Here is a 72,089-nt window from a genome sequence, read left to right on the forward strand (position 1 = left end):
GAAGGGGAATGAACCACGAGAGACTATGGACTCTGGGAAACAAACAGGGCTTCAGAGGGGAGGGTGGTGGGGGACTGGGATAGGCCAGTGATGGGTATTAAGGAGGGCACATATTGCATGGTGCACCGGGTGTTATATGCAAACAATGAATTATGGAACACTACATCAAAAACTGGGGACGTCCTGTATGGTGACTAATATAACAATAAAAAAAGATGTACAGTTTTCAGAAAGAAGCAACAATAACGATGCTCAAATTTCTCTTTTTCAACATTATTGAAAGGAAAACAAAAAACTAGTATCTATAGAATTTTAAGCTATAAAAGGTTGAAAACCAAGAATTTTATATAAAATCTGATGGCATGCCTTTGCAGACACTCTCAGTCTGGCAAGGACTAATGGATATATCATTATGTATCCTTCCCAAGAAGAATACTTGAAGGTGAATCCAGCTGACCTAAATAAACAAACAATACAAGAACACAGCATCAAGTATAAAAGACTGGCAGGATTCATTGAAATCAATGTAAAATTTAGAATATTAAACTATCATAGAATTCAATGAGAAACCTAGAACGATTATTGAAACAGGAGATTCAAGTGATTAAAAATGATGTATAAAGGTAAGCTTGGTTTATAACCTTAAATGAAGTTGGAAGAAACTTGGAATTGGACCATAGAAAAGTAAGAGACCACTAAAGTCTTAGCAGTATGCTAGAATCAGAATTTATTTTTTATGACCTCAAGAATTAAATACAGGCTTCAGGATAAATTTAATACAGATCACTACAGAATTAACTCAAAATTTCTCCCTTCCCAGGAACTGCAAAAAATACCAGTAGGGGAATAATTGTCTATGTAGCAGAAGATAGAAAACAAAATTAACAGTGTCATCAGGAAGCTTAAAATAAGAAATAAAAATAAACATGCCCGTTTCGACAATACGTGCCACTAAGCTACCACCTCCCCATATGCCTCAACCTTCAACCCTACGGAAAGATGATTGTATTGAAGAAACTGAGAACAGCAAGTGGTCCTTACAGACAACCTAATAGAGAAAGAGGTTTTTTGTTTGTTTTATTTTTAGGTACATAAATTCGTAATTTTGAATATAAATACTGTGGTAGATTGAAGATGGCCTCAAAGTCTTTGTTACTCTTGTCCCAGCAAGAGGTGGAGTTGACTTCCCTGACCCTTGTCTTGGGCTCACCTTGTGACTTGCTTTGACCAATGAAAAGCAACAGAAGGTCTGCCCTGGGCCTCAGATAGCCTGAGTTTGTGCTCTCTTGGAACCCAGCCACCACGCTGTAAGAAAGCCCAAGTTACCTTGCTTTAGACAGAGGATGCAGTAAATTTTATCAGAATATATTTTACCACAGTAAAAAAGTACACTGAAAGCACAAATGTATGTTCAAAAAAATCACTTCATGTCATTTTACCCTATCCTATTACAGTTACTTTTAGTATTAATAAGGAATTTTCCTGCTTACAGTTTAGTCAATATTTTTTCATTTGAAAAACCCAGATATTTCACAGGGTTTCCAAATGAAAAGCATTGTCTAGTGATAGCACCCTCGGACTTAAGACCAATGACATTTCTGTGAACTGTGCTCGTCAGATGGACCTTGTGGGGGTGGTAGCCCATTACACACAGCAATATTTTCTACCGAGGAAATATTCTTTTCTGAAGTTCCAGTTAATGAGCAAAGCAACCTGATTGTTATCATAGTCTCAATTTATTATGTTAGCTGTCCCCTCCTAACCCAAATTATATAGTTAGCATCTAGAGTTGTAGTTTCCATTTCTAAAGTAAATAGATATCCAGGGGACCACGTGTGGGATTCTTGCGGCATTTTTCTCATAGTCCAACTTTATTCAAACACTTCATTTGCTGGAAATCTCCTGGTGGACCCTACTTCTGTCTCATACCCACCTTTCCCTCCTGCATTTCGCCATATGTTCTGAACTGCTTGAAGCCTTCCTCCACTCCCTCTCTCACCTTGGTATTTCTTACCCCCATATCCTTTTAGAACTGTATTCTCCCCCTGAGATTTTGTTTTTGCTTCCCCCTTACACACACACACAGACACACACACACACACACACACACACGGCAGACCTCCATGTATCACTGAAACTCTCTTCAGATATCACAGCATCCTGATAATTTTTTTGGATCCTCTCGACTCCACCTCCCCTAGACACACAAATCCATGCACACTTCAAGACGATTTGGATGACTTTCCTCTAGGCTCGTAGGGTTTTTCTCTCTTATCACACTTACTATGGGGCATTACATTTATCTCTGTGTTCATTTCCCCCCCAACTTCCTTCTCACGTCTAAAGTCTTGGAGGACAGAAACTGTACCTTGTTACTTTTGGATCTCCCAGCACCTAGCAGTGACACCAGTGGTTGGTGACTGATTGACCAAATAAAAAAGATGGATTCCTGAGTGAGTGAGAAGTGAGTGAGTGAGTGATGAGCATGGACCCCATGATGTTAGTTTGTGCAGATAGTAATGCAGAAAATGGCATGGTCCCTACCTTTAGTTCATTAGTAACTGACTTGACAATCATTCAGCAGAGTAGAAAACCTATGTATTTCTTATTGTTCCCTCCACCAATAACTGCATAAAAAACCTTGAAATGGTCAGCCACAGTTGTAGGATTTATATCTATTGATATGACATTCGTGTTTTACTTCAGAATCTAACTACAAAATGAGTTCGTTTCAGTAAATACTTTCCAGCTGAATGTTGTTCTGTAACAAAGTTCATCAGAGACATCCCTCAGAGATACAAAGAGTTAACTGTGTACTTTTCTTAATAAGATTGAAGAGGCAGGGCATCATTTTTTCTAAGTATGGCATGGTCTGTGACACCATGTAATTTGGGGGGTATCTATACTTTGCTTGGAAAAGAAAAAACAATACCTAGTTTCTTTTTAAGACTATTTTTGCTGCCAGGAAAAAAAAAATCATTTGCTCTGTCACAATTATGGTCATAAATCTCATAGTGAGGACATTTAATGGAGGCTACAAAGCTTCCTTTATTTTACCTTACACAGTCTTCAAACTTACTAAGCATGTCAGGAAAAGCAGACCGGGTCCGTTTTAGTTCTTCAGATGTGTGTTTGAGAAATGCATTGTTAAAAAGAAATACTTCTCCGGCCCTCATTTTGCCTGGCCTACCTAGGGTAAGACTTCCTGCGTTCTCTATATAATCAATTAATTACAGTAAATGATTTCATGATAAGTAAATGATTTGGACTTTCAGTTCATGGTTTACTGAAGTCATTGAAATAAGTTAGCTTAACCCACTGTCAGGTTTATTTGTGACTTGAGGTTTTGTGAGCTTTTAAAATTTTTAATTCGTTTTGATGGAGCACCTGGGTGGTTCAGTCGGTTCAGCGATGGACTCTTGGTTTTGGCTCAGGTCATGATCTCAGGGTCATGAGATCAAGCCCTGTGTGGGGTTCCTCCACACTCAGCAGACGTCTGCTTAGGATTCTCTCTTTCCCTCTTCTTCTGTTCCTCTCCCTGATCATGATCTTGCTCTCTTTCTCTCTCTAAAAATAAATAAAGTTATCAAGATAAAATTTTTAATTCATTTTTAATAGGAAACAGATGCTTAGAGTATTAAATTCAAAAGATCCCAAAGAGAATATGGTGCAAGTTCCCTCCCACCCCAGGCTCCCTACCTTCCATAACACCTTCCCTGATCCAACTGTGTGTACCAGCTGCTTCGATATCATTTCAGAGGTATTATATGTAAAGCAAATATAAACATGCAGGTTTTTTAATATCTCTTTGAGCTCTTTGTATCAATACATATTGAGTTTGTTTTAGAAGCTGCATAGTGTTCCATCAGATGGATAAAACAATTTATAATCCATAGCATAGTGATAAATGTTACAGATGACATTTCAATCAATATTATTGGAGTGTGTATCTTTGCACACATGTGAAATTGTATATATAGCTTAAATACATAAAGAGGAATTGCTAGGTCAAAGGTTGTATACACTTTTATCTTAACAGATACTGTAAACCACTTTGCATAGACGTTATACCAATTTATCCTACTACCAAAATAAGTGTGCTGGAACTGTCGTATTTCTCATCACAGAGTGTATCACCAAAATTGATCTTGGCCAAACTTACAGGTTAAAATATATTCCTAGATATTGTGAAATATGGGGGAATCCTTATGTTTTTTCAAGGCACCCATTTGTAAAGCTTTTTTGAATGTGAAAATTATCTTATTTAGAACATTTGAGCTCAGTTTGATGCCTGAGAGCATCTGAAGTGGTTTAATACCCATGGAAAAAGGAATTTTTGAATTTTATATGTGGGGAATTCGTTCATGAGGGATCTGAAGTATAAGCCAAAAAGAGGAAAGGGGAATTTGAAGCCTTTCTCCCCTTCCTTTTTTTCCAGCCAAACCCTCTCTCCCATGAGTTATCTTTGCTTAGCGCTCCCCCACCTTTTCCACATATAATAAAGGGACATACAGTTTACACCCTCTTTTTCCCTGAGTGTTGTTACTCAAAGTATTGTGACTGGATAAAACAGAATGTCTGGAAATTCCACTAAGAGATAGGACATTTATGTTTGTCTTTTAACCAGGTTACCAAATCATCCTCTATGCTAATTCTCCTTTGGAGCTGAGTTTTTATTTATTCCCTTCTTTGCCTTCTTAGGAAAGAGACCTATTCTCTGAGTCTGTGGAGCTGACTTAAATGTTCACTTTCTGAAGCAGAGCACAAATTAATGTAATCTTTTATTATATGCTAGTCACTGTCATTGTGGTTAAGTACCACGTAGCGCAGATGCAGCATTTTTTAAAGACACACGCAAACACACACACAAACACACAGGCACCATGATTTCTCTTTGATGAATATGGCAAGCTGTTCATTTTTTCACAGCTGTAAAGAAGGCAGTCAATTGTAATAAGTAAAATGGAAGTACCCATTTCCTCTTCTTGATTGAAAAGAGAGAGCAAAATTAAGTTAAAGCTGAAACTTGACTAGGATTCTTATTCCTGGCCATATATTTCTATTTGAGCAACATTTGAAAAATTGTATTTGACTCTCCTAAAAATGAAAATACAAAACTGGACACAATGGGGGATCTCATTGACATAGTATTGCAAATCAATATTGAAATATTAACTTGGTCATAACAGAGTCTAAATGAAGATTTATGCGAAAACCGAAGCATAAAATTAAAAAGTAAAAAAAGTCAACCAAAGTTTCAGTAGGTTTTCAGCCCAGGTATCCCTTGATAGAAGCAAAGCCAGTCGCAAAATCTTTATTACAATTGCTAAAGAAGTCAATTCATTGCACGTAACCTAAATGATCCGTTGTGAGTGCTGTAGTTTCAGTTCTGCCTTTGATTAAAAGTATATGTGTGCCGGGTGGTAAGTACGTGCTGACGAAGTATACTATCCCACTCAGCTCCATTAGGTATACTTATGTCCTGTGCATAAGAAAACGGACAAGGACTTCTGGGGGAACTGTTAGGTCAAAGGTGAAAGCAAAAGGAAAATTTCAGTTATAAAACAAGCAAAACTTCCAATACAGACGTAGGAAAAAAAAAAAAAAGCATCCAAAGCACTAACCAAAAATGTGTTGGCAAGATTTCTGTAAGGAAAGTAGGGATGCTAGAAAAATGGAAGAAACTAAACTGCCAAGAAGGACAATGGGCAAAGGGAGATGTTGATGATGTGGGTTGAAACGTTAGGGCCATAAATAGAGGGTGTTCTAAGAAGAAAAGGACATTTTAAAAATAATACTAACAGCTCATCAAGAAGAGCCTACACTTTGAAACTCTTTTTAGCTAGAGAACGACCTCTCAGTTCTAAAGCAGGGGTTCTTAAAATGTGGTCCCAGATCAACTTCGTTGGCATCGCTTCTAGAAACTTGTTAAAAATTGCAAAATGGTCCCACCCCAGATCCATGAATTTGGGTCGAGGCCCAGAAATGTGGATTTTACGGTGATTCTGATGCAAGTTCTTCTGACCCCCACTGTTCTGTAGAATGAAGCCATTGTCTTGGGGCTTCAGAAAGCACCTGTCAGGGGACGCCTGGGTGGCTCAGTTGGTTAAGCATCTGCCTTTGGCTTAGGTCATGATCTTGGGGTTCTGGGATCGAGTCCTGCATTGGGCTCCTTGCTCAGCGGGGAGCCTGTTTCTCCCTCTCCCCTTGCCCCTCCCCTACTTCTGCTTTCTTTCTCTCTCAAATAAGTAAATAAAATCTTAAAAGAAAAAAACAAAAACAAAGAACCTGTCAGAATCAGAATGCCTCAGATAAGCCCTCTCCGCTTCCCCAAAACTCCATCCCCATGACCTGGTGGTTTAGGAGTGTCTTTTTATGTGGAGCAAGAGGAAAGAAATAGAAGAACACTCCCCATTCTGTGGCATATCTTTAAAAAAGCACACTTCATAAATTAATTCTGGTTTCTTACTGTTCCAGAAATCTGTTCTTCTTTTTATTGATTATTCTAATGGGGTGAAGAGGCTTTTTTCTGCTATTTGAAAAGGATATTAACTATTCCTGTTTTCTTTCCCTTATATCAGTTTGAGGCAAAGACCATATTAAGCGCAAATTCCAAGTGGAAATCTTGGAAGATAGGTGTTTCTGGTTGGCAAAGCATTTTGGAAGTTTAAGTAACCCTGCTCATATGCCATAGAGACCACTGTGGTTTTTCTATTGTTAAGCCATGTAATTATCACAATAGTTAATATTGATTGGGCATTTGGGGAGGCCAAGTATTATGTTAAGAAAAATCTCATTTAACTTATATGTCTGTGAGGTAGATACTGTTATCATTTTCATTTTATAACCATAACAAAGAGGCTAAGTAACTTGTCCAAGATCATCCAGTTAATAAGTAAGTGGTAGAGAGGACGTAGCTGGTTCTGATGTCGGATCTCATGCCATTTATCTCCACAGTTTCTACTTCTCTATGCCTTTTACTTGGCTCCAGACAGTCCGCCAGGACTTTTCTTCTATTCTTGATAGCTTCCACCACCCATTGCTCTGGGGTTTTGTTCACAACCAGCATCCACAAAGAAGTGAGACACCATCTAAATAATCTTTCCTCCCCACCCATCCTTCTTCTTACAGAGAAAATATGTAGTGCATGTAGTTGTAAGGGTTTCATTGCCCTCACAATGGGAAACCAGATATTTTAACCTAACATGGGAAAGATAGCATCCTTCAAAATATATATGTATAAAACCAAGGTCTTCTAATTATGTTGTATCACGCCTGACTTCCTTATCATGCAGAAAGCTGAGCCTAAGGGAGTTTCTCTGGCCTCTGTAGGTTTTGAAAAAAAGCAGAGGGGAGTGGGAAGACAGGACCAAACATATAAGTGGGCTTTTCCTAATGTGGCTTGTTCTCGTACCTTCCTCATCAGCCTGATCGTCAACATCACCACCAATGCCTTCCTTCCTCAAGCCCCTCATCCAGCTGGATCCCAATTTCTTTCTTTTTTTTTTTTTAGATTTTATTTATTCGACAGAGGTAGAGACAGCTAGCGAGAGAGGGAACACAAGCAGGGGGAGTGGGAGAGGAAGAAGCAGTCTCACAACAGAGGAGCCTGATGTGGGGCTCGATCCCATAACGCCGGGATCACGCCCTGAGCCGAAGGCAGACGCTTAACCGCTGTGCCACCCAGGCACCCCTGGATCCCAATTTCTATCCATTGCATCTTCTAAATAACCCCGTATTTGGTTACCTCTTTCTGCTTCCATGGCTGCTGTCTTGAACATCACCTGACGAAGTTTTTTTTTAGATTTTAAACTGAAGGCAATAGAAATAAACAGAAAAATTTTAAGGCAAGGATGTGGCATAATCAGATATGAATTATGTTATAGAGCCATCATTCAGACAGATGTGCAGAGGATAGATTGGCAGACCAGAGGCAAGGAGATAAATGAGTTAGGCATGAATGAAATAAAAAGCATGAGAGCACTGAGTATGGTACCAAGCAAATGATGGAAACTTACATATTGGTTTCTGTTTCTGTCAGTCCTTCAGGGGGATAGAAGGTTTCTTTATAGCAAATTACAAATTCATTTAACATTCATTCAATAAATACTTACTGAGTACTTACCACGTGAGAGACATGATGTTGGGCTATGGCAATACAACAGTAAAGAAAACAAAATGCAAACGTGCTTTGTGTTGCTAGCCACCATTACACCTTTACATGAATGAGTGCTCTGAGAAAATATTTTACTAAAGGAATGAAGACAAAAGTATTCACACATAGGTTGTTGAATTGAGGATAAAGACACCGTACCAAGAGAAGTAATGAAGACAAACTTCCCCTCCCTCATCATCTTAACTAGGTCTTCCCCCAGACAGAAAGAAAACAACTGGCCTTTGGATACCAGTAAACAGAAACGTGTTCAAATTTTTTTGATGAGCTGTCATCCAGCATAGCATGAGATCCAGAATGACTAGGATATAGACCAGATAAATCCGAATTTGAAAAAGGAAAAAGACCCTTAGCTCTATAGAAATGTAGAAGGAAGCCCAGGTAAAAGCCTTGTCACCTCCAGGAAGGTCATGAGGTCATCATGCTTGGGGATGGACAGGTATTCAAAGGAAAGCCAAGGATTATGGTGGATGAAGGATTGTAGGCAAATAACAACCGTGGCTAGGGTGCAGTGAACAGAGCACTGGGTTTGGAGGCATTGAACCTAAATTTGATTCCCTGCTTTGCCCCACATAAGCTGGATGGTTTTGAGTACACAAGGCAATCCCTCGGAACCTGTTTTCTCATTTTTTAAATGGACACAGTCAGACCTATTTTAATTACACCACCAGTATGAAAGGCAGGATTAGAATGAGATACTAATAAAATGCTATACAGCATAAAATTTTCTTGGTTTTATCTTATCTCATTACCCTGTAAAGTAAGTGACTTCAAATTCTTTTTTTAAAAGAGGAAACATATAGACATAGGGATAGAGAGATAAATACACAATGTACAGAAAGAAAATTATTACCCACCACCACGTGAGTGCCTAAAAATAGGGACTTTGTCTTAATCAGCTTTTTAATCCAAGAATCTAGCACCTAATCACTGTCATTAAATGTTGGTTGGATGAATGAATGAATGAATGAATCTCCAAAAAAGAAATGTTAATAATTTTTGTAGAGCTGACTTGTGAGAAAGTATTAATGGCCTTCCATACCTTTCTGGGGATGGAAATAGTAGAGTCATAGAATTCACTTTACCTATTTCGTGTTATTTAAGTTGGTCTGGACTATAGCTTAATTTTAACTTGTAGATTTTTTAGTTTCTTGCTACTCAAAGTGTACTTCTAGAATCGTACCAGTCTGCAAACTGTTTGTTACTGGTCTATAACAATATAAATACAGATAAAGAGAATAAGCATATAGAAATTTTTATAGCAACTTGACAGTGTAATTTTACATCTATTGAATCTTTTAAAGAGTTGGCTTGCGTTTTTTTGTGTCTTTTAAACTCATTTTTCTATTCATTCTATTGTATGTTACAAAAATATTGGTATATGACAGATCATGGTGGCAGGGGGCTTTGGGAGGGAATAATCCTTCACTACCGGCCTGGCTTATTGCCCTAGTGCTGTCATTAATCTCTCAGAAACTACCAATGGCGGGATGCCTGGATGGTTCAGTCAGAAGAGCATGCGACTCTTGATCTTTGGGTCATGAATTCAAGACCCATGTTGGGTGTAGAGATTACTTAAATAAAAACTTTAAAAAAATGATCACTGGTAATACTCAAGGTATCATATCCATGGACACCCTTAGACTTTTTATTATTTTTGTAAAGTAAAATTGGTTTCAGAGGCGATAAACAGGTCCCAGTTTAGGTAACTACCGTGGCGCTTACCGGAGAACGGAGTCAAGGAGAAGGCCTGGGAGAGCCAAGATTTTACCCCAGTTCATCCATCTACTAATGGCATGACCTTGGGTGAGGAACAACTCTTAAGTTCTTCCTCTTAGTACGAGGAATTTCCTATTGGTAAAGAGATCATTATTTCTATATTAAAGGATTTGAAAGCATAAATGGCTCCACAAAGTCACTTAGCTCAGGATCTGGCACACAGGAGGAACTCACTAATTTTGGGCATTGGTATAGTTATTTTGGCAGATGCTCAGGAAGGGGCAGGGGTCAATGGGCTCTGATGGCAGCAAATAGCATAGATTCGGGTAGACAGTTTAGGTTCAGGTAGTTGTGACCTTGGCTGCTGATGTAGGTTGACCCTGCCTAGCTTTCATGGGCTTACATATCACCTGGGCATCTTATTGAAGTGCAGAATTTGTTAGATCTGGGGTCTGTGAGTCTGCACTTCTAACCAACTGGACATAGATTCGGCTACTCCACAGACGATACAACGCCCTAGAGCGAGGTTCCAGCGGTGGCAGGTAAAAACCACCTGGAGGGTGGGCTAGCACAGATTTCCAAGGGGCGGGAGGGTTGCCTGGTTTCTGGTCTTGGGTGTGGCCTGAAAACATGCATCTCTACCCAGTTCCATCAGCATTATGATGCTGCAGCTAACGCTTTAGGATCTTTGAGAACCGTTGCCCAGGGTGGGAGGCAGAAATCTTGACTTCTTCATTGACCTTAAATAAATCACCTAACTTTCCACAGTTTTCTATAAAATGAAGACAAACTGAATGATTTTTAAGTTTCCTTCTAGTTCTAAAATCTATCCATTCTTTCTGGCAGTTGTCTCAAATACACATTGGTAATTGTAGAAATCCACATAAATACATTTTTGTTAGTAGTGTTTCCTTTATTCACAAATGACTAATAACAACACGGATACACCTAGGAAAAGGAACTCATACCAGCAACCTTATTTGCCCTAATGGGATGTGGTAAGGCAGTTTGGGGCTGATCTGGGTTTTTTTTTTCTTTTTTTTAATAGAACCATTGTTTTCATAGCCTAGAAGTCTCAATCCTTCTGCTTGTTGTCCTCATGAGCAACCCAACAAAGAGCTCTTCTTTTTTTGACTTAGAACATTCTAGACTGATCTTAATATTATCATTGAATGGCCAGAAACTATAGTGAGCACTTGATGTGGATTGTCTTAGTCCTCACAACTACCACATGGATTAGTTATTAATCCCATTTTTCTAATTAGAAAACTAAGGCTTAGAGATTTTAAGTTCCCCAAGTTCACACAAGTGTTAGTGAGGAGCTAAAATTCCAAGCCAGAGAGCTGGCAGCACCCACACTCCTAACCTCTGAGCTCTAATGATGTAGAACAGAACAGAATTAAAAGAATAGAAGAAGAAGAAGAAGGGAAGAAGAGGCTGTTGGATGCGTTCAGGGTTACTTACCCTGTTTTTTCCAAGTTTGAAAGATTCCAAGCACAAAAGAGCACATACCTATGATTTCATATATATGTGTGTAAGTTCATGAACATTCTAAACTAATCTCTGATGACAAATCAGAGGAGTGGTTGGCTCTGGAGAAGTATGGACTGGGTAGGAGCAGGATGGAATTTTCTAGGGTCATGAAAATACTGATCTGGGCAGTGGTCACAAGGTAGTATATTTAAGCCAAAATTCATGGAGCTGAACATGCAAGGTTTGTACATTTTACTGCATGTTAATTCTACCTCAATAAAAAAGGTACCTATGAGCAAAATGCATTCACATACATGTATTCATACTCATATGACTATATTTTCTAATTTATATGCAACCACATATTAGTGATTGCTCACTTAGTTTCTGTAGGTCGGTCAGAATGAGTGCCCCATTTCACCAACAGATTAAGTCATGTAGAGAGGAGACTCTAGCACACGACTGATTTTCTAGTTCTCAATACTCTTCATAACTTTGTATTAATTACAGAGACAATGCACACTTTTATGCTTTTGGCCAGACATATTTGTCAAAAGGCAAAATTAGGTATAAAGCGTCTGGCCCCAAGCCATGAATGACATTCTTCTCACCAGCACGTGAATTTATATAGTACATTCAGGAAGATTCTAAAGGGGTAGTTGTTTTCAGCAAACTGCTTTATTTGCTAATATTTGGTTCACCAGTACTTTTCCGATCTTGGCCTGCGATGCTGTGTCCCCTCATTTCTTTGTAATATAATGGAAGATAATTCCCTAAGAATCCCATTTGCTACGTCCATCCATTCGTGAGGTCACTTAATTTAGTGTCCTCATTAAGTACCACTCTAAAGTTTAATAATTTTGCTGGCACCATGCTCTCCCATTCCTCCCCCCAATGTATTTTGTGTAATTTATTCTTGTTAGAACTCATCCTCCTTCATCTGCCTATAAACTGCAGTCATGATATTTCATGATATTGCTGGTACCATATAATTTACAAACGGCCTTGCATACCTAAAGGTCTGTTTAGAAAGAAAAAATAAATTGTTGCAGAGAAAGCTCAGGGAAACAAGGGGAATCAGGAAGTTTCATCAGAGACAGCTCAAAGAAAGAGATTTTTATAGCGGTAGTTGCTTATTCTTAGACAAGGAGCAGACACTTGCGGTGGGGGGGAGATAAAGCAAGCTGCAATTTTGTGTTCCTAATTAAATTGTTTGCCACCAGTGGCAAAACAGATTCTGCCACTATTAAACAGGCAACATCGAGGTAAGTAGCGTTGGCATACTAAAAATATTCCAGTGCAAAGATTAATACGAACTATTCTCAGGGAAAGGACTGCAAAGCTGAAAACAAACAAACACAAAAATAAATGCATCCCTCTGAAATACTTTTTGTGCATGAAGGGTCTGCCTTGAATGTTGAAATGAACAAAAGCCGAGAATCCATAGGAGGCAACATTTCTAACTTGTCACATTGTACCCAGGTGTCAGGGAGATGCTGAATAGTCGGTAATTCTCCAGGCTACAGAACGGGAATGGCGGTCTCTCCCCACGCCTTGATGTACAGTTCCTATTAAATGTAACAGGAGTTACAAACCGTGAGAGAGAAAACCAGATCTGTCTCCTCTACTGCGTTAGAATTGAGAAGTGAATTCTCTCTTCTCACTGCATGGGGTTTCATTGAAAATAACGGCATTATGTCTAAATGTACTGGAAAAATAGATGTCTTCATTAACTGCAGGGCCCTCCTTTTCCTTTTCTGTTTTGAACGAATGCAATACTAGTGTTATTTTAAAATATTTTTAAAATTATAATTCTTATAGAAAGTGTTAGAACTCTTGCACGTCTATCACAGCATTGAGAGAAAGTATTTCGCCTGAGAAATAATGACCAAATAGTGCCAAGTTCAAGTGGTATTTAGAGATTTCCATTTTTAAGACACATTAAGATCCTTTAGGAGTTCAGTAATTCTCCATACCACCCTTCCCACCCACCATGAAACTGCACAGTCAAGTGGGGGGAAAATGTGGTTCCCTGTAAGGGTTTACTTCCTGATGCTGCTACCTGATTTCAGTTTCCAGAGGAGTGGTAAGCCAAAAAACAAACAAAAATCAAATAAACAAACAAAACCCCTTCATATTAACATAGGAACCCCTTGGTGTTTCAAGCTGAAACTCATGACAGGATCTTACATTCTCTCAAATCTGATAGCATTTTTCTTTAATATAAGGGATAAGATGGGGCTGAGAAATGTGATTGGTCTCTGCTGGCAGAAACGGGATTGGGGATCAGCTCCTCTTAGGAGCACATTCGGAGCCTGTATAACTTTAGAAAAGTTGATGTGATTGATGGTTAGTACATTTTAGGCGATTTCTCTTTAAAACAGTTTCATACTATTCTTTGATAAGGCACTTGGTTTGCCATCTCAGGATGCTGAGGAGGGAAGGCTGGTATTTTTTCCTCACTGAGTAAATGACATCACACAAGGGGCATACACAATAGCAGATAGAAATCCTAGAGCCATAGGCATTGCTGGGATTTGGGAAAACAAGGGGCGGGGTGGGGGGGAACCTGAGCAAAGCTCCCTCTGCTTGGATGGCTTTCCTTCTCTGGGTATTTGTTATCTGTGTATTTGTCTTTAAAGAAAGACCTTATCCGTCTTTGAGATTCTGGAAACTAATGTAAGGTTGCTTTTTTCTTTGCATGAAAAATGTGATTGTAAATACTACTTCTCTGTGCATTCATGAAACGCTGATATTAAGAAAATATATCATGATCCACGAAAATCTAGACACTGATTTTGGTGTGTTAGCTGTTACTCATATAAAATGATAGGTTCATAAAGGCGTGCACAGATAATTCTATGTATGACTTAATAAACAGTCCGGTGTATGTGCTATTGAAAGACATAGTACTTAAGAAATACAATATATTCCTGTTTTCCTGAGGAAATTAGGGAGTGTGTTTAATTAATGCTGAAATGCACTAGAATTCCTATGGAAGTACTTATGACATCCACATGAATACCAAATGAGTTCATTATGATCTGTGTTATTACGATGCATACCAAATGAATTAATAATGCTGGGACACTCAAAATGAAGTGTTACCAAGTGTTTTGGTATAACAAATATGGTTAAATATTATGTGATTAAAGTTATTATAAGCTGAGTCTCCATCAAAAGAAAGCAAAATTCCAGCTCTATTGCAGGGAGTTAAGAGTGGAACCAAACTGTTGTTTCTAAGCGTTGCGATTCTTAACTTTGAGCAGTCCCTTAGAGTCTTTCTCCAAATCTGTAATCATTTAAATTATCTTGGTTCCAAGTGGCAGAGGAGGTGGGTGGGGGCGGATGGANGGGCGGATGGAGTGATGGGGTGGGGGTGGGAAGGAGGTTGGTGGGAAGGAGCAACTAATATACCTCGAGAATATAGCAAAATCGGAAGTGTATATATATATATATATATATATATACGATTTCCCACAGTTTGCATATTAGGAAATGGAGTTTCAGCTTAATTATTCTCTTCTAATGACAAGCGTACCACAATAATGATTTAATATGTATTTCAGGACAGTGAAGCAATGATAAACAAGGACAGTTTCTTCAGTTTTGTAGCTCAAGTCCTACTTTTATGTGTCAGACATTCCATAACAATTTCTAAAATAAATTATTTTTAATAACGTACCCCAACTGTGTTTGTGTAAATTATTGGCCCACATTCTGTTGTAGGAGAGCTGGACCCTACATCTGCATTGTATTATTTACGCACTTTGATGTAATACATTGTAACCATTCATATCTATTATAGATTTAGTAAGACATGAAGGCATAAGTGGATTTAATCAGACATGTAATTATTTTTATGCCTCCAACGCAAAAATATGCGTAAATGAATTTATGGTTATTTGGCAATCAGTGGAAATGGTTTTTATAAATGTTGAAACAGCTGCTGGCAAATATATTTGCAAAAGAAGGAAAACGGCACTTATCTTCTGGTCGGGTAAATGATAAAGGAATTATTGTTAGCCGTAGGCAGTATCCTAGCTGTTAAATATTTGCTTTATCTTCCTTAATATTACATAAACATACATTTGGCATAAGAAAGCCTTTATTTCTTTCCTTCTGTGATAATGGAGCACAGTTTCTCAAAGGAGGATTTTTAGAACACATCTGTATCCTAAAAAGCTCTTTTTTCCCTAAGTCTGAGCAGTTTCTGTCATGCTGTTTGACTTTTACCTTCCCATTTATTCTATTATTTGTGGTATCATTCCAGTTCTTGAGATAGAATACTCTCATTTAAAATAATGGGCCGTGATAATGCACACACTTCTGTCAAATATGTTGATTTTGGCGTCTAGTAGGATTTCTCACTGTTGCTTCTACAATGGCTTTAAGACATTTGTAAAACTTTTCTGCCACGGAGAGTAAAATGCAATCCTTGTACTACCAGGTTATGATTACTTCGTTGTGTTGAAGCATCTAATAAATTACATATCAGTAAATGTAGATCTTGGACAAATAGCCCGAGAAAATCTAATTTTCTTGAAGTGCATCTTTTTTCATTCTTTCAAGTTTTCAGTTTAAATTTAATGCCTTTGACTGGTGAAAAATTAATAGCACCAGCACCTGAAATTTTCTCTATAACCTGTGGCAGAGAAAAAAGCTAGACCCTCTCTAATGTGTCAATTATGACCCACATAGATTACCATATGAGGAATTATTTCATTTTTTCTTGGATCAAATATAAAACAGCTATAATATATTTAAGTTGTACTGAAGCCGGCAACGCTAGAGACACTCCCGCACACAGTGTGAAGGCAGGCAACATAAATAAAGCTGTCACTCTCTCTACAAGGTGAGCTCGTATTTGAGCGTGCATCTGGGTTTTATGCATATGATGATTTCTAATACTAACCATTTGGGTGATACTCAGATAATAACACACCACTGACTTAAAAGTCACTTGCATCCGACTTTTGTAAATCACGGGGTTCTCTTTCATTCAGGTATGTTGTTTCAATGATCAGTAGCATTTCCAATAAATTATACACTGACCAGTTGGAAGAGCTTCTGCCTGTTATTGGAACAAACTCTGTGCAAATCTCATCTATCAGATGCTGCACGCCCAGCCCTGGGCCCCTTGCATAGCTGAGCTTCTTGACAAACGACAGAGTGCCCTCTGTTGATGGAAAAAGGAATGTGCGGTGGAGGACACAACCAGCTTTGCGATCAGAAGTCGCAAAGCTGCAATTAGCCAGTACCCATCTGTGATTAAAAATCACATTTTAAACTCTAAAAATATTGATTTAATGGGCATTGATAGAGTGTAGACTATTGCAAATTCAGAGGCAGTTGTAGGATTATATGTATTTACACATGTACACGTTAATTATTCAGTTTCTACGTACCTGGAGATGCTAGGTAAGATGACTTTTTACTCTGTGTAGACACGGATTCACCTACACACGCATGTATTTCCATTCAAATGTTTCTGAAACCGAATTGAAAACTTGGCATGAACAATGATCTCAATGCCCAGGATCTATAATTTAAATAATTTTTAAATGATAAACTGTACCAACAACTCAACTGAACATGGAGATTTCTAATTCCCTCCGCTGAAGGGGTGGGGTGGGGGGTGCCGAAAGGGAGGGGGACAGAAAGCAAAACCGCTGAGAAGCAGGCTTTAGCTCCAGTGCTGTCTCTGCAGGGTGAGGGAAAAATGGATAGCCTGGTTTGCTGTTGCTGCTTTTAAACCAAGCCCTTATAAAACAGTAAATTTTATTATAATTTTAAAGCAGTAATTCACTGATGGGCATTCACCACTTCTCTATTTCCATTTACTATGTATTGGATTGGGGAGGGGGGCGGGAAGAAAATCTCAAGGAGGTGGCATCTTTACATTTTAAGACCATTTCATACATTAATCAGTTTAAAAGCAAACCTGAAAAATACTAATATGCACCAAAATATTTGCAGGGAACATTTTAAATTGTGTGATTGTCTTGACTGTTTTGGAGAAATACACTCTATTTTCTCTTGCATGTTTCAGATGTCTTCTGCCTGAGAGGTTGAATTTGGGGGATCTGCATGTATTTAAATTCTCCTCTAGCTGCTCTTAAACCTGAGTATCTTCAACCACAAAATTACCCTAATGTACTAATTCATTTTTAAAGATTTTATTTATTTATTTGACAGAGAGAGACAGCCAGCGAGAGAGGGAACACAACCAGGGGGAGTGGGAGAGGAAGAAGCAGGCTCATAGCGGAGGAGCCTGATGTGGGGCTCGATCCCAGAATGCCGGGATCATGCCCCTGAGCCGAAGGCAGACGCTTAAGGACTGCGCCACCCAGGCGCCCCTGACCTAATGTACTAATTTGACTGCAATCTTCAATTCTGTTAGTAAAAAGGGAGAGTTTTCTTTCGTCTTTAAGATTCCATTTGCAAACGTGAAGTGAAATTGAGAGTTAATAAATTAATCTTTTTGCCATTGCCAAGAAACAGTGTTACCAAGAAAAGGAGGGGGGAATGTCAAATTGAATTTTCCAGATATGTTATAGATATTGATGAAATTGACCAGATTAATAGCTCAGTACTCTTTTTCATTTTCTTTGCAGAAACTCTAAGAGTTTCTTTTTTGAAGTAGTTTGCTGATTCTTGACTTTTATCTGTTTGAAATAGATATCTTTATCTATTTGAAATAACTTTGTTAATGTGAATTCAAATACCATTCATAGGATTTGTTCGTATGAGAAGTGTGCTGAGGAAATAATTTCAAATATGAGTTGGAATTCTCAGCTGTTGTTAATGGTCTGACAAAATGAGGCTAGTAATGCCTCAGAGGTTGAAAATACATACCGTCCAAATAGCTAGATGAAGACTAAAAAGTTCAGTTGGTTGGCATGCCTGACATGTCAGCTCACTGGAGCTTATGTCTTAGGGGGGAATTGCAAACAGAGGAGAATGAGATCCTGTTGTATGACAAGATTGAAAGCACTGGAGTTTTGTTTTGTTTTGTTTTTTTAATTCTCTAATGTTTTATCAATACTCTCTAAATATGCTATCCTGTGTATAACCGTCCTAGCTCTCATACTTTGATGTCGTATTTTTCAGCTTTTTTTCCCCCTTGAAACAATCTTTTTTTTGTCAAGAATATAATTATCTTCTATTTATTCTTTCTTTCAAACAGTAGAATTACACTTAAGCAGCGACAGGAAACAGAACCCACATGTGGTGAACACTTGATTTTTTCCATTGCTTAACAACTGAAAAACAATATACTTATCAAAAATGCAGCTATGTCAGAAATGAAAATGAAATTCCAAAAATTGTTTGCCCTGCCTTCACCACTGTAACTGCAGCTTGAACCTAAAATAAATTTACACCTAAAGGAAAAACAAGTTTAAAAGTTAGAAAGGAGCTAAATTCAAGTTATAATTGGCTTTTACATTAATAAAGAGTATTTCACTTTTTAAAGTTTTCTCCTTTCCCCAAGTAATTTTGTTATTTACATGAATTGAATGGTAAAATATCCTCATGGCACTGTGCAGTATTTTATAAAGCAATTCCGTTGAAGAGGTGCTAAATATTTTAGTAACAGCCCACCAGAGGGCAGTCAGCTTTTAGTCTAGCAGATCTGAAAGAGAGAATTGCTATAGTTGAATTTTAAATAAAATATCTATCTAAATTGCATTATTTTTTGCATCTAAGAATGGAACAAAATAAAAGTCATGACTCAAGATTGAGAAGCCTAACAAAGGTTTCAATCATTTTGAGTTAAAACCACCCAAGGACTAACAACTCTAACTTTTGCCCATCTATACACCCTCACACTCAATTTTTCCATTGTGATATTTATGTTTGGTTATAAAGTAAGATTTATTTTTATTTAAGTTGTCTTGGGACATTAATATTTTATAATCAACAGAGACTTTGGCACAAGCTCTTACAGAGAGAGACGAGGAGAATGAGACCATTTTCTAGCTTACGTCTGTCTCTATATTCCTGTTCCAAATCAGTCTACTGTGGTTTTAATGGTGGAACAGTGTGCCGAATAATATATACTGTACAAATGATACAGAGGAAATTTTGGAACAAATGAATGGAATTTGGAGAATCCATGGTTCATTTCCTCATGCAGATGCCATGGGTGTGGGCATTCAGTGTCCTTTAATCATCTCAATAGGTGGAGATAATATTCATTTAGAAGAGGATTTTAAGAATCCTGAGATTCTTGTACATGCTGTTTGTTTAACATAATGAAGAGCCATTGAGGTTTGGACAGGATTTTGTCGTCGTCGTTAGTATTATTTGTAAAACTGGTTGTCATAGCTCTAAGCCCTGGAAACAAAATATTCCTTCTAAGGCCTGCAAAAGAGACAATGAGGAATAGCCCCTGATGAGAGCTCAGGTGCTTTCAGATGCTCACTCATTTGCTTTTCTGTAATAATCCTGCAAGGAAATGAGGCCCAGGTTAAATGACTTGGCTAAGATAACAGAACTGAGACTTAACATTCTGTCATCTGTGTCTACACTAACTTGCCTTCAAACTCAGAAACCGAGGAAGAGGCTAGAATTGTCGGGTATCATTTTTCCCCCCGAGGGCTGTTGATTTATTTTTGTTTTGTTTTTTTATCAAAATGGAAACCCTTTTTATTTCTGATATAAATCACCTAGGGTGAGGGGAGGGGGAAATAGTAAAAGGGGATCAAGAGCATGCTATGTTTATAAGAAATAATGGTCCTCACCATCACAGAGATTAACACTGCTAGCATAGGGTGTCAGTGCTTTACTAAGTGACCCTAGGCATTAATGTCCCCGGGCTAGTTTTTTCTTAGTAAAATGAGGATAGCCCCTACCTCACAGAGCTGTTAGAGAGTCTTGAATATGATGGCATATGCAAAGTGCCTGGCAAATAGTAAGTTTTCAATAAATGTGAGAAGGAAATGCCCCCTTAATTGACTGGGGACCTCAAAGTCAAAGGGAGAGAAAATAGTCTATCCTACATTGTCATAAAAGGCAAACTCTCCTTTAGATGCTAGACTTCAAAATAAATAAATAAATGCTAGACTTTTGGATGTAGGGACTGAGAATTCCAAATTATGTTCTCCTTATCTTGATCCACACATGTAAAGGAAATCTGAAATGAATCCTCTTCTTGGATATATTTGCATAGGAATTTTTAGGTGAAGCAAATTTAAAAGACCAAGCGAAAATTTCTTGGAGAGACTTTTTGCCACTGAATTCAATAAAGCCTCAGGACAAGAGTTATGGAAGAGGGCAAAGTAAACTATAAATCTCTTTCCTATCATTCCTCTTCTTAGATAATCTCTCAGAGTACCTTAAATACTATATTATGAAGGTTTGGAGTACGTGCTCAAGACTCATGCTCCATCCCCTATGCTTGGGAACTGTTTCGTTGTAGCCAGTACCAAGATGCTAATTCCAAGTCAGTTTTTAAAAATGATTTCCGCTTCAAATGTAAGGCTCCACCATAAGCTGACCGAGCTCAGTGAATGTCAGAGCTTGAGAGTTGACCGATGACTTCCCAGGCACACTGTTGTCAGGTTGAGCCAGAAGTTTTAGCTAAAACATGAGCACCATGCTTCGAGCGTTCATGCTGTGGAAATGCTCTGCTGTGCGTAGGGTTCTTCATCATCTGCAGTTGCTGAGCAGGAAGACCAGGAAGGCTGTGGGCCACTCCCTCTCAAAGACCAAACGTGCTGATGAGAATTTGCCCAAATTGTACAGAGTGACAGATATCACCAGAGTTTGTGGTCTGAGGCTTGGCCATGAATACCAATGGCCAATTATGCGATGGACTGTCTCCATTTATTCATAGGAGAGATCCCTGAGCCAACACCCAAAGTGGCTCTTGTTCAATACTCATCCTTTGGGATTTTTAAAAAATGAATTTAGCATTGAGCTCTCTCTGTATGCATCTCTGACAGCTGCCAGCCTCAGTGAGGGACATGATCGATAGAATGAATCTGAGGAGTGAAGATGTTAATCCCTTTGAGCCTAGATATCTCTTGAGTTCTCATAGGCCTTCTCTCATGCACTTTCCACAAGAATCCTTATAATCTGGCATTTTGTCAATGAGGTAGTTGAGGTACAAGTTAAGAAATTGGTCAGAGTTCTCAAAGTTAGCTCATATGGTACCCTAACTCAGAGCGACAGAGCTGATGCTCAGATCCAGTTCTTTCGACACTGAACTTGGTACTTCACGATGATCCTGGAGCTGCATCCCCCTCAAGATTCCCTTAAAGCTACCGATTAATGCAGGTCCTTGTAGGGCCTTAGGTAAGGCAAGGAACTTCCGTATTAAGAGCCTGCTGGTTTCCTCCACTGGGAATCATCAGAGGTATGAAAACGCACCTCAAAACTGGCACTTATAACTCTTATTTTTACTGCCTGTACTTCAGAAAGTGATAAGTATCAGTTGAGCTACTGGCATTTAGGGCTAGAAAAAAAATCCTGAAGTAATCCAATGGACCACATCCTATTTTTGTCAATACTGCAACCTCCGGACTTAAATAGGAAATGTCCAGAAGGCCCCAGTGTTACATTCAAGAACTGCATCCAATTATTAATCTATTAAGCAAAGCTGTTGGTCTAACTACCTCTGAGTAAAAGCCACAGGAAAGATGGCTAGGTGGTTTTCCACCTAGGTCCCAAGGTTGCTCTGTGGAAGTGCTTCCTCTTGTCATCTTTCAGCATTTACATTTTATTCTGTCTTTAGAGAGATAGCTAATTTTCCTGTGCTTAGATTTCAAGTTTCTAGAGCTCAATGGCTGTCTCTCTTTAAGGTATAATGAAGCAAAGTTTGTCTCAGAGTATCAGTCAGGATAAGCTAAGCTATAATTCAATAACAGACAACCCCCAAATCTCAATGACTTCACATCACAAAGGTCAATTGCTTACTCATAAATCACGTCCATCTCCAATTGACTGGGAATTTTGCTTCATGTTGTTCTCATGCTGGGACCTTGTTGACAGATAAGCCACTATCTGGAACATTCTGGATGCTGTCTGAAGGGAAGCAAACTCTGCAGGGAGTCACACCAGCACTACTCTAGTCTGGAAGTGACGTGCTACTTCTTACATCTCTTTTGTAAGAACAAGTAACATGGCTTTATCCTGCCCTCCCACAAAAGGGCCCGGAAGTACAGTCCCAGCAGAGCAGAAAGCTAGAAATAGTAGCTCCTACTCACTGCTGGTGGTACACAGCTGCTGCCTGTGGTTTGGGAAGGAAAAAAACAAGTTTCTTTTCAAGATTTTCTGTTCTTCTGACTCTCATCTTTTGCGTGCTCCTGCTTACGTGAGAACCATTTTAAATATTATAAAATGTGTATGTTAAAGGACATTTGGGAAACAGGAACACAGATTTTGAGATGTTGATGCTCTACCCTCCATTCATAGCCTAGTGTCCAACGTTCATTCTTTGATCCGTGTATGTGACCGTGTAGAGGGTCATTGAACCGCAGGTAGACAACAGTGGGCAAGTCATGTCATCACCCACGGAGGTGGCAGTGTGTGGGCAATGCGATCCCGCAGGCCACCACTACAGGAAGTGTGAGGTGCTAGACACATAGAGGAAGGCCACTTAACCCAGGTGAAGTTTCGAGGAAAACTTCCTGGAGGATGTCGCATCTGGACTGTGACAGCGAGGAGGACTAATACCTTTGGCACATTTCCTTTCAGGCTTTTCCTCCTGTGCCTGGTTTGTTATTTTTGCACAATTGTAAGAACACTTTTAGCCAAGTTTGTATATTGCTTGGAAATGAGGTAATGATGGTATATCAACTCAATAGAATATGCAGCTATCCAAGGGACAGTTAGGAAATTGAAAGATAATATAGGAATTGTTATACAATGTTATGTGAAAACATTGGTTTAAATTGCAACTTTCTTATTAAAATAAATAAATGAATTAGATCTAGAGGACAGCATAAAAACTGGAGATAACAAGACTTCTGGGTGGGATTGTGGGCAAAGTTGTATTTTGATGAATTTGTGTTGGTGATGATGTGTGATTATATTGTTTGCTTTAACGTTAGACTATAAGGTGATACATGTACCACACACACAATATAGTCCTGTAAGTGTGTTCTCTGTCCCTGCCAGAGAAGAATCCAGGATCTATTTAGCTTAGGCATTTTTGTACTTTCACCTTTGTGCCACAATTTCTGCATCTGTTAAGTGAATGTTTTTCTGTGCATCATCTAGGATACAGGATTAGGATTTGAAACAAGGTTATAAATATCTTCTAAATGCTGATGGCTACAAATTTATGAATTTGGCTCTAGATGCATGTATATTCAACCTTTTACTCTGCATCTCTACTTTAATGTCTGATACAGATTTGGATCTCAACAAGTCCAAAACTGGACTCCTGGTTTCCACTCCTCTGCATAAACCTGTCCACCTGCAGCCTTCCCCATCTTGGTTGGGGCCAACTCTGTCCTTCCATCTGCTCAGGCAAAACCCTTGAATCCTTGACTCTTCTCCCTCATCCACTAGGTTAAGAAATCCTGTTGTCTCTACTTTCAAAGACATAATTTGACCACCTTTTTTGCCTTGCCCTGCTGTGCAGGCCACAAGCACCATCTCCTGTGGACTAGATACTGAAATAACTTCTAATAAATCTCACGGCATCTATCTTTGCCCCTCTGTAGGCTATTCTCAGCTTTGCAACCAAAATCTTTGATAAATCTAAGTTATGTGATGTCAAGCTTCTGCCCAAAGCCCTCCAATGGCTCCCATGGAAGCCAGAATCCTTACAGTGATTCTAAATCACCCTCCTGTACCTTTCTGGATTCTTCTAGTCTTCCCTTCACTCACTCTTTCTCAGCCACAGTGGTCTCCTTTCTGTTTCTCGAATAAGCCAGCATAATTCTGCCTTAGAATATTGGCTTTAGCTCTTCCCTCTTTCTGGAACCCTTTTCCCCCTAAACATCTCCTTGGCTAACTCCATGCCATTGTCAAGTCTTTCCTCAAACCCCACCCCAGTGAGGGCTATACTGAGGACTTTTTTTATACTGCACTCTGTACTTCCTCCCTGCTCCCAACCCCTTATCACTTAACATATCGAATCTAACACAGTACATAATTCACATGTAATATTTCCTGTTTATTGTCTGTGGACATATAGACTTCTCTAGGGTGGGGAATCTCTGTTTTATTCATGAATCATCTCAAGCATGCAGAGCACATAGTAGGTGTTCGATAAGTGCTGTCAATCAATGAATTAAGGAGTAGAGAGAATCTACACATTTTCTGCAAAACTAACCATAGGCGCATCTTCAAATGGAGATACTGAAACAGAGATTTAGCTTAAAGATTTTTTTCTAAAGGTGAAGCCAGAAAAGCTAAGCAAAAAACGCTAGGTCCTTAGATTGCTACCTTTTAACTCAGAGAAATCCATATTACAACAATGTGTTACTTCCAATAAGATGACAACATATGAACAAAATTCATATTTGTGGAATTTTATGGTGTGAATACAAAAAACCTACGAGCTTGTGTTTTTACTTCTCAGTGTTTTATTGCCTTAGCCAGGATGTCAACTAACTATATAAATTTCAACATTAAGAGGTACAAATTAACTCACTAAAATATCTGTCAGAGCTTTCTGCATTAATCAAATTTGATGTATTGCAACCTACAGGGGAAAAATATTTGTGACAGAAACTCAAAAATAATTGAATAAGCATAATATTAAAAAGCATGCACTTGAGTTATTATGTTTAAATGAAGAGAAAAAGAGCAGGAATGTGAAGTTCCCGTTGTACTTTGACACCCTGTTTATTATAAATTTCCTACCCGTGTGGAGAAATTTCCTACCTATTGTGTCCTACTTAAGAAAGACTTTAAACTAATTAGACACACTCAAGTTATATTTAAATATGTTTCGGGGTGCCTGGGTGGCTCAGTCAGTTAAGCATCTGCCTTCGGGTCAGCTCATGATCCCAGCGTCCTGGGATTGAGCCCCATGTCGGGCTCCTAGCTCGGCAGGGAGCCTGACTCTCCCTCTGCCTCTGCCTCTTCCCTCTGCTTGTGCTCTCTCTCTCTCTCTCGAATAAATATTTTTTTAAATTAAAAAAAGAAAACCTGGCACAAAAGATTTTAAGGAGTTTTGCAGTGCATTATGAATGAAATTCTCCTTTGGCATTCTCTCAAGAACCTCCAGAAAATATTTTAGTTGCTTTCCATTTTACCTACCTATTTATTTGCTTGCTTGTTTTACCATTGTATCGTTGAATGTGACTACCTACACTGAACCATAGGGTGCCTCAGCTTGATGTAGGTTTTATCTGTGTATCATTCTATTCAGAAATTCAGACCCAGAGAGAAAAATCAAAATCCTTTGGCACCTGGAAAGGTGTCAAAAGCTTTAGTTAATTGGTCAGTTACTTTTTATTTTATAATAAATTATCTGGAAACTTAGTGGCTTCAACCCATGCTTATTATTTGCCATGATTCTACAAGTTGGGTGGGCATTTCTTCCAGTCTGGGTTGGCTTGGCTTGGCCTAGTTCAAATAATAGCAGAATTCCCAACAGCCTCTGCTTGAGCTCTCTATGCTCTTGTCCCATTGGCCAAAGTGAGTCACCTGGCCAAGCCCAGAGTTAGTATGGAAGGTAAAATCCACCTCTTGATGGGAACTGCTGCAAATCACTTTTCAAAGGGGCTTGGATAGAGAGAGGGGAGTGATTTGTGACCATTCATGCAATCTGCCATTTTTAGTGAAAGAACATGGTAGTAGGGCAATGTAAGCTTATTAAAAGGTCTTTATACTTAATACTTACTGCTATAAATTAAAAACTAGTTAACTAAAGAGCTAGAAATGAGGTTTAGGGAGGTACGGAATGGAGAAGGTGGGGATTTTTTCCCTTTGTATCTGTATTTTATATCACTGTGGTAACAAACACCTGTTACCTTTATGATTTGTAAGATGGACTCTAGTAAAGTATATCTATTAGTTCTCTAGTGCTTCTGTAATAAATCACAGATTTAGTGACATATAAAGCAAAACACATTCATTCTCTTAGAATTTCGGAGGTCAGAAGCCTAAATCAGTAGGTAGGACTCTGTTCTTTCTGGAAGTCCTGGGGGGAGTCCATTTGCTTGCCTTTTCTAGCTTCTAGAAGCTATCCACATTCCCCAGCTCATGACCCCACTTCCCTCGGACCTCTGCCTCAGTCTCCTCTCCTTTTCTGATTCTGACCCTCCTGCCTCACTCTGATAAGAACCTGTGATTACATGGGGTCCGTCAGATAAGCCAGGACAATCTCCCCATCACAAGATCCTTAATTTAATCACAACCCTAAAGTAACATAATCATATGTTCGGAGTTTAGGAAGTAGGTGTCTTTGGGGAGCCATACTTCAACCTGCCACATGTGTTTATTAAATTAACTGATTGATTTTAAAGCCCCTCAGGAAATCTGATATTCAACCAGGTTAAAAAACCCTTGTCCCAAGGTGTTGCTCTTCTTCTCAGGGTGTCCACAGTATTAAGACCCATCTTCTCAGAAAATCATCCCATAATCTCTATATGGTCAGGCCTAAATATTCATATATTACCACGTGAAACTCAACGAAGCCACATACTTAGATAAGATAACGTTTCAGTTTGGTATTTATGTGCTTTTTGTTTTTCCACTAAGGGATTCATTGTGCTGTTTTTCTAGAATAACTGGACTTAACTGAGCTTGACCTCATGAAGGAGATCCCAGACCATATCTGTGGCTAACCCAGCACTAGACATAGAGACTTGGCAAAGGGAACTAAACTTCACATTTGGTACACTATTACTGAGCACTGCTGCCGTTCCCTTCTGACTGATCAGTACAGTCAAACGTAGGTTTTCCCACAAATAGTTGGTGGCACTCTTGTATGTTTTCTGAGTACATGGCAGCATCCAAATCTTTTGCATGGAGGAGTCTCAAGGTAGTACATTCCGGTAAAGTGGACATGGAGATTTAAATAGAATAAACATAAGCACTCTTGGCTCCAGAAATAAGTTGATTGCCTTCAAATTCCATTTTTCTGTTTGCTCATTGTCATAAGCAAGGCTGGGAAAGACTCAAACCACTATGGGAGTGCCAGCCTCTTAAGTGGAAGCCAAGAGTATCAATGTCCATCTCCTGGAGAAAGTGCAAAATTTAAGACTGAGAAGGGGAATTTTTCTGGTCTGTGATTCACAATATTTTAATTGAAAAAATTACACAGATTAAGTATTCACGCCTTTAACTGTGATGAAAATCAGGTTTAGGACTAGCATGTAGTGCCAGAGACTTTAAACAGAACTTCATATTGATGCTCCCGGGAGGGTCTTCATTGTGTCTTGTCATTGTATGTCTTAGACGTCCAACATTGACAATTTAACCAATGATCAGGGAGGGTAGACCAGATCCATGGGCACCTTGGTCTTGGACTTCCCAGCCTCCAGAACTGTGAGAAATAAAAACTTGTTATTTAAGCCACTGAGTATATAGTAGTTTATTATAGCAGCCCAAGCAGACTAAGATAGTCCTTATAGTCCTTAGAAGTTTTGCTCTATGTGGTCATTCTGCCTGGAATGCCCTCTCTCTGATCTATGCGGAGGTGGCTCTTTCTTGATATCCAGATCGCTGCTTGACTGTAAGCTCCTGAGAAAGGCCTTCACTAATATCATCCATTCTAAAGGAACTGTCAAGACACACTCTAATTTTCCCTAATTTAACAATCTTCGTGTTACTTGGTACTTGCTGATATTTTCCTTTTTTCAGACTTATGTATCTATTTTTATTGCCTTTCATACCCAATTATAATATAAATCGAAGATAGCAAGGAGAGAATTTGTATATTTGGTTTACTATGATGTCTCCAATGCCTAGAAAAATGCTCAGAGCATAGTGAACACTCAGGAAATATTTTTCATATTAATGAAGAAAGCCAGAACCTCACACCACCATCCAAGGTAGCCAGCTATTGCTTCCTTTTTCCAACTTTAGAACACATGTTTTAAAGGTGTACATTATCTGAAGTTTTAAGTATTTATTTCAATAATCCATGGGATTCTAAAGTAGCAAGCAATATCTTTTCTTTAACCATATATTTACTCTGGAACTAGATTTCTCAGACTGCATAATTCAGATCTTTTCAAGATTTGAATTACAGCCTGAATTTGAGTCACCCGTCTTATCTCTGCCTACTCAGCCTCTAATACTGCCTAAAAGAAACGGCTTGACTGGTTCAGTTGAATATGGAGTGGAATTGCCATACCAGAGTTCACAGCCTGTAGCCAGAGATTGCCAAGGCCAAAGCTAGAGCTGGCCCAGCTGGGGCCATAGTTCCTCGCAACAAGGAGGAGCTGAGAGCCATCTCAGTAAGACAGTGTTGGAGAGCACTTTTTATGGGATTTGAGCTGGTGTTAGGTGATTTGGGGGAGGGCTCAAGGAAGTTGGGCTTTGTGGGGGGGGATTGGATGCTCTCTGGAAGTGGAGGTAATTCTATGGTTGGGTATCTTTTTTTTCTTTTTAAGATTTTATTTATTCATTTGACAGAGATAGAGACAGCCAGCGAGAGAGGGAACACAAGCAGGGGGAGTGGGAGAGGAAGAAGCAGGCTTCCAGCAGAGGAGCCTGATGTGGGGCTCAAACCCAGAATGCCGGGATCACGCCCTGAGCTGAAGGCAGACGCTTAACGACTGAGCCACCCAGGCGCCCCATATGATTGGGTATGTTAAATCATATCTAGGATAAGGGAAGACTAGAATGAGGTTAAGGCTGTAATTGTTATAGAAGCAGCAGTGACTCGTATGAACTGGGAAAGGGGACATGTGGCATTTTGTGTTTCACACCGTGACCTCGTTTTCATCTGTGCTTAGATAAGATTATGGAATTTATTTTTGTTTTCTGGGTTTTGTGTGAGTGTGTGTGTGTGTGTGTGTGTGGTTTTTTGGTGTCACTTTATCACAATCAAAGAGTGACCCTATCAGATTTTAGAGTTCTGGGAGATTCTGAGAACACCATGACCTAGCTATGAATGCCAGGTCAGCTATTAACCACACAGAGACTGAGCTGTTAGGCCAGATCCTCAAGTCAGGGGTTGCTTTTCTCATTTTCACCAGCCCCGTGAGAGATGACTGCACCCCTACCCCTCCGGGACTAGCCCACATGTGGTTCTGTTTAGCTTTTTTCCGATCATAGGCTTGTGTGGCAATACAGCTTCCACCCCCCAAATGCTGCACAAGCTGTTGTAACTTGCCCTGGAAAGACCTAATCCTCTCTCCTCCAAATGCAGCTATAGGTGGGGTAGGTCCCTGAGATTCCCTCTCTTAGAGAAGGCTGCAGCTGCCTTGGAGCGGGAGTGTAAGGATCTGGACTAAGATAGTGACCGTGTGGATGTGGAGAAATGGGAGTCTAAGATGCTGAAGAGGTCACATTCATCAGATCCTCGGAAAGAGGAACTGAGGATTCAGACGCTGGTGCCTTAGAAGACTATTAGTGATGTTGTCAGTGAAGACGGAGCCTATTAGTCCACAGCGGGTATTGGGGGGGAGGAGATAATTTCTGTTTGGGACATATTGGGGAGGGGCTCAAGGGAGAGATGACCTGTAGGCAGTGGAGTACAGGATGAAATGAAGAGGGTTAGCACTGTACCTCATCAACACGGAGCAAGCAGGGAAGCACCTTAGATAACAAAGGCCAACACAGAGAATGAGAAGAGAAGGGCTCCTGAATAAAGACGCAAACTGGAAAAGAAGCAACTGGAAAAATGAAAAAGTATGACAAGTTTATCCAACGTCAAAATCAAAGTTAAGAAAGGGCTAAGAAATGCATGGTATAAAGAAAATCAAGGACGTCTCAGAAGTGAAAAACTGTGACTACTCAGTAAACAGTGGCCACTGTCACTCATTTGTTTATTCAAGAACTATTTATTGAGGGGCGCCTGGGTGGCACAGTGGTTAAGCGTCTGCCTTCGGCTCAGGGCGTGATCCCGGCGTTATGGGATCGAGCCACATCAGGCTCTTCCGCTATGAGCCTGCTTCTTCCTCTCCCACTCCCCCTGCTTGAGTTCCCTCTCTCGCTGGCTGTCTCTATCTCTCTGTCGAATAAATAAATAAAATCTTTAAAAAAAAAATAAAATAAAACATTTAAAAAAAAAAAGAACTATTTATTGAGCACTAAGTGCCAAAGTTATTCAGATCCTGGAAATAAAACAATGGGGAGGGGGCGCCTGGGTGGTACAGCGGTTAAGCGTCTGCCTTCAGCTCAGGCCGTGATTCCGGTGTTGTGGGATCGAGCCCCACATCAGGCTCTTCTGCTATGAGCCTGCTTCTTCCTCTCCCACTCCCCTTGCTTGTGTTCCCTCTCTCGCTGGCTGTCTCTGTCAAATAAATAAATAAAATCTTTAAAAAAAAATAAATAAAATAAAACAATGGGGAGGGGGGAGGAAAAGAGACAAAAATCTCTGCCCCCATAAAGCTTATCTTACAGTGGGGAAACAAATAATAAGATGAACCACTAAATTAAACGAGATTTAGAAGGTGATGAGTATTTTGAAGAGAAATAAGACCAAGTGGGAGAGTGGTCAAGCTGGAGGTATCGGAGGGAGGGAGGTTTTCAGTTTTAGATAGGGTGTTTCTCAACTATGAAGTGAGCTTTGCAAAATGACTTAAAGTACATGAATGATGAAGCAACACAATTACCTTGTCAGGACATTCTAGACAGCAAGAAAGCTCTCATTGCTACTGTTAGCTAGGCCAAGAAGAGAAGAATAGCCTTGCCTGGTGCCTCACACATAGTAGGTACTCAGTATGTGTGCAGTGAATTAGCACAGCGGATATTCAAAAACGTATCAAGTCATTGACTGATTCTAGAATCTCAATGTATGGGCATGACAATAGATTGATTTGGAAAAAAACCCAAAAAATATTTAGTAATACCTTATTGATAAAATATACATTTAAGGGTTGCAACTTCACAACTTAAAAGATCTCATCTTGTTTCCTTTCTTTTTTCCAAGAGTAGGTATCAAAGAGATAACTCATGCAATAAATATTTGAAGGATTAGAATGTGGGTGTTTGGGCCAACTGGTTTGGGTTTTTGTGGGGGCTGATATTTTGTTGTCCTTTTGCTTCTGTCCATTGTCTCATCAAAAAGGAACTTCTTATATAAACATTACAGTCTTGTTCTGATTGACAAACAGCAGTACGTGATGATTTCTTATGGCTGGGGTATCTGATATAAAACAGATCTCTATACACATGTACGCACACAATTCATAACAAGGCTCTGTGTTAAAAGTTAAACGTGTCTTGATTTTTGAGCTGCCAGTGCCATGAAGAGTTCATAAATGATGGAAGTACTTTGGCTCTCAGCAAGATGCTATTTCTTTGCAATGTTACCTCTTTGGGGAACAAATATGAAAAATAAAACGTGTCATTTTACATGATACAGAGTCTTTTTATAGTCACTGTCCTGGCTTTAAAAGTGAATGGGACAAATCATAAAAAGACATATTGTAGGTGCAGGTTCTCTGTTAAATTTAGATACTCTAATGGAGGTTACAACTCGGTGAGTCTTTTCTGCGTCCCTTATTTCTTCCGTTCCTTATCCGTGGGCAGAGTGACCTGGTAATAAAGCACAGAACCGCGAATAGGATGATTGATGTTTGGCTGGCGGCCTTTCTCAGCTCCTGTCTCTTGGAGATGATGATTTTCCTACCAACTTACTCCACAGGAATGTTGTTAATATCCATCAGATCGAGCCCTGGGAATTTAAGAGAGGCGGATGTGTACATGTATGGCTTTGAAGACAATTTGCCAAATTTTCAGAGAACACAGTCATGATGATCAATTTTATATATATCTATGTTTTTTTTTTCAGTCTTAGAAGCCGATGCTTAAAAAATTAATGGAACCACATTGTGATTACTTCACATCCACTAGAATGGCTATAATAAAAGAGAAAAACAATAACAAGTGTTGGTAAGGATGTGGAGAAATTGGAGCCCTCACACATTGCAGTTGAGAATAAAATGGCACAGTCGTTATAGAACACAGTTTGGCAGTTCTTCAAAAAGTTAAACATAGAGTTACCACATGACCCAGAAATTCCATGCCTCCACATCTACCCAAAAGAATTGAGAACATATGTCCACCAAAACACATAAACAAATTTTCATAGCAGCATTATTCATAATAGCCAAAAAGCCAAAACAACACAAATGTCCATCAGCTGATGGATGAATGGTTAAATAAAATGCAGTAAATCCATACAGCGAATTAATATTCAGCCACAGAAAGGAATAAAGTACTGATAAATGTTGTAACATGGATGACCCTTGAAAAGCATGCTAAGTGAAAGGAGCCAAGTATGAAAGTCCAGATATTGCTTGATTCCTTTTATGTGAAATGTCCGGAATAAGTAAGTCCACAGAAACAAGCAAACAAAGATTAATGGCTGCCTAGGACTGGAGAATTTGTGGGTAAATGGGGAAGTGACTGCTAATGGTTATGGGATTTTTTTTTTATGGGTGGTAAAAATGTACTGAAATTAGATAGTGGTGATGTATGCACAACTTTGTGAATACACTAAAAAGTCATTGGGTTGTACACTTCAAAAGGATGAATCTTATGGCATGTGAATTGTATCTCAAAGTTATTTTTTAAATATTTACATCAAGGACTTGAAATATGCATATCAGATGATATAAAGGGATTATTGTTAATTTTTGATATACTATTTTTTAACACAAACTTTAATTTTTGGTATAATATTGTAATATTTTTAAAACAGGTTTTACAAAGATGATCATTAAATATTTACGAATAAATTTTTAAATAATTAGTTGCAGGAGCACCAGGGTGGCTCAGTCAGTTGAGCATCCAGCTCTTGATTTTGGCTTGGGTCATGATCTCAGGGTCATGGGATGGAGCCCCACCTAAGCTTTGTGCTCAGCATGGAGTCTGCTTGTCCCTCTCCCTCTGTTCCTCCTCCTGCTCTGTCTCAAATAAGTAAATAAAATCTTTTTAAAAAATTAGTTGCAAACACATATCCCTGTTGCTGGATTTCCATCACGTGGACATGGTGTTTGTGGACTCTAAATCCCAGGTTAGTGTTATGATTTTAAGAAAATTACTTAACTGCTACAAGACTTAGTTCCCTCTTATATAAAGCAGAAATTGTTGGGGCGGTGGTGGCTAAGTCTTTTAAGTGTCCGACTCTTGATTTCGGCTCAGGTCATGATCTCAGCGTCATGAGATCAAGCCCCACCTCGGGCTCTGCAGTCAGCAGAGAGTCTGGTTGAGATTCTCTCTCTCCCTCTTCCTCTGCCTCCCCCAACCCTATTCTCTCTCACTCTCTCTCTTTCTCTCTCTCAAATAAATAAACCTTAAAAAAAAAAAAAGCAGAAATTGTTGTAAGGACTATAAACTCCAAGAGCAGATGTGAAAGCCAGTAGACAACTAAGAAATGATAGTCGTCATTTGTAGGACAGGGGGTGGAGAGGGTGGTTAACTTCATTACATTGATTCTTACACACAGTTCTTTTTTCCATTTTAGCAACTCTGAAATTAGGATGCACATACTAATCAATGGCATATCATAGCTTGATTGGAAATATTTTTCTTTCTTAGTGGTATGTAAAATAATCATCTTATACACAATAGCTACTTATACTCTATGAAATAACAGTATTGCTGGTACTATAATCTCTCCCCTTACTATGGAGACATAGACAGTTTTTATTTACTGTCCTTTTAGCCAGATGTTCTTCCTGACACACCTGACGCACTTGATCCTCAAAGAATATAATTTGTTTCTTCTATCTTTGCCCCCTCCCCCATTTCTTGTCTCTTGTTGTCCTCATTTATTACTCCTTGATCCAACAATAACCATTAGCGTGACTATAAGCAATTAATTTAAACTTCTTCAAAACAGGTAAATATGTGAGATGGATGTGTTTATCCTTTCACAATGTATACATACATATACATACCATCATGTCTTTCTACTTTCAGTATCTTACAGTTTTGTCAATTATATCTCAGTAAAGCTGAAAAAATTTGCTTAAAACCACAAAAATAATAAATAAAAAGATAATAGATCACTAAATGCAAAAAAAGATGTTCTTTTAGAAAAGAGGTCATAGCTTGAAAAATTATCTTCCTCAAAAATTATTTATATATAATATAAATTTTAAATGCACAAATTAGTCTTTATTTTCCAAGGAAAAAGAAACAAGACAATTATACGTAATTCAAATAAAATCCTTTGTACTTAAAGACAAAAACAATGTCTTCCATCTTCCTTTCCTTACTATCTATAAAATGAGGATGGGGTAGCTCTGCTCCAATGAGTTTATGTTCTAGGCAGTGTTCTAGGCAATGGGATATAGCAGTGAACTGTAGACACCCAGTGATTTAGGCATGGGAAGCCTACATTCTAGGGACATGGGGGGAGAAGAGCCGTCCATAGACAATTCCTGTGTCAAGTAGTTATATGCATTATAAAAATAATTGAATAAAATGGTTAGAGTGTAATGAGTTATTTTTTTATGGATGTTCAGGGAAGCCTTCTCTGATTAGGCAACATTTGAGTTAAATTAGTAGGGTAATTAAATAATCGTGATGAAAATATTCTGTAAACTGTAAAGGTAAAGAGGTACTTTCTCTCAACATGCTATAAAATCATCAGTGTTCTGGGTTAGGCCCTAAAAAAGCACTCAGCCCAATGTCTCTGTCATTATGAAGTTCATGGGCTTGCCTGGGAGACAGATATGGAAACAGTGATCACTTTGCCGTCTGATAACTACTAAAGTAGAAAAGTCTAACATTTTGGAAACTTACAGGAAGCAGACCATAGCAGAATGCTTCATGGAGACAATCCCTTCGGGTTCCCTACCTCCTCAGGAGCTTTGTACTATCACTTTGCTATTGCTCAATAAACTTTGCTTTGCTGCCCACCATTGTGTCTGGTCTACTTCTTTATTCTTCGAAGTGGCGAGACCAAGAACCATGGGCACTGAAGGAGAAAAAATCCTGCGACATTTATGGGGGCTCGTCAAGGATCTCCGCCATCATTAAGGACAATTAACCAATAAAGGTCAAACTCCAAATGGTGGTTCAAATAGAACCTCACTTGAAGGTCAGTACCAAACATCTACAGGGGACCCCTTGATCGAGATGAGAGGAACACTGACTGCTGTCCTATCCAGCGCCCCTGACCAGCAGGGAGTAGCTACGATGGGTCATTGCCCTTCTTCCCTAACAGCAGTTAGGGTTACCTCTTCAGGGGGGGAAGTGATGAAGGATCATTGGAAGGCAGGCAGGCAGGGGCAAGGGGCCCCACTCTAAGAGGAAATCACCCTTAAAAGGATCTTACACCACCCTGGAAGGGGTCCTCCACCCTTTCCCAGATAATAGATAGGTGACAAAAACCTGATTGGATGACAAGAGGGTTAATCAGATTAAAACAGTCCCCTAATAAGCCCATAAAAACCGCTAGACTTAGAAACTCCTGGGGCAACCCCTTCGTGTCCCCTCCCTCCTTGGGACCTTGGTACTATCACTTTGCTATCACTCAATAAGCCCTGTTTTGCTGCCAAAAAGAAAAGAAAGTTTCATGGATGAAATACCGTTTGAGTCAAATCTTTACTAAAAATATGTTTTTAGAGAAAGTTCCTGTTACACAGAAAAGCACACCAGAAAGAAAACAACACCTTCATCACATCTTTGTAGTTTCATTTTGTCCTTTCACATGCGAAAAGAAGAAAAGCCTTTTTCTTCTTACCTCTAGGATTGGCAAACATCTGTAAAAGGCAAGATAGTAAATATCTCAGGCTTTGTAGTCCCGACAGTCCCTGTCACAGCCACTCAGCAATGCCACTGTAGCACAAAAGCGGCCACAAATGATACACAGACGAATGAGAGTGGCTGTGGCCCAATAAATTTTTATTTACAAAAACAGCCAACTGGATTAGGTCCTAGTTTGTCAACTCTTGCTTTAACGCAAACCTCAGAGATTTGTAGTAACAACTGTGGTGCAAGAGCTTCCTAAAGTGAGCGAACCCACTCAACGCCTCTTGAAATGGAGACGTCCCTTCTTCAGACAGCTCCCCAGGCTCTGGAAAATGAGCATCCTCAAGAGATCCCAGAATCCAACAACAGGGTGTAAACTTCCTTCATGAAGTTTCATCGCTGGGGTGACCAGATTCCCACGAGCTCCAAACTGGTTGTATTTGATACTTCCCTGCAGGTGCAGAAAGCTGTCTTTGCTTTGGTGGCTAATGGTGTATGAGCTGTCCCTTTGTTGGATAGTAAAAAGCCGAGTTTTGTAGGCATGCTGGCCATCACCAGCTTCATCCATATCGTGCATTGCTACTGTAACTCAGCCTTGGTAGGGATCTAGGAGCTGGAAGAACACAAGGTAGAAAGTTGGACAGAGGTGTACCTACAGGACTCCTTCGCACCACTCGCCTGCATTTCTCCTAATGCCAGCTTGTTTGGTGCTGTGTCCTCATTAATTTTGAAAACAGATCCACAGGCTGCCAGTTACTGACCCGGAATCAGGCAACACCTTGTTCATCCTCCCCCACAGGCGCATCCTCAAGTTCCTCCAATGTTTTATCACGGTTTCCCGAGCCGGAGTTCCTGTCTGAGTCTCTGAAGGAGTGTGGCCCGCACCACCACTGCTGTCTGTGTGGCCCTGGGCATCTCTGTGCAACACTGACTCTCAGCACTGCCGGTGATAGATGAGAAAGGGCGTGTGGCGGACATCTCCATGTTTGATGTTACCAATCTGGCAGCAGGAAAGACCTCCAACAACCTAGATGTGTCTGTGACCGAAGCCCTGCCACATGGATCCCATCACTGTGAGGGTGTCTTCAAGGGCTCCCTGCATGAGACTCTGGAGACCAGCAGCAGCAGCAGGCTGGTGGAAGCAGGGCTTGGCCGACTTGTTGCGGGAGATGAGAATGATGTGGTCAAGGGGACTGTACCACTGCCTGACATCCTGCGGGCCCAGTGCTCACAGGAGGAGAGAAGCCCTGAGCTGGGGAAGGGCTCAGGCAGCACCAGGGGATATGCCCCACTTCCTGTCTGCCCAAAGTTCTAGGAACCACAGATGAAACCTTGAGAGAATTGTGACTCTGTTCGCTGCTCGGGAGCCAGGGAGGGTGCAGGGGGAGGAAGGAGAATGGATTTTTAGCTGTGCTTACCCTCACACCTACAGTCTAGCCCATCCTAGCCCCTGCCCTCTCAGATGTAGCCCCCTTTCTGGGTGAATGCTGGGCTGTGTGCCCCTCAGGCCAGTTCTGATCTCTGAGCGATCCCCAGCCCTCACCCAGCCTTTGCCTCTGTCTCTGCCCCTGACTCCACCCTAAGATAATAGCACAACAAAACTCTTCCTAAAGATATTTTTATTTATCCTGTTTCATGCTGTATGGAGGAGGCTGAGGCCGTTTAGTGACATCTCTTCCCACAATGGGAGTGGGGAGATTATGGGGGGGTGGGCCTTTGGGTTCCTGTGCTCTGTGCGTATGAAGGGAGATGGGTGTTAGATGGGGGAGGAGGGCAGAGTGATTAGCTGAGGTTATTGCTTTTCATGGCAGACCTAATTAAAATGACAGGAACCTCTTCATGGTAAAACAAAAAAGAAACAAAAAGTGAAAAGTATGGTGCATGTCCAATTTTCTGGGTTTTTTTATAATAATATTTTTTATTATGTTAGTCACCATACAGTACATCCCTGGTTTCTGATGTAAAGTTCGATGATTCATTAGTTGCGTATAACACCCAGTGCACCATGCCAATTTTCTGTTTTAGCTGAGGGTTAAACGACACATAAGAATTTTCCAGGATGGTGGGTCAAGGGAGGAAAGTACAGTCAAAACAGATTGAAAGTCATGTGCAAAGTTATAGCTATGAAAAAAACGATTCATGGGCTATTCAGAGAACTGAACTAACCATAGTTAATATGCTTAGACGTGGTATTTCACAAGCTAAATCAAACTGCGCCTGTGTAATAATAAATGAATGACAGTCTTCTGTCTTACTGAGGGGGGAGGTGAGAAGGAATGACTAGAGGTGTATCTCTAGATAAAATTTTAATTTTTCCTCCATTGTGCTTTTGGAGTCTAAGTTACCTATGGGAGGAAGAAATGTTCATACTTCCATTTACAGTCATTCCCTAGCGTTCAGATGTGAATAAAATGAACGTAATGACTTTAACATCTTCATTTCCCCCTTGACTCCAAGTACATTTCTAAAGATCTTCCCTGATCCGCCACAGGCTCTAAGTCCACGATATTTACTCTTGACACTCAACATCTGTTAGCCTCTGTGACCCCTGTTTGTTAGGGTTTTCTTTTCTTTTCTTTTTTTTTTCTTTTTTTGTTTTTTTTAATACATGAGCGAGATGATCCGGAATTTCTGAGTGATTCCTGTAGCCCTGCATATGTCTACTAAGACTTTTTCCAACCACTCCTACATTTTTCTTCTACCAGCATGATGAATTATATAAACAAAGCCAAGTAATGATAGAGACCACTTACCAAGAAAATCTCTGAATGGGAAAATGAAGCTAAATGTTTGCCTGATGTGTTTGCATGAATGTGTATATTCTCTCTTGAAGATCTGCCCCTGGCATGATGCAAGCAGTTCAGGTATCAGAGACAGATGTAGGTTTGGTTTACATACTTATAACTATGGTAAGTTGAGCAAATCACTTTACTTCTCTGTGTCTGATGTAGAAAATGGATACTTAATTACTTCCTAGGGTTGTGGTATCAAAAAACCACTTGCATGAAAGCTTGAACTGGTATCCAGCAGGTCATAGGTACTTAATTAATATGAAGCCCCTTCAATTCCCATTAATTAATACATATACCTCTTTGTAAATTTAAATACACCTTCATGAACTGAAATACAGAACATCAGTCTCCATAACTATAGAATTATTTGATGCTGAAAGTAACTTAAATAGTTTGGGTTTTTTAAAAATTAAAATAGCATTTAAATCATCTTGAAGAAAAGGGGGGGATGAAGGAGAAATTAAAATAACATTCCTACCCTAGCTTCTCTTGATTTAGTGTTTCATCTTAAGCTTTAACATGCTCATAATTTCTAGTAATATATTATTTATTCCTAGCCCAACTTTGTTCTCACTCTTGTTTTTCTCTCTTCTTTCACTCTGCCTTTAACTCATGTTACTTGTATTTTATGTTCATCTGTAAGCTTCGTGAAATCCTTTTTGGAACACAGTGGGGTATAAATAAAATAAAATACTGTGCGTTAGACATGGCAACTTCAGAAAGAGAGCCCATGGAAATCAATAATTCTTACCACTGCCTGCAGCAGTGCAGTCCCAGCCCTTTATCTGGGGCTTGTTGGGGAACAAAACCTGCAGTTTGCATTTTCCTGAACCTGGTTTACTAATTTAGAAAATTAAAATTGCTAACATTTGTCACATCCTTAGTACGTGCTGAATATTAGTCTGAGAACTTTGATCTGTGTTGTTTTCACATAATTTCCCTAACAATTCTAAGAGGCAGGTACTATTTATTATCCCCACAGTACAGCTGAGGAAATGGGTGACAAAAAAATTAAGTAAAAGTTTCTTCAGGTCACACACGTGGGAAGTGGCAAGCTGGGATCCCACCGGAGGCAGCTTGACTTCAAAGCCCTTAGCCTTAGCCACTGTGTAATATGACGCTCAGAGGATTTATAAAATACTTGGGAAAGACTTTTACAGTTTCTTTCTTTATTTGGTTTTAGTCTCATGGATATTTATAAATCATATGAAAGACTTTTTTTTTAAAAATAAATCAGTTTACTACCCTGGAGGTGTTATTTCTTGGTCCTTTCTTCAATATATTTTTTAAAATTTTTGATACAGACTTTTCATGGGTAGGAAGGAGAGAGAATGAGTGAAAATAGCCTGCCCTTTCAAACAGTCAAATCAATCCAACACAATATTCATAGAGACATCACTCTATCAGACCCAGTGTGAGATCCTCAGGCTACAGGGTTCGTTGGCTTCGTGGTATCTAGTCCATATTGAATGGACTAGAATACGAAACATGGAGTGATAATACTGTGATGAGAGATAGGACAGTAGTCATACGTGATGCTAGTGGGAACATGAAGGGTAGGTACCACACCCAAATAGATCATTTACAGAAGGCTTCGCCCAGAAAATTTGCCTCAGTTGAGTTCTTTTGAAAGCTGAGATGAGAGAAGAAGTGGCAGTGTTCAGGCACCATCAGGGCACTGATGGTGTATCACTTTGCTTGGGAAGACATGACGAGGTACCACTGTGTGAGTGGTTTAAGCAACAGCCCCAGATCAAGGTGCCAGACAGTGTGGTTTCAGCTGAGAGCTCTCTTCCTGGCTTGTGGACAGCTGAATCCCTGTTGTGTCGTCATATGGTGGGTTGGGGAGTGGAAAGTGAGAGAGAGTACCCTCTGCTATCTCCTCTTATAGACACTAATCCTGTCAAATAAGAGTCCCCCTCTTACGACCTCAGTTAATCTTAAGCACCTTCTATAAAGCCCTTTCTCCAAATACAGTCCCCTTGGGAGTTGAAGCTTCAACATATCAATTTGGAGGGCAAACAAACGTTCAGTCCATAACACATAAGTAGGGGGAGGGAGAATAGGGTTTGAGCATGGAAAATATTTCAGGAAGACAATGTAGAACTGAGAGGCTGTTGCTTCCAAGGATCTGAACATAATTCAATAGTTAAGGTGTTTGGATACTCAAGAGAGGCAGGGTACCAAGGTAAGCTGGAGTTTAGACTTCATCCAAAGAGCAATACTATTAAGAAACCATCGAAAGACTTTCACCTCAGAAGGAGCCTGATGGAGCTGAATTCTTAAAAGACTCTTGTTGTGGGTGCCTGGGTGGCTCAGTTGGTTAACCGTCCAACTCTTGATTTCAGATCAGGTCATGGTCTCAGGGCCATGAGATCAAGCCCTGAGTCGGGCTCCAGGTTCAGCACAGTGTCTGCTTGAGATTCTCTCTCCCCCTCCGCCCCCACCCCCAGCTGCCCCTCCCTGCCCTGCTCACATGCCATTGTTGTTTCTCTCTGTCTCTAAGTAAATAAATAAAATCTTTAAAAAAAAAAAAAGGACTTGTCCTTGTTGTAGTAGGGAGAATAGACTGGAGAGCAGCAAGGGAGAAGGCAATCAGTGAAGGAGATGGTAGTTTTAGGGTAGTGACAATGAGGACAGAAAGAAGTGGACAGAGACGTTTAGAGAGTCAAAACAGCACAACTTGGTGAGAAACTGAGCACTAGAAGAGGGAGAGAGGTGTCAAAGATGGCACCCAAGTTGCTGGCTTGTGCTTCCCCAGCACTTAGCACTGGAGGAAACAGGAGCTACATATAGAACACAAAGAGAGAATTGTCACTGCGTCCCAGGCAAGGGAGTGCGAAAACTCTCTCTTAGTTGCTAACCACCCCAAGTGTGGCTGGAGTCTATGACAGCCAGAGCTTTCTGTCACTGAGCCGGCCTTTGATAGCCACCTTTAAGCCTAAAAGTTTAAAGGCTAGTAACACCTCATAAGTGTTTGTTTATCAGCTTTTACCAATTTCCACATAGGCTTGTGTTCTGAATATCCCTTTTATCTTTGGTTTATTTTCTCAAAGTACATGGGGACTCTAGAGCTAAAAGAAATAAACCTCTGTGACCTTGTCAGTATGTATCTAGATGAAGAAGATGTAGTTAAATATTGTAGTAACAATAATAGTGATTGATGTTATGGAGTGTTACCAGGTACCAAGTGCTAGGTTAAGATGTATAAATACATGTTAAATTTAATCCTGACAACCACTATCTGAGATAGGTACTGTTATTACCTTATAGGTCAAGATATGGAGATGTTTGGAGTTAAGTGACTTGCTAGTAAATCACCCAGCTCAGAAGTCTATCTCAGACAGATTGACTTACTATCATTTTGTCTTTCCAGTTTTATCTCTAGGACGGTTTAACAATTGAGATACAATTTTAAACATTTTATGTATCAGATTGTTAGCATTTGTGTACTGTGATTTAAAATAACTTTCTCGTTATTATAATAATGGAGTCTTACTGTGAGAAAGTTGAAAAAGAAAGAAAAAAAAATAATCCATAATCCTACCACCTGGAGAAAACTATTATTATAATTTTGATACATTTCATGCTAGGATTTTTCAGTACATATTTTTTTTTAGTTCAGATCAGTATTTATACATCTTAACCATGCTTTTTTCATTTAAATTAGAAATATAACGCTGTCTCCATGCTATTAAACAGAATTTGCAAATGTTATTTTCAATGGCTAAAAAAATTTCATTGTATGGATATATTATAATTGATGTAACCATTCACACATTTTGAACATTTAGTTTTTTCTCATTTTCCCACTACTATAAATAACATATTTGTATTTTAAGTTATTTCTTTCAAATATATTACCAGAAGTGTAATTATTGCTTCAAAAGGGTAGTCACATTTTTATGGCTCTTATGACTTTTGAAAAACCGTGAAACAATAGACACTCTCATCAGCAGGAAATGAGAATTCCTGCTTCCTCATACCCTCACCAGTACTGTGTATTATCACTTTTAAAGCTTTATTAATAATTTTAATCTTTTAAATATTTTTATTTTTATTTTTTTTGTCTGCAAACATTTAACATTATTTTACACCTTTGAGGTTGTTTTTATCTTTAAAAAAATTATTTTTCTTTTCCTGTCCCTCATCCATTCACCTATTTATTCATTTAACAAATATTTACTGAGCAACTATTGCACGCCAGTCCCTATCTGAAATTTTAAGATATGGCAGTAAACCAGAAAAGCAAGGTCTCTGATCTCACGGTGCTAACAAACTAGGAAAAGTCATATAGTAAGTGGGTTAAAAAAATTTTTTTAATCTGATCACAAAGGGCTGTGCCAACTACTTATTTAAAAGGGGTAATGTGGTGAAACAGTAGAGGATAGTTCTTAAAAGTTTTGGTCTCAGGGACACTTAACAATTTTTTAAATTATTGAGGGCCCCAGTATGGGTTATATCTATCAACATTTAGTGTATTAGGAATAAAAAACAAAAAAAATTTTAAAACACAAGGACACTCAAGCACCCATTCCATTAATAGCCATCAGAGGGATGAACTCCATGGTACACTCATAAGAAAATGAGGATAAAAAGACAAAGAATGACAATATTATTATGAAAACAGCTTGACTTCATAGATCCCTTGCAAATAGCCCAAGGACTCTTGGAATCCCCAGACCATACTTCAAGAAACACTATGATGGAAAATGATACTCTGCATTGGGAGGTTAGTGGAGGTCTCTCTGAAGATATGACATTTAGCTCAGGAAGCAAGTGATGAGAAAGAACAGTAATGAGCAGGTCAAAGGGAAGAGCATTCAGTTTGTGAGAATTCATCAAGTCATGTATATATGTGTGTGTACATATATATATATGACTTGATGAAGCATAACATATATATATGCGTAGAGACACACACATTTCTAAATATACTATGCTTCAATGAAAATGTTTTCCAGCAAGATTTAAAAGGACAGATACTATAAAGGTTAATTAAAAAATAAGAAAAACATACATGCCAAGAGTAGCTCTACGAGCCTCAGCATTTTTATCAATATTAAAGACACTCAAGCCAAACATGAAAATTTCAGATCGGGTGCCTTGCCACTGGAAAAATAAAAATAGACTTGCTCTAAACCCTGAGAGTCCCTATCTCTGGAGGAGAAAATCTTCCTAAGACTCAAGTACTATATTGACTCTTGCATTGTTTTGAGTAGGGGAAAAATAAAGATTCACGAATTTGGGCCCAGAAACACAATTTCTGCCCCTGAATTTAGGGCACCAGATGGTCAAACAACAGCTACTTATTTACTTGCATTCTCTCATCAAAAAATTGGTGCCCAAAAAATGAATGAACTACTTTTCTGTATTCTTTTCAAAAATCTTAAATTTATTTTTACATTACCAAATTAAAATAGTGTCTGTGTAATTTTGTAATACATTAAAAAATATGAAATCTTAAACCCTAATAAATTAACTTTTTTCTAACTTCCTTTTTTTTTTAATTGGCATGATTTTTACCTGATACAATTAAATTTCATAATATTGTATCCTGCTTTTTCTTTTACTTATAATTTACTTATTCACTTATTTAATTATACTTATGATTTATATTCTGCCCTTCTACTAGAATATAAATGTCACAAGAACAGGGCAGGGGAGTGATGCTTATTTCGTTCATTGATATTGTTCAAATGCTTAAAACAATACTTGATACATTATAGGTGCTCAATAAATTCTTTCGTTGATTTAACGTCGAACATAGCATATGTATCTTTTCATATTGCTATAGTTTCCTAAATATTCCTTCAGGTAGGCTCTATTCTTCACTTTTGAGAGTAATCCAGAATAAAAGTTTCCTACTCAATGTTCTACATTATCATTAATACTGTTCAATTCATAATTGGTTGCAAACTCAAACACCTATGTAAGTTTAGGCAGCTAAATAAATTAGCAGGTGGGATATAAAAGAAGGTTGCAATAAGGAATGGTGGGGTCTGTGGAAAATTTGAGAGTGCGTCTCCTACCATATCCAGAGGGGGCCCCAGCCATTAAACTCTAGCCAATGATAGGTATGCAAGAATTAGAACCCAGTGTTACCAGGTCATCTGACTTTTGATGAGAAGGCAGAAATTGGAAATTTTATCTCTATGCTGCTGATTTTCAATATTGCCAACTAAATCAAACTTGTATAAAGCACTGTGAAGGTCAACCTTCATTGCCAAACAAAATGAATCCAAGGACACAAGAATATGCCACTTCACACGCAGTAGAAAAGCTCTTATCAAAAGACAAACAAAGACGGAAAATAAACAAGTGTTGGCAAGAATGTGGAGAATTGGAACCCTTGTGCTTTGCTGGTGGGAAGGCAAAATGGTGCAGTCACTCTGGAAAACGGTGTGGATGGAGATGGACGTGGTAATGCTTACGTAACAATGTGCGTGTAATACCACTGAACTGAACACTTACAAACGGCTGCAGTGGTACATTTTAGGGTGTGAACATTTTGCCAGTTTTTTTGTTTTTGCTTTTGTAATGAATCCGTGGGAATCCACCTACAATTTGGGACTTCTCGTCCAGCTCTCTTTGTAGATGGTGCATCAACAAACTGGCTTTGGCAGTCAGGTGTGTGGGCACACACGCATACGTGACTGCAATGCTTTGATCTTCTGATCAGGGGCTTCCTTGTACAGAATGGGCTGCTCTAGAAGCACAGGTATCCATAGAGGTAAAACAAACACTAGACCAGGGTGTTACAGAAAAAAGTAAATGCTGATTCACTCTGGGCTTTTAACTGTCCAACACTGAAGTGCCTTTCAATCCTAATATTCTACGAGCGTCACTGAGAGCAGTACTGAGAACAGTACTTGCAAACAAAAATAGCTAGAACGTGCTTTAAGCTCTTCAGCTAATATTGTATAAGTAGAAAAAAATTATTATTGTAACTAATGCCTACTGTCCTTCGCATGACAAAATCATACTTAACACCATCATGTGCTATGGAAGGTGGTCAATCGGGTACGAACTGAAAAGAAAAACTCATGAAATAAGCAATTAAAAAAGGAATAATATTTTTGTAAGTATGTGGAAGATAAATATATCCAACCCAGTTAAAATTTTGGTTTTGTTTCTTCTGTGCTCCAACTGAGTGTTCCGAAGTTAGTATTCTCATAAATGGGGCCACCATTTTGGGAAGAAGAGACAAATGGAAGTTAGTTTAAAGCAATAATATATAAAAATTGCCAATTCTGAGTCCAGTTGATTTTTTTTTTAAAGAAAAGAAAAGTAAAAGAGGAAAATCTAATAGACTACAACCACTTGGAACAAGTTCCAAAAGGGTATCTGAAATCTTATCCCCTTCTTCTCTCCTGTTTGCTTGCCCTCACTTGCCTCAGAAAATCCTCATTTTAGCTGGCAGCAACACATGTTGCATAGCCTTAGCAAATCAAATACTTTTCATTGAAGACAGTCTCTGGGGGAAAATGGAGCTACCTGAAAGATTGGATGGAATTTAATTTTTAATCCAGAAATGTGTCCTTATAGAAGATACCATTTTTTTTATTATTAATGTGAGTGTTAAGGGACCCCAAAGCATGTCATCTTCTTACAGAGCTCCCTTTTTTTTTTTTTAAGATTTTATTTATTTGACAGAGACACAGTGAGAGAGGGAACACAAGCAGGGGGAGAGGCAGAAGCAGGCTTCCTGCTGAGCAGGGAGCCCGACGTGAGGCTTGACGTGGGGCTCAATCCCAGAACCCTGGGATCATGACCTAAACTGAAGGCGGACGCTTAACAACTGAGCCACCCAGGTGCCCCTCCTTGCAGAACTCCTTTAACAAGGTGGCACTGAGGGAAGTCTTTGTCCTTTCTCACAGCTGGCCCACAGGACATTTGCTGAGTTAAAAGAGATAAGAAAGATACAACTTTCTATATTCTGTAGTGGCAGAGGTACTATGGAGAGGGACTACAGAAAAGCACAAATTATCTGGGTTTTTTTCTTTTTAATCGAAGATTGGTTTAAGTAGTTTCATATGTAAATCGAAGTGTAATATTTGTTTTCAGACATATTGGTATTCCTTTGTTTAGTGAATTTGGAGTCCTCTAAAATAAGGAAAGATGACCAATGCTAAGACTGAAAACACAAGTATTATAAATCAGGTTTATGGTTGGTTTATTTAGGTAGAAATTAGAAAACCACCCAAAACAGAATGAAGTTTGTAAAAAACAAAACAAAATTTTTTTCAATTGTTTTTAAGTAACCTCCACACCCAACACAGGGCTCAGACTCACCACCCCGAGATCAGGAGTCTTGTGCTCCACTGCCGGAGCCAGCCAGGCACCCCCATTTGTTAAAATTTTTAATTGAGGTAGAAAGAAAGAAAGGTAGATTCCAAACATCTTCATGTGTAGAATCAGTAATGTGATTCTGAACCAAACTGAACATTTCATTCACTTTTTTAACAAGTTCTCAAAGAGAAATGAAAAGAAGGGGGGGGCACCTGGGTGGCTCAGTTAGTTGTCTGCCTTCAACTCAGGTCATGATCCCAGGGTCCTGGGATTGAGCGAGCCCCCTCTTGGGCCCCCTGCTCAGCGGGGAGTCTGCTTCTCCCTCTTCCCCTCCCTGAACTTGTGCATGTACACACTCTCTCTCTATCTCAAGTGGATAAATAAAATCTTAAAAAAAAAAAAAGCATCAGCAAATGAACTGCCCTCTCTCCCTCATTTCTCCCAAGCTTTGAAGAGTATTGAGTTGAATCTTACATATGACTTTTTTAAGTCAGACAAACTTGAAACTAGCAATTTCTTATGGTTCAAACTTCACATTGGTTTCTTTCAAATTATGAAATTTTAGAAAATCTGAGCCAAGATACTGCCCACATTGTATACAATGACCAGGTGTCCCCTCTGTGTAAAGACCATGTCAACTAGAACATTTTAGGCTCTGGGCTTTGTGAAGAGCCACCTGTGCTCTGGGAACTATGCATGTGGAGGTGCATTTCCTGTGAAAAGAATGTACCATTGTCTTGCTCTCATGCAGTGACCACTTGCAGTAATGCAGGGATAAGTGAAAAGTCAAGTGGAGTATCAAGGCACAAAATAATCCTCCACGTGTCTTTTCAAACATTCTGGCTTGTTGTGTGGCAGTCTAGAAGTGACAGACCCACGAGGGCTCAGCCCTGCCCTCTCTGATTTAGGTCCCAGTGAATCTTGGAGAATGTGCTTTTGCTCATAGCACATCAAAGGGACAGATCGAGCCCTTGGTATTACTGTGAAATGTGATTTGCACACTACTTTACATGTTAGTAGAAGGCAACAGTGTGAAGTTCAACAAACTGAGCCTTCTATGAAGAACACTATCAATGAGATTCCAGGCCCTCACCCATGGATGTTTTCAGTTGTTAGTGATTTATTTTACTGATCCTTTCAATTTGTCAACCACTTGAGAATAGACTCCCGGTTTTCAGGATTCTCATACCAGTCACATAGCTACAATTAGAACTCCTAAATATTTGCTGAGTGCCTTTAATCTCTATGACTCTAGAAAAATAAAAAGAATCCAAGAGCATTAGGAGGGAGAATAGAGACCACTTCACTGTTTAGCTAGTCTCCTTCTAGTCATTTATGGTTCCTGCTCTGAGAAACTAGAATAGCCTAGTCACTTATTTATTCCTCCTCTAATTCTGCCCCTTGAGTGAAAATCCAAGTCACTCTTAATTTGTCTTATTTTAGCAATGTATAATCTGGCTAATTTGCTCCTTGAGCATTAAGTTCCAAGTCAAACATCTCCCTTGAAGCTGAGGTCCAGGTTATGTCCAAATATCCAGACAAGTTGGGGGAGGAGAAGGAAATCTCCCAAATATCTGGATGATTCATGTTAGAGAGCACAATATCTACACAGGTAGAAACGGTACATGAATCAGAAGCACTAATCTGTGTGTTAATGGACCATTTATTTGCATTTCATTTTCCTTGGAAAAAAAGTCCTATGTCAGTCTTTCTAATTTTGAGTGCAATATGAATATCTGTTGATATTTAAAGAAAAGAGCTGCACAGATACAGGTATTTACATCCCTGAGCTGCATAATTGGTTTCCGTTTCAAAATAGAAAGGTACCAGCGCAATGATTCACATGAGGTATTTCCAAACACTCATTTGATAAAGTGATTAATACTGTAAATATCGGGGCGCCTGGGTGGCACAGCAGTTGAGCGTCTGCCTTCGGCTCAGGGCGTGATCCCGGCGTTGTGGGATCGAGCCCCACATCAGGCTCCTCTGCTGTGAGCCTGCTTCTTCCTCTCCCACTCCCCCTGCTTGTGTTCCCTCTCTCGCTGGCTGTGTCTATCTCTGTCAAATAAATAAATAAAATCTTTAAAAAAAATACTGTAAATATCTATTCAAGGCTTTTCATAAACTGGTAGATTTTGCTAAACATTAAATAAGAAGAAGAATCCAAAAGTTCAAACTGCAGAAAATTGCAGAGTTGTGTTATTCCAAGGGCAAACGTACCCACAGAGTCAGTCCAAGTTGTAGGGGTCTGGCTACGTGAATCAACAATGTTCTGGTTCCAATTATAGTTTTATGCCACGTCCAGCTTAAGTATCAATAGAACGATCAGGCTCCTGTGGCTGTCTGGGACTTTCAGGACTCAAGCATCATTCCAAGAATCTCCCCATTGGCTGGTACCCAGTTCATTTGTATGATTGCGGAGACTGCACAAGAAAAATACCGGAGTTATGAGGCTCTTCTTTTTTCTGTCGTTTACCAAGACTGAGTTGCCTGCTTCATCTATCCCAACTTGAGAATGGAAGCTGGGTGGAGAATGAAAGCCAATCAGCAATTGCATAATATCCGAATTCACATGCGCCTAGCATTTTCACTCTATTATTATTCTCAATATTGTTTTGACAGCTTTTAAGGCCTTCAGGCATCCAACTTGTGCTCAGAAGTATATTCTGACCTTCATGTCAATATTTGTAGGCCAACAACCGTTAAAACACCCGGGATTAGAAAAAGAGCTCACATATTTGATTGCTTGTATGGGTTACTTCAACCCTGTAAGGTGGGTAAATTTGTTATTCCTATTTTAAAAACGAGAAGACTAAACTGATCGAGGACACTGTATCAGTTTCCTAGGACTGTTGTACCGAAGTCCCCCAGACGTGCTGGCTTGAAGCAGCGGTTTATTGCCTCACAGCTCCAGGGGCTGGAAGTCTGTCAGTAAGGCTGTGCTTTATCTGAAACCTGTAGTGCAAGGCTTCCTCATCTCTCCCTAACTCTAGGCAACCCTGGCTTGTAGATACATCAGTCCAATCCTGCACCATTCCTCCCAACGTTTTTACACAGCATTCTCCCTGTATGTTTCTGTGTTTTCGCATGGCTTATTATTATTATTATTATTATTATTATTGAGGAATAAGTGACACATAACATTATGTTAGTTTCAGGTACAGAACATCATGATTCGATATTTGTATATATTGCAAAACGATCACAAGTCTAGTTACCATCTGTCACCATGCAGTTACAGTGATGAGTGAGTTTTAAGATTTACAGTCTTAGCAATTTTAAACAGGCAACACAGGATTCGTAATTCTGGTCACTGTGTTGTATGTCATATCCCCATGACTTAAGTTTACTTTATAACTGGAAGTGTGTCCTTTTGACCTCCTTCATCCATTTCGCCCGTACGCTGCCCCCTGCCTCTGGCAATCAGCAGTCTGTTCTCTGTATCCTTGAGCTTGGGGTTTGTTTGTTTAATTCCAGGGATAAGTGAGATCATATAGTCTTTGTCTTTCTCTGTCTGATTTATTTCACTTAGGATAATGGCTTCAAGGTCCAACCATGTTCTCAAAATGGTTAAGATTCCATTTTTACGGCTGAATGTATTCCATTGTGTAGATACTTCTTTTTTTTTGTCCATTCATCCGTTGATGGACACCTAGGCGGTTTCCAAATCTTGGCTGTTGTAAAATAATGCTATAATTAACATGAGGGTGCATCTATCTTATCAAATTAATATTTTCATTTCTTCTATTTCTTCTGTTTCATTGATCTGTGTGTCTGTTTTTATGCCAATACCGTGTGGTTTTGATTACTACAGTTTTGTTATGTAGTTTGAAATCAGGGAGTGTGATGCCTCCAGCATCGTTTTTTCTCAAGTCTTCTCCCTTTTCCTATTGATGTGTCTTCCTCTGTACCACAATATAGCCTCCGTCTGATACTCTAATTGATAATTTTCTTTATCAGTACTAAAATACTGTGACACATCTTTATTATTTCTGCAACTTCTCAGATTCCACTGATGAAATGTATGGATATTCTGCCTTAATTACGAATTCACATACAGCTAGTGACCTTTCTTACCTACTTGTATCATTGCTGCTGCTGTAAGTGCATTGATGTTATACATTTTCCTCTTGTCCTCTGTGCATTAGAATATGCTCCAAGTTCTCTGTCCTTGTGGTCACTGCCATTGAAGGAAAAAAACTAATTTGGCCACACAACCACCTTAGACAAATTCTACTTATCTAAATGCCTTATTCTATCAATTCTCATCAGTTTTTATGTGATGAAATATAAAAAAATATATCAAAATTTGTGTTAAATTACTTTTGCTGGTTTTTTGATCACTGGTTAATTCAAGTTGAATAAACCAAAGTCTCATTATATAATCAGTCCCATTTATAAACATAATTAGTTAAATATTTTAAACTATATTTAGTTTGAACATTTTCTTTTTAAATACTGCAAATATCTGACAATAAACTTAAAACTTAATGAGCAAAGGGGTGCTTGGCTGGCTCAGTCAGTGAAATGTATGACTCCTGATCTCAAGATTATAGGTTCGAGCTCCACGTTGGATATAGAGACTACTTAAAAACAAAATCTTAAAAAAAAAAAAATGAGCAAATGCTCCTCTTTTAAATATAATAAGTTAAAATTACAAATAAAAATTTCAAGTTGTCTCAAACATTCTGTTACTATTATAGCTTAATAAAATTTTCTCACACCTTTCTGCTTCAAATGGATAAGAATTTTGAAACATCTTCAAATTATAACCAGATTCTTTTGACTTTATTTTTTTTTTAAGATTTTATTTATTTATTTATTTGAGAGAGAGAGCATGAGCAGCACGGGGAAGGGCAGAGGGAGAGGGGCAGAGGGAGAGGGAGAAGCAGACTCCCCAGTGAGCAAGGAGCCCGACACAGGGCTTGATCCCAGGAACCGGGGATCATGACCTGAGCCGAAGGCAGCCACTCAACCAACTGAGCCAACCATGCGCCACTCTTTTGAATTTAATACATAAGTGTCACATTGTATTCTCTCTGTAGTTATTTCTTTATGTTCCTTGTATGAAATGTCATTTAATTAGTGGGACAGATTTGCCATAGAACTTGGAACCAAGATATGGTTACTCATCAGTGAGACATTCAAGACTGAGACAGGGGATCAAGGATTGCGTTAGTCTAGAATGTTTTATCGGAATCACAGGAATACAGTGAACTGTTTTTAAAGGCCATTGTGTCAGCAGGAGACTCCAAGTCTGTACCATATAGCTGGAATTTAGTTTCGTAACCTATACCTCTTGAGTTTTTATACCTTTCATAATTTATTCATAATCACTTTTAATTTTAGCACCTGACATCTTTTAATAGAATATTATACTTCCATTCAGTTTGCAGATAATTTCTTACAGCCTTTATTTGGATTCTGGAAATTTCTTCACTGCCTGATTGAAGTCTATATTCTTTTTTTTTTTTTTTTTAGATTTTTTATTTATTTATGCGGNAATTTAGTTTCGTAACCTATACCTCTTGAGTTTTTATACCTTTCATAATTTATTCATAATCACTTTTAATTTTAGCACCTGACATCTTTTAATAGAATATTATACTTCCATTCAGTTTGCAGATAATTTCTTACAGCCTTTATTTGGATTCTGGAAATTTCTTCACTGCCTGATTGAAAGTCTATATTCTGATATTGCTATTTTTGTCTTATATAACTCTTGGCCACAACTCTGTTTATCCTTTTTATTTTTAACATCTTTCTTGAGACATAATTTATATGCCATATAATTCACACGTCAAAGTGAACAATTCAGTAATTTTTACTATGTCCATATATATGTGCAGCCATCATCAACACAGTTTTAGAATATTTTCATTACCTCAGAAGAAAACCTGTACCTTTTAGCTACCACCCCCAGTGCCCCACATCTCCATACTCCAGTCCCTTCCTAGTCCTAAGCGAGTACTAATCTACTTTGTGTCTCTATTGGTTTTCCCATTCTGGACTTTCATATGAAAGGAATCATATAGTGTGTCATCTTTTATAACTGGCTTGGTTGACAGGAATGCAACATTACCAGCCTGGGGCAGACCGTGAAACCCAGGTTTGCTACCAGAGATATCTAGACTTTATTTAGAGTGGAAAACAAAATGATGGTGTTTTTTCCAGCTACAGGTGGTGGTGTGGAATGGAAATGGATAGAGAAAAACCCAGTTTCACTGGACCAAGTTTTCAGCCTTAGTTGAGGTGAGTGGTAAACCAGCCAGAAAACTTAGAAGGGAGATTCTAGAAATAAGAGTGCAATAAGTAGTCTGAGTTCAGCTCCTCACACATTCCTGGTTCACTGGGATACTATTCGTGCCTAAAGCGACTTGAGAGAGGTTTGCAAAAATTGTAAGTGAAGGGGGAGCTGAGAACTGGCCACATATTTGAAAGTATTCCTCAGTCCACACAAAGATAACTTCAGTACAGAATAGAAACTCTGTGGGCTGGAGATACTTGAGAGTAACTCTGCCCGTATTAGTATCTGACCACTTAATTATGTAGACACAGTGGAGACTTCTAGGAAGTTAGGCTAAAAAAAAAAATAGAAACAGTAAAAAGACATAAGGAGATGAACAGTATGGGATACACACATCCTGAAGTTTAAGTTCAGGCACATTACTAAATATAACTAACAACTCCCCAGAAAAAGAAAAAAACTCAACAGTAGCTACAGTATATTACCTAAAAAGTCCACTTTTCAACAAAAGTTGCTAGACATGGAAAGAAAAAAGAAGATGGAACCTATATACAGGGGATCCAGGGTGAAGAGAAAGGGGGTTCAATAGAAACTGACCCTGGGTGGGCCCAGATTCTGGAATTATCAGACATATACTATATACTTCAGTACAGATATTATGAACACATTTAAAGAATTAAAGGAAAATATGATGGCAATAAGCCAATGAGTGGGGAATTTCAATAAGTAGAAACTGAAAAAAGAACCATATACTCTCTACAACGAGACACATACTGCAGCAGCTGGTAGTGCAGTCACAGTATAGTAAAAAAATCAAAACAAAAAAAAAACAAAGGAAGAGGAGAAAGTGATGGACTCTGTCAATTAGATCATGTCACTATCTTGCTTAAAGTCCTTCAGCAACTTGCACTTGCCCTTGGACAAAAGAAAAAATCCCCCCTAAAAAAAATTAAAAATTTAAAAATTGAACCATATCAAAACTCGAGTTAAAAAATACAATAACTGAAACTTTAAAATGCACTAGAGGAATTCAATAGCAGATTTGAGATGGTAGAAGAAAGGATAAGTGCCCTTCAAGATAAATCAATAGAAATCATCCAGCCTAAAGAAGTAAGAAAAAATAAACAGAGTCTCAGGGATCTTTGGGAATATCAAGCATTCCAACATACATATAACAAGAGTCAGAAAAAAAGAAGAGATTGAAAAAAGGCCTGAAAATATATTTGAAGAAATAATGGCTGAGAATTCCCCACTTGGCTGAAACACATTAATCTACAGATCCCAGAAGCCAAATGAGTCTCAAGAACGATAAGTACAAGAAACCTAAACACAGATATATCATGTCAAACTGCTGAAAGATAAAATGTTGAAAACAGCAAGGGGAAAATGATGCATCACATACTGAAAACAATACAATTAACAGGTGACCTCATAAAGAGTGGAAGTCAGAAGTCACAATTAACAGGTGACATCATAGAGAGTGGAACCCAGAAAAATATAGCTGGATAGCATATTCAAAGTGTTGAAAGAAAACCATGTCAGCCAATAATTCTATATCAAGTGAAATTAGCTACAGACAAAAATCTGAGAGAATTTATTGACAATTGATGTTTTCTACAAGAAATACTAACAGAAGACCTTCAGGCTGAAGGGAAATGAGACCAGATAGTAACTCAGGAGAGATCAGAAATGGTTAATATGGGGGTTAATAGATTTTTTTCTAGTTAACATACAGTCCTATATTAATTTCAGGTGTACAAGGTAGTAATTCATGGATCAATATATTTTTTTAAAAACTGTATACATATTCTTCTTAATATTTTTTTAAAACCATAAGATTATATAAAGTAATAACTATAAGACTTTAGTATAACTAAAGTAATAACTATATAAAGTAATAACTATAAGTAATAACTATATAAAGTAATACTATAAGTAATAAAGATAATATCTATGTATGGTGTTCAGCTTATGGTATGTGCACATGTAATATATATAACAATAATAGCACAAAAGTGAGGGAAGTAATGGAACTATATTGGAATAAATTTATTTACAGAAGGTAATTATATTAAGTATATTTATTGGAACAAACCTAAAATTGATTGTGATAAGATAAAAGCACATATGTTAATGCCTAAATAGGCCCCCCACACAAACACAACACAAAAATTATAGCTAAAAAATTCACAAAGGAAGTAAAATGGCCCAATAAAAAATATTTTGTTAATATAAGGAAAGCAGTCAAGAAAGAACAGAGGATCAAAAGGTATGATATATAGAGAAAACAATAGGAAAATTGCAGGTATGAATTCAGTAATATCAAATAATTAGATTAAATTTGGGCTAACAACTCTAATCAAGAGTAGAGATTGTCAGACTGGATTAAAAAGAGAGATCCAACTATATGCTATTTACAAGAGACATGCTTTGGTAGATTTAAAGATATAAATAGGGAAATGCAAATCAAAATCACAATGAGAAACCACCATATAACTGTTAGAATGGCTGGTATCAAAAAGACAAGAAATAGCAAGTGTTGGTGAAAATATGGAGAAAAGAGAACCCTTGTGCACTGTTGGTGAGAGTGTAAATTGATGTAGCTGCTATGGAAAAGAGTATGGAGGTTCCTCAAATCACTGAAAATAGAACTATCACATGACCCAACAATTCCACTTCTGGATATTTATCTGAAGAAAAGGAAAACATCAATTCAAAATATATGCATCCCCATGTTCATTGCAGCATTATTTAAAATATCCAAGATATGGAACCAATGTAATGTCTACCAAAGGATGTATGAATAAAAAAGATATGATATATATAAAATGTATAATGGATTACTATTCAGCCATAAAAAAGGAAATCTTGCAATTTGTGACAACATGGTGGGACCTTGAAGACATTATACTAAGTGAAATAAGTCAGGGAAAGACAAATACCATGTGATCTCTCTTATGTGTGGAATCTAAAGCAAAGCAAACCAAAACAAAACAAAACAAAAAGACGAAGCTCATTGATATAGAGAGCATATTGGTGGTTGTCAGAGATAGGGGATAAGGGGTGGGAGAAATGGGTGAAGATACAAACTTCCAGTTAAAAAAAAGCCATGGGATGTGGTATACAGCTTTGTGGCTATACTTAAAAATAGTATATTGAGTAAGGAAAAAAAATGTGTAACTATGTATGGTGTTGAGGTTAACTAGACCTATTGTGATCATGTCACAATGCATAGAAATATCAAATCATTATATTGAAATGAAAATTATGTTATAGGTCAATTATACCTCAAAAAATTTTTGTAAATGCAAATAGATTAAAAGTAAAAGGATGGGGCTCCTGGGTGGCTCAGTCGTTAAGCGTCTGCCTTCGACTCAGGGCGTGATCCCAGAGTCCTGGGATTGAGCCCCGCATCAGGCTCCTCCCTCCAAAAAAAGTAAAAGGATGAAAAAAAGTTATACCATGGAAATAGTAACAATAAAAGCAGAAGTAACTATAATGTCTTAAAAACAGACTTTTTTTTTTTTTTAAGATTTTATTTATTTGACAGACAGCCAGCGAGAGAGGGAACACAAGCAGGGCGAGTGGGAGAGGAAGAAGCAGGCTCCCGGTGGAGCAGGGCCCCCGATTCGGGGCTCGGACTCGGGGATCACGCCCTGAGCCGAAGGCAGATGCTTAACGACCGAGCCACCCAGGTGCTCCAAAAAACAGACTTTAAGACAAGGAATATGACTAGAGACAAGGAGGGACATTTCACGATGATAAAGAATATCTTAGAAAGGTAGAAAAATTACAAATGTCTACGTACCTAAAAAAAAGCCTTAAAATATGTAAAGTAAAAACTTAGAAAAATGAAAGGAGAAATAGACAATTCAACAACTGTAATTGGAGATTTTATTGCTCGTCTGCAGTCAGTATAACAACTACAAGTAAAATCAGTAAAGATGTAAAAATCTTAAACATCACTCTCAGACTACTGGGCCATACAGAGATGTGTAGGACACACCATGCAACAATAACACACACATTCTTTTCAAGCACGCATGGAACATTCTCTGGGATAGACCATGTGCTATGCTGAAAAAAAAAGTCGATAACTTTAAAGCAACTGAAGCCATAGAAAGTATGCTCTCCAACCACAAGGAAATTCAATTAGAAAGCAGCAAAAGAAATCCCCAAATAATTGCAAATTAAACAATATATTTCTAAATAACTCATGAAAGAAGAAATCATAAGGGAAGATAGGAAATACCTTAAGCTAGATGAAAATCAAAACAAAAACTATCAAAATTTATGGGATACAGCATTGGTAGGGCTAATGGTCCAGATAAATAGTCAGAGATCTGAACAAGTTCACTTGGAAAATTAGTGACAGGAATGATGGGCACAATGTAAGAATATTTGTGTCACATGTGATTACAGCTGTAAGGAGTGTGATTGTTAATCAAATCATCAGGTATACACAGTGACTCACCCTATGATGCCAGCTTCTTTACCTAGCCATGCTTTTTTTATGAAGGGGAGTTTATAAACAAATTGACCAGGTTGCATCAGTGAAGTCGCCACAGGCTCACGCTTATATATTCCTTCCCCTCGACTCCCCCCGTTAGTCATTTGTCTTTATCTATGGTGTCTGTTGACATGTGTAAGATGTGTAAGATTCTGTGTTGCCAAGTCATTAGTATTTTCCTTTGGGGTTTCTTCTTTCGCATTTTTGTATGTAAGCATTCTCTATCCTCAAGGTCATAAAATATTCAAATATTCACTTAATTTTCCTTTAAGTTTTATTATGCCTTCATCAAAATATTACTTTTTGCTTGACTTAAATATTGTGTCCTATGGTACTGTTGGATAAAGCACAGTTTATTGTTACAGGGACTGAAATAAGAATCCAGTCTTATTACCCCCAAACAGTTATGCATATTTTTAAACCTTAAGATAGAACTATGTGTCATGCCTTCTAATGTCAAAATCATAAATAGCTTGTAATTTACCACCATACGTTGGGCCACAATTTTTTTGCATTGCTCTTTCTTCACCTTTTCTTCATATATTTATCATATGCCAGATTAACCTAGAAATAGTGTTTCTCCTGTATTTAATCTTTACTCCTTATTATTGCCATTTTAGGTGAGTACAAATAATATGCCAGGCTGAGGATTTAGTCTACAACCCACATATGCTTGGGAAGCCTGTTCCTAAGTAAATTTTGTGACCATATTTCCACATTCACTAGAAATATGCAAAATGAAAATGATGAGTAAAATATTCACATTTCTTCTGCCTACAGCTCTGTTCCTACAATTTTTTTTTAAATTATCATTTGAGACAGTAATCTGAGAATCACACTCTCCTCTGAGAACAGTGTTTTCCCTCATCTTCTTTCTGGAAGATTCCAAAATATTACCGAGTACTTCTTAGATCTTGGGAAAAAGCAAAAAGCTTCCACAGGCACTTTGATTCCTTTGGAATGTCTAATAGCTTGGAATTCATACTGATTGAATTTCATATCCAGGCACTATTAAGTATCTTTCCTCCTTAAAAATTTGGGGGAGGGTTGGACATGAAGGTAAAATGAAAATATACTTTTTTTAATCACTTAAGACTACACCTCAAGAGACGAAGAAAACAGAAAATAGCTCCCAAAGTGCCACTTAATTGTCATGCAAATAGTTATTTTCAGAAAGAAACTCTGACTATATTATTTACAATAGATGATAAGTATAGACCATATATTCTACCATATATTATCAGATCCAAGAGATAAGTAGGCCTAACTAACATGCTTTTATTCTTTGAAAAAAAACTTAGCCTTATGGAAGAATGAAATAATGGCAGAAACATGCATAAATATTGCCAGAATGCGTATTTTCATTTGCATAAGCTTTCCTCTTATTTGGCAGAAACGAAAAAACTTACTTATTGTTTTGGAAAATGGCAATTGTCGTAATCCCCCGCTCTTCCTTACTGACCATAGGCTTGCCTTTCTTGTAATGCCTCTATCATTACGAAATCATGTTTAAGGTCTTTTAGTAGCCAACAAGAAAGTGTGGTAGTGTCAGTACCACCACTGACATAGTGGGAGAAGAGAAAATTGTATAAAATTTGTTTTCTCAGGTCATATACAATCAGGCTCAAATCACCTGATTTATGGTAGAACAGTTGTCACTGATTACACAACCCTTCTTTTCTTCTATTTTCTTTTTATTCTTCCAAACCAATTTTTTAAAGATCTTTATTTATTTATTTATTTTTATTTTTCTTTGAGAGAAAGAGAGCATGAGTGGGGCAAGGGAGCCCAATGCAGGGCTCAATGTGGGGCTGGATCCCAGGACCCCAATATCATGACCTGAACCAAAGTCAGACACTTAGCCAGCTGAGCCACCCAGGTGCCCATCTTTCAAACCAATTATTTTTAAGATGTTATTTATTTATTTGAGAGAGTGCGTGCGCATATCGGGGGGGGGAACATGGGGCTCAATCCCAGAACCCTGAGATGACCTAAGCTGAAAGCAGACTCCAAACCCACAGAGCCACCCAGGGGCTCCCCAAACCAATTTTTTTTTTTAAAGATTTTGTTTATTTATTCGACAGAGATAGAGACAGCCAGTGAGAGAGGGAACACAAGCAGGAGGAGTGGGAGAGGAAGTAGCAGGCTCATAGCAGAAGAGCCTGATGTGGGGTTCGATCCCATAACGCCAGGATCACTCCCTGAGCCAAAGGCAGACGCTCAACCACTGTGCCACCCAGGCGCCCCTCCCCAAACCAATTTTTAAGAGATAATACCGAAGTCCTAATTTTCATCACCTGTAAATAGTGTTCATTTTAAATGTATGATAGATAAAGCAAGAACATCATTAGACTACTGCTTGAAAATATTTGGTTATTCCCAAGTTCCAAACTGAATTTTCATAATTTTAAATTATGTTTTGCTTCTTCTGAGAGTCAAAATCATGTCTTTTGAGTTAGCTCTACACATTGAAAAGTGAAGTCTTCCACTGATAGCACCTTCAAGATTTGTGCTGTAGGGAAAGCTTTCTGAGAAATCAGACCAGTCAGTGACACATTTCTGTGTTCTTTAATTGCATGTCTGCCAATGTCTGCCAATAAGACTTTATTGTAGTCTTGGCCTAATAATGTATTTTCCTATCTTACCTAATGCAGAAACACGTTGAAAGGATGCATATGGGAACGGTGAAAATTGAATCAAAGTAATTACATTTTAAAGATTTGGGATCTTTATTACAATTACAAAAAGTCAATAATATAGTTTATTATTCTCCTATTTCAAGTCTTTGACTTGTAATCCTATAGATTGGTGTACTGATTTATTCCACAGATTGCTTTAAAAAGGGCAGCATCAGTAATATTCATTTACAAATTACTGCATCTTGTTGTCAGAATCTTCTAAAATATTATTCTCAGCATATGTGATTCATGAAGACAGGCAGATGGTAAATTTCCCTTTGGCAAAACGCATTAAAATTCTTTCATTCTGTCGTCCTTTTGCAAGTTCTTACTGTTGTAAGCCCTCACTGTTAACAAATTGGCTGAGATAATGCTTTTATGAGTATGATACTCTGAAGAGAGAAAATAAATTCTTTTCTCTTGATTATAGTTCAGTTATGTTCACAGCAGCCATAAATCACTAAAATGTTAAAGGTCACGTGAGTACCAGTTTGTAGCACACGCTCCCCTCGTTTGTTCAATGCGGCTACAGTTATGCATTTAGCTGGCAAGTGAAATCATGCCCTTTTCTGTTATGTCTCTAATAACATTCAGAGGAAGGAAGTCCCTCGGAGTCTCACCATGTCACAGACAATGGAACGAGAGACCAAAATCATCTGTGAGTCAACACGAAATGATGAACAGGTGAGAAACGTTGAGAAATAAACAGTGGAAATTTTAGCAATCACAAGAAGCCTGAAAGCCCCATGTTTCTCTTTAGAAATGTTCTCGGGGATCAATGTTCTCTGGTCACTTTCTTGATTCTGTGTTCATGACATAAAAGGTTAAGAATGTACATGCATATGAATTGCTCTAGCTCACTCTATCTTGAGGCCAAGAAGATTCCACTGGTGCCTCCCTGGATTTATTCAAACTTCAAGAACCAAAATGGAAAGCTCACTGGCTTTGCAACAAAAGAGAACACAAATTTCTGTTTGGTTCTGGATACGTTTCCTAAAATCCAGTAACAAATGGCTCATTTACCAATATTAGGTCTGAAGAATCTTTACAAAAAATAATTTAGTAGTAATTTAGTAGTTTCATAAGTATCCCTTGTATTCAAGTAAGTCCCTCGTACCTACTCTCTCTGGGCCACTTCTCTTTCCAATCCCCCTCAGTTTCCAGCTGCAGGAGGAAGCTGGGGCAAGACAAACCGAACATCCCTCAAAATTCTATTACGATTTTTGTACAAAAACAACCACAGTTGTTATGACAATGAAAAGCAGTCAACTGAAACTAAATAATTAATGGAAACAAGTAAATTAGCTAAGTCAGCTTTCAGAGAATTAGACAGACTGCATCCTGTGCGTTCTTATCCATCCTCATAGGATGCGGCTATGTTCAGGGACAGAACTGGGGGAAATCTGTACCAGCTAGCAACTTTCAGTCACAACCACGAGATGGAAGCTCCTCTCAGAGAGTACAATCCACAAGCACCCAGCAGTATCAGATGTTGATGAGACTTGGTGGTGTGCCTAAAATGCAGGGAATCAGACAGCCTACAAATTCGAATCGTATGGCCAGGATCCCGGAGACAGGTGTGCTGCAAAGTACGTAGCTCCAGGCCTGCTGGGAAATTCCTCCTCAGGTGTAATCCTTCATTTTGTTTCTCTTCTCTTACGACACTGGGGCATTTGTAATGTATTTCTTGGTATGCAAAGTGCTCTGCTAGGTGATGTCTTCTAAGCCTCAGAAGAATCCTGTGAGTTAGGTGTTATGTTATCCCTAGAGAAGGAACTGAAGCTCAGTAAGTTTGCAGCTTGCAAACACCCAGTGACTGATGGGCCAGGAACTTGAACCCAGATTTTTGAATCTATATTTTATGCCATGTCAACTGCGTCACACTACCTGTTACTTAGACCAGCAGAGACACCAATAGATTAACCGCCTTCCTCCACACAATATCTACAAAGCATCAAGGAACCATCTGGTCAAATAAAAGGTGGGAAATCTTCCATACTATCTTCCTCTAGGAGACTTATTATGCAGTAGCTGATTAAAGGTTCTGAGAAGTCCTGACAAAAAGGAATTCTGTTGCTTTTTCCAGCCCTTCTCTAATTTTTTAGTCCCCAGTAAAATTTTTCCACTTAACATGTATCAGCATTTCAGAGAGGAACGTTCAGTAAAAGATACCTCAGGTAGACTACCAGGTGAAATATAGGTCATCCTGTTAAGTGTGAATTTCAGATTAAAAAAAAAAAGCTTGATAGCTTAAGTATATCCCAAATATGTTATGGAATATATTTAAACAGAACAATTATTTGGTTTTTTTTTTCTGAAATTCAAATTTAACTGACATCCTATATTTTCATTAGCTCAATCTGGCAGCCCTAACCTTGGTCTTTACTGGTTACTGTCTTTCCTTTTCCATAGCTACTCAGTGAATAATACAATAGAAGAAGAAAAATCCTAAAGCATACATACAATTTTATTTTTCGTACCATATAACCATTATAACAGGTAATATGTTGATGATGAGTGTTACATAGTAATGAGGAAAATTAGCCATAATATAAGAACCCTAGAACAAATTAACTCTATACTTCTGAAACATAAGTTAGAGTGGTAATGATGCCTTCTTTTCCCACAAATGCCCTTTGAGCCTTTCGAGTCCCAGAATAGAGTCACGGAGCAGCCACAGAACAAAAGCAAGCAAGCAAGCTGAAAAATGAGAAACCAACTTGGGGCTATAGTGTGTGCGTGGCACCGTCTTCAGTGCCTCCTGACTACCTCCAGACGAATGAGCTGCCAGCACCTCAGTCCTGCAGCACTGTCTTCCCAGGACCATCTCTGGAAACTTCTGCTGTTTCTCACTCAGTTTTCCCCCTAACCCCACATATCTAATCACTTTCTAAGCCCCTGTCAGGACTTCTTCCAGAATAACATGTAACTGCCCTCAGTGGTGCTGCCATTTGTACTGTTTGCATATCCTCCTTGGCTTTTTTTTTTTTTAAGATTTTATTTATTTGAGAGAGAGAAAGAGAGTGCACGAGTGGGGCGAGGGGCAGAGGGAGAAGCAGACTCCAGAGCTGGATGCAGGGCTTGATCCTGGGACTCCGGAATCAGGACCTGAGCTGAAGGCAGAGGCTTAACTGCCTGACCCACCCAGGCACCCCCCTCCTTGTCTTTTACCTGCACCCTCCTAATGGGTCTCCCTGCCTCCAGTCTCTCCCCTCCATGATCCCTTTTTTATACCACTGTCAGAGTTACTTTAAAAATCACAGTTCATGGGGCCCCTGGGATCGAGCCCTCCCTGCTGAGCAAAGAGCCTGCTTCTCCCTCTACCTCTGCCTAGCGCTCCCCCTGCTTATGCTCTCTCTCGCTCACTCTAATAAATAAAATCTTTAAAAAAAATAAAAATCACAGTTCAAACATCCCTGTTCAGCTTAAAAACATACAGAGTCCCACAGCCCAGATTTGTTAAGGACCCATTGGCCAAAGCAAGTCATGTGACAAAACACAAATTCAAGTGTTGGAAAAATAGGCTTTATCTCTAATTGGAAGGAGCTGCAAAAGCACATCACAAAGGGGCAGGTGCGGAGAGACAAAAAGAATGTGACCGTTGGCGCTATCTACCACATATAGACACCTGACTCAAAGATACAGCTGGAACTTTGTCTTTTAACTTTCCCAACTGTCCGTGATACTCTCTGACACTTCCAGAGGACGCACCCAAAAATACGGGCTAGCTCAACTAACTCTTTTATGAGACCACAAGAGTACCAAGAGGCTGACTTTTGACATAAGCCTTCATTCCTTACATCTTTATTTTTTTGGTCTCTCCTGCTGCTCAGATGTCTATTTTAAAGGGCACACATGTCTCTGGCTGTTACTTGGACTCTGGGATCTGCCTCTCCCTCAGCTACCTTGTGACCTTGTCTAAGGCCACATATTGAAATTTGTCTTCATAAATGTTGGTGGGGTTTTTTTTAAACCACCTAGACCCCAATTAATAAATGTATAAAGACCATCATTTGGAGATGAGGAGAAGCCTCAGCTAGTTCCCAGGTATAGGGGAAAATGTGCAACTTCCTTAGTAATTACAAAATTCAAAAGAAAGAGAACAGTGGTCTCGCCACCACCCTCTTTCACTCCCAGTAGTTTGATTTGTTCTTTGGGGACTGGGTACCTCAAGAAGAGTATAATTGGGAATATTTGTTTTAGAAAGCTTTTAGCTAATTTTAATCAGGAGATTCGAATAATGAGCACTCTGTGGATCTCTCCTAAGGAACCCTAAATATGAAAAACAGCTGCATGCGGGAAGATGTTTGTTAGGCAGTTGTGTAGGTTACCATAAAACTGAAAACAACCCAAAGTTTGGTTATAGTTAATAGGAGACTAACTTAAACCATTGTATGTTAACCAGTAATATACACCCATAAAATTATATGAATTACATAATAATAAAAAATAATATGCTTATAAAACTAAGTGAAAGAAACAGTTCATAGGATTCTCATGTACTTATTCTTATATATAAAAACAAAGTAAAAACTATAGAATAAACACTAGAATTAAACATCCAGAGTTAACTATAGCTGTATCTGTAATTTCCATATTCTCATTATTATTCATGGATTTTTAAAAAAATCTAAAATTATCTAAGATTAATTCTGTAAAGTTTTCTATTTATTTGTTCCTTTTTGTTTTTAATGCTAATACTCAGGCCTAGTCTTTATCAGCTTTATAAATCAATTATCAGATGTTGACCACATACTGTGTTTCTGTGTTTACTTTGCTTTTCAAATTCAGTCGGAAAGTAGAAACCTAGACAGCTTGGGTTTCATAGTGAGCTACTGATGCTGGTATATTTAGGATTTAGGATCTTTACACTATTAGGTCTCAATATTAACCCCATGGAGTGCATCCCAATTTACATTTAACTTATGGGCAGCATCACGGAAGGAGATTTGCGATAAACAATATAAATAATGCTATTTAAGAGAAAATATATTTTGTGAGAAAAGATTTGAAAATCGTAGAAAATTTTGGAATATGTTTACACAGTTTGAATTTTTCTTTTCATATAAGTACTTCCTTACCTTTTCTAGTTGAAGCGTTTTAGTGTATACATTTCACACTTCTATCTCCAATTTGTATTAAAGTAATTTCTGCTTCTCCAGACATCTTTGACCATCACTTCCCTGAACTATGGCCCTAATAATACATCAGAATAAAGCACAAAAATAATATCAAAAACTATTTTGTCCTTTACTCTGAAATATAGAAACACTGACGCTTCACTAAACTTGATTTCCAGATATATATTAAGTTTATTGCCTTGATGAGCTTGGTTATATGATTTCCAATAATATTTGTCAAAGTTATAAATGAATACCAAATTAGATCTGGCTGACATGCTGAAAATTGACAAGTATAATGGGCTGGGTTCTCAGCTGTAGAGAACAGAATCTCTTCCTTTCTAGGTTCAATACAGAGACTTGCTGTGGAATATAGGTAGCCTAGAAAATCGCTGGAGGAGCTCTAGAAAGAAACTAGAGACTTGTGCTCAGCAGTGATTTGCACAGCCACATACCACCACGAGCGCCCCCATCTCCCTCCCCCGAAGTGGTGCTGCACCTGCCATACTCGGGAAACTGCCGAATCCCAGTGATGGGCCACCACACACGCCAGCTCTAGAGTCCTGTCGCTAAAGCGATGTTTCTGCCCTGTGCTGCTTCCCCCACGCAGCTCCATCTGAATCATGAGGCTATGATGGCACATAGTACTGCATTTCTTCATAGAAGTGTTCATTTAAATTAAGAATATAAGGGTGAAACACGCTCTTTGGTGGGGAAGATGGTGACTTCACATTTACCTTGCTGTTTTTAAGTCACCTCTCTCTCCAGAGTTGGGAAGCAGCTTCTTTGGGGTTCCTTGAATGTTCATTAAGCTGGAGTGTATCGCTACTAAGGGTTATTTCTCTGCCTACCAGAATAGTGCCTTTTTTTTTCTTCTTGTCAATAATATCATTAAGTATATTTTATGTACTACCATTTCTCTGCATTTTCATGAATGTAGGGTAAATCTCAGTATTTGAATTGACGTAGTTTGGGAGCTAACTTGTATTGGTTTTGTCCCTAAGACGGTCACAGCTTTGTGCAAAGTACCCTATAGTTGATTAAACCATTTTTGATGCATCTCTAGCACAGCTATATTCCAAGACTGGTGTGATGAGTTGTGTTTCTGTGCCCCTTCTGGGGATCCTCGTAAACATTTGGGGGCACATCTATACTTCTTGATAACCTACAGAATAAGACCTCTGATTGTTAATATTTAAATCTTAAAGGGAAGGGTGACCGCTGAAGTCTAGAAAACTTGAAGACACTTGAGGTTTTCATTTTCAAAACAATCCAAGAGGCATACACTACAGTTAACACAAGTGCTTGGTCACTGCTAACATCTATAGAACTCACCTGGCTTTAGATAAATCTTATGTTGCATTCAGTGACAATACCTTCCAAAACTGACTTCATTATCTCCAGGTGGAATAGGTCATGGAGTTAGAATTTTTCCAGTCGTTTTAAAAGTACATCAAAGAGATGATACGCAGATGTTTAGAACAGTAAGTTAAAAATGAAATAGTTCTCTACATGCTAGCTTTAAAATCTGCAAATTGAAAACCTCTAATGCAATAGCAGTGTTGGAATTCTGTGGTTTAAGATGGTTGTAGATTGGCATGTTGGGGAATGATCAAATGATGCAGATGAATTTTCCTCATTATAGAAGCATTCACTCTTGACCACTATAATCTGACTTCTTGGTCAGTTCATTCAGAGCATTCAGCCATGGATGACCGTTCTTATCAGTCTATTTAAGGCTGTTTGCTAAGGCTTAGCCAATTTCTGTACAAATAGAAAATACCTCAAGAAACAAAGAGATCCCAAGAAGAATGGTCTACCTTATACTCTTGTTGTGATAGTCAAAGCATCCAACTCTAAAAAAGAAAAGAGGGCATGTGGGTGGCTCAGTTGGTTTAGTGTCTGCCGTCAGCTCAGGTCATGATCCCAGGGTCTGAGATCGAGTCCCACATCAGGCTCCCCACTCAGCGGGGAGCCTGCTTCTCCCTCTGACCCTCTCCCCTCTCATGCTGTTTCTCACTCTCTCTCTTTCTCTATCTCTCTCTCTCAAATAAATAAAAATAAAATCTTTAAAAGATAAAATAAAATAATAAAAAAGGAAAGATACTCCTTATGAAGGATGACATTGTTTTATATTTCAAACTCCAATGACCTAAAAACTAATTATCTACAATAGAGATAGTGCAGACCATAACCAATAGTAAACTTCCCTGATAAATTCTACATTGATACTGTGTAGTAAGCATTCCTATTAGGCCTATAACGTCAGAGCCCAATGTACACAGGAAGGTCAGTGTTAATTCCAAGATCCTTCTAAAAAGTTTAGAAAATTCTTCATCCTGTAAATCATCCTCTTGCATGATGCCAGAATTTTTTGGTTTGTTTTGTAAATAAAAGATGATCACTTTCTATGCAGAGAATGAATTTAGAGCACCTTGGCAGACATATTTAAAAAATTAACCAACTCACTAGACTTCTGATAATGGTGGTTGTAGAAACTATGCCACATTTTAAAATTTTTTAACTGAATTTTTTAAAAAAAATTAAGATGCTAATAAAGCATCCTAAAGCATCCTAAAGCATATAGAAGCCATTGGATGCTTTATTTTTTTAAAACTACAATTGGAAAAGATAACAATTCTCAGTTTGTGACGTTCTGGACTATGGGCACTTGACAATCCCCAAAGCTATCATTATGGAAAACAGAGGCAGTGGAAATTATAGTCCATAGCAGTTCAAGGTGTCAGAGATCAAAGTTCAGGGCTGGAAAAACAGGTGGAATTTTAAAGGAGAAACCCAAGCAGCAGGAGAGCTAGAAAAGGAAGTAAGACTCAAATTCTGCCAAAATCCCCGGCTGACAGCTTCATTACGCATGATGAGAGTGTTTCAAATGGCCTAGGAAAAACAAAAACAAAATAAAAAACGGGAGACCAGAGAGGAATTAACTCCATACAAGCTTGATCTGGGAGTTTGCTACCTCTTTTTTTTTTTTTTAACTGAGAGCTCTGGCAGTAGAAACCTGAAGGTAGCCCCAGACTTGAAGAGAGGACAGAGCAGAAGACCAGCAGTGAAATTCCTTCCCTAGAAGCAAGGAAAATACAGAAAGGATGAGCCTGTCTCTGCCCCATCCTTAACTGACTAGCAAATTATGTAAACACAGGGGAGATTCTGTGAAGTCAGGCTGTAAAAGCAGTGGTGGGAAACCAAGAAGGCAGGGCAGAAACATCCCTTACTATAAACCATAGGGGAGACAGAGTTTGCAATTTGTATCGAAGCAAGTTAACTCCTTACTAGAACAACAACAACAACAAAATCAAGTTTTCAGCAGAACACAAAAGAATTAACAGTTGCTACAACAGATCATCTAATATGTCCAATTTTCAACCAAAAAACACTAGTCATGCGAACGGCAGTGTGAGACTCATAGTTAAGAGAAAACCAGTCCACTCTCACCAATTTTATTCATCGTAGTACTGGAAATCCTAATCACAGCAATCAGACAACAAAAAGAAATAAAACGCACCCAAATTGGCAAGAAAGAAGTCAAACTTTCACTATTTGCAGATGACATGATACTCTATATAGAAAACCTGAAAGATTCTACCAAAAAATTGCTAGAACTGTTACATGAACTTAGGAAAGTCATAGGATACAAAATCAATGTACAGAAATCTGTAGCATTTCTACACAGCAATAATGAAGCAGCAGAAAGAGAAATTAAGGAATCCCATTTACAATTGCACCAAAAATAATAAGATACCTAGAAATGTACCTAACCAAAGAGGTGAAAATCTTGTACTCTGAAAACTATAAAAAACTGACTAAAGAAATTGAAGATGATGCAGAGAAATGGAAAAACATTCCATGCTTATGGATTGGAAAACCAAATATTGTTAAAATGTTCATACTACCCAAAGCAATCAACACATTTAATGCAATCCTTATCAAAATAGCAACAGCATTTTTCACAGAGCTAGAACAATGCTAAAATTTGTATGGAACCACAAAAGACCCCAAATAGCCAAAGCAATCTTGAAAAGGAAAAGCAAAGCTGGAAGCATCACAACTCTGGACTTTAAGTTATATTACAAAACTGTAGTAATCAAAACAGTATGGTACTGGCATAAAAACAGACACATCAGTAACACAGAATAGAAAACTCAGAAATGAGTCCACAATTATATAGTCAATTAATCTTTGACAAAGCAGGAAAGAATATCCAATGGGGAAAAGACTGTCTCTTCAGCAAAGGTGTTGGGAAAACTGGACAGCAGCATGCAAAAGAATGAAACTAGACTACTTTCTTACTTTGTACAAAAAGATAAATTCAAAATGGATTAAAGACCTAAATGTGAGACCTGAAACATAAAAATCTTACAACACAGGCAGTAACTTCTTTGACATTAACTGTAGCAACTTATTTCTAGACAGGTCTTGAGGCAAGGGAAACAAAAGTAAAAAATTTTTGAGACTACATCAAAATAAAACTTTGGTACAGTGAAGGAAATGATCAACAAAACTAAAAGGTAACGTACAGAATGGGAGAAGATATTTGCAAATGACATTATCTGATAAAGGGTTAATATCCAAAATATATAAAGAACTTAGGAAACTCAACACCCAAAAAACAAATATTTAAAAAAATGAGCAGAAGACATGAATAGACATTTTTTCCAAAGAAGACATCCAGATGTCCAATAGAAACATGAAAAGAAGCTCAGCATCACTCATCATCAGGAAAATACAAATCAAAACTACAATGAGATATCACTCACATCTGTCAGAATGGCTAAAATCAACAACACAAGAAACAACAGGTGTTGGCAAGGATGTGGAGAAAGGGGAACCCTCTTACACTGTTGGTGGGAATGCAAACTGGAGCAACCACTCTGGAAAACAATATGGAGTTTCCTCAAAGAGTTAAAAATAGAACTACTCTATGACCCAGTAACCACACTACCAGGTATTTATCCAAAGAATATAAAAATACTAATTCAGAGGGATACATGCACCCCTATGTTTATAGCAGCATTATCTATAGTAGCCACATTATGGAAATAGCCCAAGTGTCCATCAAATGATGAATAAAGTATACACACACACATACACACACACACACTACACACACACATACACACACACACACACACACACACACACACAGTAGACTATTACTCAGCCATAAAAAAGAATGACATCTTGCCATTTGCAACAACGTGGATGGAGCTAGAGAGTATAATCCTAAACCAAGTAAGTCAGAGAAAGACAAATACCGTATGATTTCACTCATGTGGAATTTAAGAAACAAAACAAATAAACAAAGGGGCAGGGAATAGAGAGGTAAACCAAGAAACAGACTCCGAACTACAGAGAACAAACTGATGGTTACCAGAGGTGAGGTGGATGTGGGGGATGGGTGAAATAGGTGATGGGGAGTAAGGAGCACACTTGTTGTGCAGAGCACCGGGTGATGCATGGAAGTGTTGAATCACGATATTGTACCCCTGAAACAAATACCACACTGATGTTAACTACCTGGAATTTAAATAAAACGTTAAAAAAAAAAGATGAAAAAAACGAAAAAAGCAGTCAGGAGAAAGTGACCTCAAGTGGGTCCAGATGTTGGAATTAGCAGTTAAAGACTTCTAAGCAACATCAATATATGTATGGATATCCGAAGAATTAAAGTGAAAGATATTCAAAGAATTAATAACATAATATCAATAAAAAAACAGGAATGTCAGCAGAAAACTGAAATTCTATAGCTGAAAATTAAAACAAATTCTTACAAATGGATTCCCTGTTACCAATAGTAGACTAAAAATTAAAAACAAAAAATAAAAGCAGTTTTTAAAAAGCAGATTAATAGAAGAAAGAATCTATTACTTGAAGTTAATAGTATCCAATTTGAAGAAGAGAGAGAAAAGAGATCAAAGAAAAGTGAACAGAGCCTTAGAACCCATGCGACAATGGCAAGTGGTAGAACAGGAACAACTAGAATCCCAAAGGGGAAGGAGGGGGAAAATACTTGAGATAATGGCTGAAGACTTCCCAAATTCCATAGAAAATACTAACTTATTGGCCAAAGAAATTCAACCAAAACGTAATAAATACAGAGCCACTCCTAAAAACATTAGAAGTCAAACTTCCAGAAGCCAAGTAAAAAAGAAAATCTTGAGGTCAGAGTAAAACAGTCCATTCCATTAGAGAAACAAGGATAGATTAATGGCTGACGTATCATTTGAAACTAGAAGGCCGTGAAATGATGTATTCAACATGCTGAAGGAAAATAC

At 38.5% G+C, this 72,089-nt stretch overlaps 1 pseudogene; it reads left to right on the forward strand.

Annotated features, from left to right (window-relative positions):
• The first annotated feature begins 36,446 nt into the window (after positions 1-36,446).
• Positions 36,447-37,408, forward strand: LOC100468653 (annotated as a pseudogene).
• The last annotated feature ends 34,681 nt before the right edge of the window (positions 37,409-72,089 follow it).

The sequence above is a fragment of the Ailuropoda melanoleuca genome, chromosome 1, assembly GCF_002007445.2.
Source record: "Ailuropoda melanoleuca isolate Jingjing chromosome 1, ASM200744v2, whole genome shotgun sequence".
In the NCBI taxonomy this organism is placed as follows: Eukaryota; Metazoa; Chordata; class Mammalia; order Carnivora; family Ursidae; genus Ailuropoda; species Ailuropoda melanoleuca.